Here is a 70,734-nt window from a genome sequence, read left to right as displayed (position 1 = left end):
ACATGAGACGTTTCCATCAACCTGCATTTGAGGCTGCCCTCTACTTGTCGGAGAAAGAGACACATCATGTGAGCACGAATTTACGTTGAGTCCCAAATTACTTTAGTCCCAGCGACAACGTCTGGGGTGAGTAAACCCGTCCTCCACCTTGTTGGAGGCCTGGAAGCAGCAGTGCTCAGAACAGGTTCAAAGCCACAGAAGATGCCCATCAACAGAGGCACTGCTCCACCAGCTTAGAGCTCTCGGTGGGCCGTCCAGGGATGGAGCTTAACATGATAAAGTCAAGATGGTCATTCGGCTGTACCTTTAGTTCCTATAAAAGAGACCTGTCCAGACCCATTCAGACTTCAAGGTGAGCAAGGGTTGTCTTGAAAGTGTTTTCTTTCCTCTAATATTAGAAAATAAGATAGCCTGGGATAATATGAAATTACGGTTCTTTAAAAATAAGAACCTTTTAAATCCATATTTATTTATATCTGGTTTTTAGGGAGCTTGTGCTGGACGCTGGGAAGGGAGAGGGACCTGTCAAATATCGCCTGCTTCCAGGGCACTTCTTAGACTCTGAGGGAGGAAGGATTGTTTTAAACAATAGTGGCAACGGTGGAATGTGGGACGTGCACTTGTGACACTGGGCCGTGTTGTCCTGAGCGCTGGGGGGAGGTGTCGGTGACGGGGGCGCGGGGCCCGGCGGTCCAGCCGAAACTGGGGAGGCGCGTGGGGACAGCACGCAGCACGGAGGGCATGGGTATTTCAGGGTGAGGAAGGAGCAAGTGCAGAGGCCCCAAAGCACGGGTGCGTGTGTGTGCGTGTGTGTGCTTGTGTGTGTGCATGCAGGTGTGCATGTGGGTGAGTGTGTATGCATGTGTCTGTGTGGGCTTGTGTACATGTGTGCACTCGTGTGCGTGTGTGTTCATGCGTGTGCACATGCTTGTGCGTGTGCATGCATGTATGCATGTGTCTGTGTGTGCTTGCGTGTGTGCGTGTGTGTGTGTGGTGGGGGGATGGGCCTTTTGGAGCCGTCAGGGCCTGGTTCAAGTCAGATTCCAAGAGACACAGTTGAGACTCCAAAATCTGTACCCCGCCTGGGCAGAGGGAGCGAGGGACGAGGGCCGCTGTGTGTCTGGAGCCGGGAGCGTGTGCGTCTGTGCTGTGCACGGAGGGTGGGTGGTGGTCCCGGAGCCGGGTCGCTGAGGGTTAGGTGGCAGGGGCTCCCGTGTTAAACTGCGAGTGTGGGTTTTATTCTGCTGGCTGAGGGGAGCTGCTAGGAGGTTTAGGGCACTGAAGCAAGTAGAATCCACTTACGTTCTGCAGCCTGCCCGCCTCCCGCAGTGATGTTCGCGGGGTGTCTCTCGAGGTCAGAGCCTGCGTCTCCCATCTCTTCTGCGTCCCAGGGTGGAGGCGCTGTGCTCACGGTGGGCTCAGGTGGTGCTGGGTGGTCCCCGGTGTGCGTACAGGGGCCCGGAGGCAGGCTGGAGCCCAGGCTCCTCTCCCAGGCCTGATTCGTGAGAGTGGCTAATGAGAACGCTGTCTTCCCGGAGTTCTGGACGTGGCTGGAAGCCAAGCTCGGAAGACACGGATTCACTGTCAGGCTGACGGGGAGAACCTGGCTGGCCCGGGAGCACGGGGGTCAGGAGGGTACTGCCTGCCGCCAGCCGCCGTTCCGCCCACCAGCCGCCCAGGCCGCCCCGCCCAGGGCCGCCGTCCTCTCTCTGCCAGGCCGCCGGCCGCCCTGCTCTGCTCCCTGCCCCCTCTCCACGGCGGCGAGGGCAAAGGCTTCTCTGCTCACAGACGAGGACATGGGAAGGGGTCCTGCAGGAAGCACGGGCCTGCGGGAGGGACACGGGGGTGGCTGTAGCGGCCCCTGATGGCCCCGGGCCCTGGGCGAGGTCACCTTGGACGGTGCTTCTCCACCTTGGCTGCTGGTCAGAACCATCCGAGAGCTCCCAGTTCCCCGCTGTCCAGGCTGCGCCCAGACCAGGTGAGCCGGGATCTCTGGTGGGAGCCCAGCTCCAGGCATGGTGATGACAATGCACTCGAAGCCCAGAACCGCTGCCCGAGTCGGGTGGGTCCGGATTGTTCCCTGGACACGTGGATGGGAAAGAGCCCCAGGGACCACCGGCATCGGCGGGGCCTGCCTGCTCGCTGAGATTTTAAGGGGCTCAGAATGTCACCCCATCACCCTTCCTGGAGACTGGACATTTCCACCAGGACAATAATTGTATCCATTCATTCACTCGTTCCCTCATCCCACAAACACCCCTTTAACTCAGACCACCTGTCACGTGCCGTGAGGAGACAAAGCAACCAAAGTGGACAAGACACGTCTCCTCAGATGGGGCGCAGACTTAGGGGCGTGTAAGCTCAGCGCACAGGTGACCTGTGGAAAAGGAGCCGGGAGGGGTGGGTGTGCGGCGAGGGAGCGCGCTGCCAGGGAGGCGGAGGGAAGACAAGGCCTCCGGGGTGGGGAGAGTGTCTGCGCCCGCCTGGGCCGCTCCGGGCGCCAGACCTCCAGCCCCTCCCGAGGCGAGCCCGGCCTGCGGCTGGACGTGCGGGGAGGCCAGCAGGGAACTGCCGGGCGGGCTGGCGGGGTGGGCACGGTGGGGTGGGCACGGCAGGGCCCGGAGGCGGGCCGGAGCCAGTGAGCCGCTGCGCTGCGCCAGGCCGGCGGAGCGCAGGCGAGTGTCACGTGCCCGCCGCACGGCCGCGCCCCCCAGGCCCGGGGCCCGTGCTGGCGTGGGCGCCTGGATGCCCGCAGCGCCTCCGGGAGGACAGCCGGCGGGTGGCAGGGAAACCGGTGCTCCCGCGGGCCAGGAGCGGTGTGGAGCGCTTCGCCGACTCCCTGAGGCCTCGGGCAGCCCCTGCTGTAGCAGCGTCTTGCCAGGTGGGGAAACTGAGGCTCCGAAGAGGTAATGATGCGTCTCAGACGAGAGGTGCGGCCAAGCCGTGTATCGGGAATCAGCCGTCCGCCTGAGGGTCCGAGAACTCACACCCCAGACCCCCGGCCGAGGGAAACTCGCCGTCCAGAGAGAGCTTTGACCCAGACCATCTCTCGGGGGAGCAGGGCCTGGCCGTGGGCCAGGTCAGGAGCAGGAGAAAGGGTGCAGAAGGAAGGGGAGAGCCCTGGGCCGGGTGAAGGGGACAGGCAGGGTGTTCCCAGCATGGCTGTGGAGAGCCGGAGACGGCGGGGTGGGTCAGGGCCCTGGGTGGGAAGCTCAGGGATCCCGGCAGGATCTGGGGGTCCCCCGAGAGCTTGGGGAGCCCCTCAGGGAACTGCCGGGACCACTGGTCCACAGCAGGGAGGCCATGTGATATGTGCTAATTCAGCGCTCCCTCACCCGCCCGCATGGCTCCAGCCTTCTCCACAGACAGCCCGTTCCCTGCAGGCCCGCAAGGCGTTTGTCTGAAGCATCACGGTGACCCTGGGGTTTGCGTGTGCTGGGTGGGAGACGACAGCGCCCCTCGGCAGCAGAGACGGCTCAGATGCAACAAAAACTGGCAGGTTAAGAAGAAGAGATCGTTCTCCTCGTTTTCTTTTCCCTCTCGAAGAGCTTGGATTTGGTGAAGCCCCCTCCTTGGAGGTCCCGGGTGAGCTGAGAAGCACCTGTCCCTTTGGGGTGGGGCATGGGGACTCTGAAGGGACTCAGTGGTGGCCTTTCCAGGAAGGCTGATAAACAGGAGCTCAAGCCACTTTCAGACCTTAAAATGGCTATGGTTACTTCCCATCAGCACTGCGTGGGACACTTCGGCCAGGGCTGGAGTTTAATCAAGGGTGCCCCGGAGGCCGCTGAGCCATACGATAGCACTTCTGGCGGCAGCAGGCCGGACCCGGGCGATAAAGCCCGGGAGCCTGTGGGCCGTGAAGTGTCGGTGCTCCGTCGGGGTGGGGGGGCTGGAGAAGGGCTTGGAGGCCTCCAGCTGGGCTGGAGGCTCGCTCAGCTGACAGTGACGGTGGGCCAGTGGTGCCCGCCCCGCCTGTCTCCACGGCATGTGCCCTGCTGGAAGTGTGTCTGCTGGGAAAGACCAGGGCTCTCCCCGGAGGAAGCACAGACCCGCCTCCCCCAACAGTGTGTCCTGCCTTCTGGCGAGTCTCCGTTTTCCCAGCACCTGTTTGGGGTGCTGAATCGTCCCCCTCTGATGCAGGGTTCCCACTCGGGGCATTGCAGAGTCCCTGGCACTGACCAAGTGCCTGGGGCCTGGGACCCCGTGGCCCCGGGTTCCAGATGAACCTGCCTGGGTACCTGGGTGCCTGCCCTGGCATTGGAGCTCTCCCAGGCAGGATGCAGATGGGCAGAATCCTCCTCCCCCACGACCTTTACTGTGTGTGCGGGCAGAACCCCAACCAAACAGAGAGGCCATTTTCGCTGCTTGCAAAATCCGTGGGCTGGACGCTGGGAGCCCTGCCCCGTACGGCTGAGCACGGGGACGCTGGAGGAATCCACTGTCTGAAGCCTCAGTTTCCTTATCTGTAAAACGGGAAGATGAAAATAAACAAACAAGTGCAGCTTTTTGCGGTTGCGCTAGGATTTCGTGAAAAGGGCTACCCCCTGAGGCTGGCATGCCCCAGGCGCTCGATAAGTGCGGATTCGTGCCACGGATGTGTTCAGCGCAGACCACAGGTGCTGGCGAGGAGAAGCTTCTTGACCTGCTTCTGTGCCCAGATGCTCCTAAGAGCCATTCTAGAGCTTTCTCAGGAACTCGAGCCGTAGTGGGAGGCCATTCCTGGTGGGGCGTGTGGAGAGGGCAGGAGGGGTACCCACAGAGGACCCGGGGCCTGGGCCCTGAGGACAGTGATCTCTGCCCCGTCAGGGACGCCTCCACAGGGACGCACCTGCCCTTTCTCCCTGAGATCTTGTCCATCTGTGCTTTCCCCTCCGACCGCCAGCGTCGTGCTCCCCCTCTGGGCCCTGCCATCCCGGGACCTCAGCGAGTCGCAGGCACTCAGCGGTCCGGAGGGGGGCCTGCGTCGCCGCTTGTCGATGGAGCCTCTTTGCTGCGCCCGAGACTGCGGTGACGCAGACCTGCAGCCGCCACGCTCATCTCCTTTGGGGTTTCACCGTCCCCTGCTTTTACGCTCTCAGAGAGCCCGATGGAAAGGCTGTCACCTCCCCTCTGCCTGCGCAGGTGACACAAGCCACGGCTAATCTGACTTTCTCAAGATTGACGATGCTGATTTGAGGGAAAGGATTGGCAGAGCGGCAGGCCAGACGTCTCAGTGCAGCCCCAGGGCGTGGCCGGCACCCTCCTCTCTGGGATTCATTTTACATAAAACCAAAACCTCCACCTGGGATTTGTCTCAGGACAGAAAATGCAAGTGAATCCTTTCCCGAAACTGAAGCCTTCATAGGAGGCAGAGGGCTTGGAGCTCTTGGGATCCACCCCCCCTTTATAAATTATGGGCCTGGGGCCCAGGGGGGGACGGGACTTGCCCACAATCACAGGCGACGGCCCCCTCGGTGGAGCAGCCTGCACCTGGCACCCGGCTCGCCCTGCCAGGAGGAAAGTGGGTCTGATGGATGACCCTCGCCTCAGTGAGAAATAGGTTAATGCATCATCTTGCCCGGGCTACTGGCATCCTCGTAGCAGAGGGGAAGGTGAACGAGTCTCCCACAGGGCCTTCTGGCTTCCTTATCAGAGGACCTGCCCGCGTCCTGTGAGGGGGCCGCCCTCCACCTTCCTGGAAGCTGCTCTCAGGCATGGGACGGAGACAGGCGGCCTGTGAACCTTCCAGGAGGGATGCGGCCTGTGAGCCCTCCAGGAAGGTCTTAGGTGGGGCATGTAAGAGGCCCACGGTGTCCAGGTGTCGCTCTGACTCACTGGGTTAATGAGGCTGTGCCTGAGGTCCCCAGCTGGGGGAGGCAGGCTGAGGCCCCAGGGGCAGGGGTCCTGGGGGGGGGGGTGACCAGTGTCCCAGAGCAAGGCCCAGGCAGGGAGCACTCAGGGGGCCAGGTCCCCGGCCTCCAGGCTGCAGGGCTCAGCGCAAACCAGACCTGCTTACACCGCCAGGCATGTGCAGCCCATGGGGGCTGAGTGTGGCCAGGGGACACCCGTCCCAGCTCTCGCCCCAGCATGGACACTCCGCCCCCAGACTCCAGGTGTGGACAGAGCCCCGTCGGGCCCATTCTGTCCTGCCCTGCCTGCAGCTCAACTTCTCTTCACCAAACTCCCCTGGCCTCTTCAGGTTCCTAACTGGCCTTCCAGGTGGAAACTGAAGTCCAGTTTTTGAGGCTTGCTGCCTCCAGTTGGGAACTGGAGGCCCTAAACGCAGCTCTCCAGTCAGCTGGGTTAGTCATTCAGGGGTGACATGAACCTTTCCTCTGTGGCGCTCTGTTATTGTGTTTAATGTGTGTCTGCTTTGTGTCAGGCACCCCCTGAAGGCTGGAACGAGGGGAGGTGATGCCCCCAGAGCCTGGAGAGGGACAGGCACATGATGAGTGGGTGGAGCAGGGGCTGCTACTTCTGCCCAAAGAGGCCGAGGGAACCCCAGAGAAGGGAAGGTTTGTTCCTGGGGAAGAGCGTCCCCTGCAGCGACAACGGCCTTTCACAGGCCTGGAGGGGACAGGGTGTAAGGAGAGAGGAGGTGAAGGCTGTTTTCAATGAGAAGGCTTGAGAGCGGGACCAGTGAGATGCCCGTGTTGACTGGACCAGGCACTGCCGGCTCGGGCACTGTCGGCCGTGGTCGGGACACGGGTATGGTGCTGAAGGAGGGTGCAGGCTGAAGCCCCAGAATTGTTGTAGGGTCTTGACTGCTGCAGAAACCACTTCTAATTCATCCAGAAATCCTGCGGGCGCCATCTTTGAAATCAGGCCATCGTGCAAGTCTCTCCCCGCCCGAGTCAGCACCGCGGTCAGCTTCTCCAACAGCGCCAGGACAGCCTGCAGTGGGGTCCTGGCTGGTCAACTCTGCCCACCTCGTGAGTCTCTGCCAGCAGCGCTCAGAGGGACCCTGTAAAAAACCAAGCAGTCCTGTCACTGCACCGTGGGGCACCTCCCAGGGGCTCCTGTCTCACGCACGATAAACACAAAGCAAACCCCGAGGCCCGCCAGCCCTCCCAGTCTGGCCTCTCTGCTCTCGACCTCATCCACGCCTCTACCTCCGGCCGCGCTCTGCAGCAAGGGTGGGCACCTGCTGTCCTGGACATACAGTGCAGCTTCTCCCATTGAGGGGGAGGGCTTTGCATTTTCTCCTCCGTCTGGAGCAGCCACAGTTGTGATATCCTTCTTGCCTCCTCGCGATAGGTGCGTTCCCTGTTCACACGCAGCCCTCCCGTGGGTTCTCCCACCTTCCCCGGCCTTCCTTCCTCCATGGGACCCGGGTCCTCTGTGGCAGACAGGCCTGAGCAGGCCCACCTCCTGGTGTTCTCATCCTGGGGTGAGCCCCTCCCCAGGTGTGGGCAGGACCCGTGACCACCTCTGCCTACAGAAGGTGCCCCAGGTGCTGGGGCCTCGCTTGCGGCTACTTTACAGACATGAGACTGCCGGGTGGCAAACTCAGCCTGGAGTCTTGCTCTTGTTTGCTTTGGATAACTAAGTTGTCTGCAAATGCAAGTAAGTTCTGCCAAAGCCTGAGTGAGTGAAGATGGGGATGAGAACGCAGCCTGGCCCACATCTGGATTGCTGCCTGAGCGGAAAGCCCAGCTCGGCAGTGCCAGGGCTCCTGGCCACAGACGTCAAGAGATGGTCAGCTTGTGTGTCTGCAGCTGCTGAGCATGTGGCAGTTGTCAGGCAGTGATAAAGAGCCATTACACCTTCTCACCTCTGTGTGTTTCCCTTGTTTATTTCTCCTGCCTGTCCCCCCAGCACAGGGGAGGCCTGAGAGTGTGAAGACCTTTGTCCCTTGGCTCTGCTGCATCTCCAGGGCCTGAGCACACATAGAACTGTAGGCGCTCCGTAAATGTTTGTTGAATGAGGTGACATTTCATTGCTTTTATGCAGATAAGAAATAGATAAGGGGAGAAATATTATGGGCCACAAAATGCAGAATGTTTCTGTTCTGCAGACACAGCAGTGACTTCCCATATAGTTATTTATTTATTTTTCTGTAACCTCATTTTAAGGGCATTTCCTTGTCTTAAATAGAAACACAGGATGGAATTGTTGGAAGGGGACTTGGTGACTGCAAGCTGAGCCCTCATTTTATAGATGAGGGAAAAGACTTGCTTAGGGTCACACAGCGAGCGAGGGAGGGAGTGAATATTGTGCACAGAAAAGGAGACAGAACGGAAACTGAGCCAGCTCACATCCCGTCGCCAATACAGACCCACACAGACCCCTGCACTATCCCACCCTCTCTAGCTGAGCACGCAGGGGAAGGAGGCTAAGAGGCTGTTACTGAAAACCTCTTATGTGCAGGTGCTGTGTCTGGGGGAACCCTTTGGTGGATTCAGGCCGTCAGGGAGAGGATGGGCACCAAGAGACACCAGGACCCCTCCCCTCACCTGATCACCTGGCCACCTGCCTCTCACCTGGCCACCTGCCCTTCAACTGGCCACCTCCCTGCACCTGGCCATCTGCTCCTCACCTGGTCACCTGCCCCTCACCTGGCCACCTGCCCTCACCTGGTCACCTGCCTCTCACCTGGTCACATCCCCTTACCTGGCCATCTGCCCCTCACCTGGTCACCTGCCTCTCACCTGGTCACCTGCCTCTCACCTGGTCACATCCCCTCACCTGGTCACCTGCCCCTCACCTGGCCACCTGCCCTCACCTGGTCACCTGCCTCTCACCTGGTCACATCCCCTCACCTGGCCACCTGCCCCTCACCTGGCCACCTGCCCTCACCTGGTCACCTGCCTCTCACCTGGTCACATCCCCTTACCTGGCCATCTGCCCCTCATCTGGCCACCTGCCCTCAGATGCTGCCTGGCCTGTGGCCTCTGCTCCTCACTCCCCGTGCCTTCTGATCTCGTTGCAGCCCTGGGTTTCACGGGGCTCACCCTGATAGCAAGTCACCATCTGGGGCTGGATGGTCTCCGTATGCCTCCTGCCACGTGTTCTCTGTCCACGTGTTTCCCCTCCATTCAGCCTGGCTCCTGCTCCAGGCTGGTGTCCGGTGCCCTGGCTCCCGACCTGGGCACCATCCTGGTCTAACCCGGCATCTCGATCCTACACGCGTCCTCACCATGAGCCCAGCCCACCAGCCTCTTCCGCGTGCCCACGTCATTCAGTCTGAAGTCACTGAGGACAGTGGGTATGGTTTTGGGTTTGGGGGTTTATTCAACAAATCTCACGCCCCTTTCTCCTTAGGTCACAGGCTCCAGCTGCTGCCGGCAGTGGTAGGTTAGTCTGCACCTGCCAGTCACGGGGCCCCATCTCCTCTGTGACAAAGGCAGTGCCAGTGGAGGCATGACAGGAACAGGCTAGTTAGAAGCCTTCCGTGGGGTCCAGCAGTGGAGACCCGGAGGGGGAAGAGTTCCGTTTTCCGCCAGAGTCTCTCAGTGTGGAGAAGTTCCTCAGGGGTGCCCGTGGGAGCCTGGCTGTGAGAAGCAGAGTGGGTGGCGTTGAGAGGAAGGCAGCCTGCCAGCCCCCGGGCACTGAGTCCCCCCGAGGCTTCATCCTGGCTCATGTCCCCCTGCCTGCCCGCCTCCTGGCCTTTCCTTTCCTTGGTGGGGGAGGTCCGGGCTCTTCCCGTGCACTCACGCCCACCCTCAGCCTGCTTCCCGGGAGCCCAGCCTGCGGCACTCACGTGGTCAGACGTGGTCCAGAGAGCATGGGTGGAGGTGGCTTCGTGGGGCTGGAGCCCCTGGCCCTGCGGGAGGAGGGAAGCCCATCGCTGGAGGCAGGACAGGCCCCAGAGTCCCCAGCGCCAAGTGCACTGGGCAGCTAACTTCCCAGCAGGTGGGGGGGAAGGTGCGGCCGGCGGGATGCGGGGCTGGTGGAGAGAAGTGAGGGCAGATGAAGGCCATGGGGTCGGGGGTCTTACCGAGTTGTCGCTCTCTGAAAAGGTACAAATGCCAAGGGTGGGAGGGACAGGCCTCCTCGGCGGCAGGTGAGGACAGCGGAGGCCGAGGGCTCAGGCCCCCGACTCCATCACGGCAGCAGCTGAGTCCTGGGCAGGGCCTGCTTGGGGCAGAGCAGGCCCCTGGCATGGGAGGGTTGATGCTTCTGGAACCTTGAGCCTCCAGATTCTCCTGGACCCTCCGTCCTGGTGAGGGTGGAGCTTCTGCCCGGCTTGGAGTGACCAGAGGCCTCTTCCCATGGATGCCTCGTGCCCCAGGGTCTACCCCAGGTCACCTCCCGGACGCCTGACTAGGACGAGGGTTAAGTGATGACATATTACGCTGGGGACATGCTGGCCCCAGGAGGGAGGACAGGGCTTCTACCCCAGGGGCAGCAGGACTCTGCCAGGAACACGTGCAGGGCTGGGACGAGCCCGGGGGCTGGGCCATGATGGCATTGGGTCCAGGAGGTCGGGTGGAGGAGAGTGTACTGACCTGACCTGCTTTACCCCCTTGTTGGGGTCCTGGCAGGTGGTATGGAATCTACCCGGATGGCCCCAGAGGCAAGAAAGACGATGGTCCTCACTGCAGTGAGATGCAGGCGCACCTGGAGGGGGTGGGGGCCGGGTAACAGCCCCAGGAGGTGGGGCTGCTGGGCCGGGTGTCCCGTGCGAGGCTGGGACCCACGAGGCCCGGGAGGCGCGCCAGCCACTGAAGCATCCACGACCTTGCAGAGACTTCCATGTGAGCTTCCTCAGGGTCAGGGCTGAGGTGGGAGGTGCGTGACAGATGGGGACCCCTGAGAACCCACAGCCACAGCGGCCCACGTCGGAAGCTGAGGACACCGCGATCGTAAGGAGGGCATGGAGGATGGGGCCCCTGGGAGCCTCATGCCCTAGGGATTTGTGGAGGTGGTGCTCCTGGGGCAAAAGCGGCAGGTAGCCAGCAGGGCCCTGACCACTGATGTGCAGGTGCACCTGGTAAGGGGCGGTGTCCCCCAGGACGGGGGGGCCCATGGGGTCCTGGAGGACCTGCTCCCACCAGGAATGTCAGCCAGAGGTGTAGCCCCTGGGGGCTCTGCCATGCGGGCCCCGGGATGGATGGCCAGAGGCCCCGCAGAGAAGGGCTCCCTCCTCCTTCCAAACGCTGGGAGCGGAGAGCCCTCGGCACCCTGGGGCCCCCGGCTGAGCATGGCCACCACCCCAAGCACACACTCGTCCTTAGGGTGGCCCACCTCCTGGGACTGAGGCGCTGGGATACACCGGCCCAGCCCTCTGGCCCCATCTGGGGGACCTCTGGAGGGCCGGCGCAGCCTGGAGGGCCCCCTGGAGCCGTGACCCGTGCGCCCAGCTGCACCACTGCTCGCTCCCCCTCACCCCCTCCGGCTTCCCTCCTCCCTCCCCCTCTGCCCGCCCCCTGCCCCCCACAGGGATCTGCCGGAGAGCTCTGGGCAGTGAGCCGCTGTGTACTCGCCTCCACCTTGGAGTCCGGTCAGCCTCGGATGGGGGGTGCGCAGGTGGGGTGGTCTCTGATGGGCACAGGGGGCCTGGAGGACTTCAGTGGTTATCCATAGGGATGAGCGGGGCTCCGGGGCCCGGGAGGTGAGGGGCTGCAGTTCCTGAACCTGCTGTGCTGATGGTCCTGGGAAGCTTCGTACCTGGAGAAAGTGTGTGGTTTCTACTAGATGCTTTATTGCTAATCTCATTACATAGCTCCAGTTTTTCCTTTCAAATGCTGAATTTTTTAAAGACCTAAAAGGCTTGGAAAGCAGATTGTCCCTCGGCTCTGAGGAGACCCTCAGGGCGGATCCACCGGTTCCCTGGCCTCCCCTCCGGGTTCTCAGAAGCTGTGAGCGCTGGGCCCTCAGCTCTGCCTGCCGGGGCCTCGTTGGGAAAGAGGATCTGCAGGGCGCTGTGTCCACAGCCCTGCTGTTTGGGACGCACTCCAGCCCCCGCAGGAGGGGGCTTTGGAGCGGCCTTGCTATGCAGCCCTGTGTGGGCTGTTCTAGCCCCGTTCTCCCAGCCGGGGCGGGGGGCGGGCCCTGAAGGAGGACCGGGTGCTGGGCGCTCCCTGGGGCCACTGTCTCTCCTCTTGCGGATTCTGTGGCTCTGCAGGCGTTTGCCAGTTCTGGTTGTGTTCGACTCTTGCGATCGGCCCTCCACGGCAGCACCCACCTACCTCTGCGCCCCCGGCCCTCTGCGGCTCCCTCCAGCCTGGAGTCTCTTTCTCCCCTTCTTGACTCCAGACGGGCCTTTGCAATTTGTTTCATCCAGTGGATGCGGAAGGAGGGACGTTCCAGAGCTTCTGAGGCCAGTTCAGAAAAACCTGAAGCTCCTGCCTGGGCCTCTTGGAAGCTTGCCTCTGACGGCCTTGGGACACTAAGTAAGAATTCCTACTACCCACTGGGAGTCACCTGGAGAGGGCTGGGCCTCCCGGGAAGGAGAGGGGCCCACAGGGGACCAGCCCTGCTCTGTGCCCGCCAAGGTCCAGGCCTGTGGATGGAGCAGCTGAATTCATAGGCTGAGCCCGGCTGGTGCCATGTAGGGCAGAGAAGTAGTCCTTCTTGAATTCCTGACCTTCTAAGTCATGAGACATAATAAAATAATATTTTTAAGTCAAAAATGAATGACATCTTAAAATTTGGGGGAATTTGCTCTGCAGCCACGGACAACCGGCACCACGATTTAGCACCGCCCGCGTGGGGTGGCCAAGGCCTGGACGCGGGCCCCGCTGCCTCTGGCACATTTCCCACCTCATCCTGGGTTGGGGTCTTGGCAAGCTCGGCAGTGGACGGCCGCGGGGAGCTGCCAGGGCCCAGGACCGCCGGCCGCCTTCGTGGCCTCTGCTGGCTGGGCCTCGGGTCTGCCAGGGCCTCTACGGCAGGGGGCAGCGGAATCGCATTCCTCTCCAGCGCTCTTGGCACCTGGCTTGGCGTCCCTCTCTGCAGGAACTGCAGGAACTCAAGGACTGTGGCCGGACGAAAAGATGAGAATGGTGAACCCACGTCTGCTTGCCTAGAAGGGGCGGCTTCCCGCTGCCCTGCAGGAGAAGTTAGCACTGACGTCGTAGTGTTGGAACCAGAGAGTTCTGTGGAAAGAGGGTAGCAAGGCAGGAGCGAGCCAGGTGGACGGGTGGCACCGCCGTCCAGGGCGGCTGAGTGAGGGGCAGGGAGGGTCACGGGGACATGGCGAACAGCAGTAGGGTGGGGAGTGGGCAGTGTTTTGAGGAGAATAATTCCAAGAGAAGCAGGATGCCCAGAAGGCAGAAACACTGCAGGCCTGCCAGCCAGAGCCAAGCCTGCCCCGGGGACCCTGAACTTGGAAGTGGGCGGTGTGGGCGGCTTGTGGGAGGGAATCCACTGAGCAGACCTGGACTCTGAGTGGTGGAGACCTGGGGTTAGAGCCTCACCTTTGCCGCGTTCTCTGAACCAGCTTCCTCCAGGGTAACAGGAAAATGAGGGAAGTTAACAAAAGATGTTGTAGTAGTGCAGGCACAAGGTTGACACACCTACGCCTGAGGAAAAGTATTTCATAGTTCAGGTGCTGGTGGAAAACCAGGAGGAGATGGTTGGCTGATGGTCATCGTGGTTTAGCCAAGTGGAGAGACAAGAACCCCCAGAACGCCCCGAACCCCGAATCGCTGCTTTCTTCACACATCGTGGGCGGTGGTCAGAGTGACGGAAGGAAAAGGCTGCATTTTCCCAAAGAACCACTTCAATTGTCAGCAAAATTAACTTCTGCTCTATGTAATTTTTTAATTAATAGACTTCATTTTTGGAGCAGTTTCAAGTGTACAGAGAAATTGAGTCTAAAGGACAGAGGATTCCCACGTTATCCCCACCCCAGTTCCTCCTAGTATTCACATCCTGCATTAGCATCTAGGTTTGTTACACTCAGTGAGCAGTTATTGATACATTATTATTAACTAAGTTCATGGTTTATATGTTTACATTAGGGTTTACTCTTGTTGCGCATTCTGTGGGTTTTGACAAATGCGTGGTGCCATGTAACAGCGTTACAGTATCGTATAGAATAGTTTCCTCTCCGCTCGGGCTCCGACTATTCATCCTCCCCCTCCCCCTGGCAAGCGCTGATCTTTTACTGTCTCCACAGTTTGCCTTTTCTAGAACATCATATGGTGGGAATCCTACAGTTTGCAGCCTTTGCAGCCTGGCGTCTCCGGCTTGACGATGCGCATGTAGGTTCCCCTGTGTCTTTCCCTGCTCTCTGTGGTCTTATTAGTAAATACCTTGTTACGTCCTTGTTTTCCAGCTGCTGACAACCCACGTCACTGTGTTCAGGCAGCAGTGGCAGCCTCTACCCCCCGGAACTAGTAGGAATGGGGTTCCACCCTCGTCCCCACCCCTCCACCCTCACTCGTGGTCTCCCATCCCAGACAGCTCCACTTGCACATCCGATACCCACGTCCCAGCTGTTTTTGACCTGCTGGCTCTCAGCATCCGGATGTGTCCTGTCAGTGGCCCTGTGCGGCCCCTCCGAGGGCACCTTCCTCCGGGCAGACCTGTGCTCCTGGTCTGCAGCCTCAGGCACTCAGGGCAGACAGCTCCCTCGAAAGGGCCCCGCTGGCCGCTCCCTGTAGCCCTGACCCTGTGATATGGAGTTCCTGCTACCATTCAGTTCTGTGCATTGTATGTTAGAAAAATCCAGAAGCTGGTCCTGTTTCTATGGTGACGTTGTCTAGGTGAGCAGGAGGGTGCTTGTCCTCGGTACACCTGGCTTCTCTCCTCCATCTCTGGTCTGCCCTCCCTTTCCCGCTCTTCCCCTCACACTTGCCTTCTTTGACCGTGTCACCGAATTAATCTGCTGCATCCTGGAGACCTGAGCCCCTGACGCCACCCTCGCAAGCGCGCGGGGACCTGCCAGCGTGTTAGTCTGGCTCTCTGAGCCTGCTTCCTTGGGAGGAATATTAAACAGGTCACATGGTATGTGTCTTCCAGGTTTGTCTGATGGTTACATGAGATTTTGTCTGTGAAGAGTTGGGTGTGGAATGCTCCATAAACGTTCTGTTTTTCTCTCTTTCCTCATTGAGTGAGGTGAGCTTCCAGCTGAGCACAGTAACATCTAAGTTTAGTTTGGGCAATTCAGTTCACCTAATAAAGCCTGACTGACTGTTCGGTGTCTGCCCTGGACACCCTGCTGACCACACCACACTCACAAACACACATATGCACACACTCTCACTAGTAAAGAGCCATGGAGCCCCAAGCCTACTGTGGTTCCAGCAGGCAGAGTCCTCACGCCGTGCAGGGCTTCAGGGCAGGGAATGGAGAGGCTCAGGGATTTCAGGGAGGAAAGGACTCTGCACGTGAGTCTGGGCTGATTCCCCGAGAGCCCGGCCACTTCCCCGCCCCGAGTGGCCCGGGGTGGCCTGGCCTGGTACAGGCCTCGTGGGAGCCCAGGTCAGAAGCTCCCTGCCACCGCCCTGAGCTGGTGACGTGGAGGCCTCACGTGGCTGGACCCGCTCCTGAGGTCTCGGGGCCTGTGACCGCCCCACCTGGCCACAGGCTGCGAGGAGGGTGGAGCATGTGTGGGGGGGGAGGGCTGGGCAGGAACCCCCATCGCCTCTCATCACTGCCCTCAGAGCCCCCGGGTCTCACGCACGTGAGCCCTGACAGTGTGACGGCGATTGCACAGCAGGCTCTGGGGCCTGGGCCCTCACTGCGGAGCCTGAGGACTGAGCTGAGGGTCTGAGGCCACGGCCGGGCCCTCAGCCCCCCTCACCCAACAGGGCATCCCCCCAGTTCTCAGAGCAGGCTCTGGGCCCCACTTGAGTGCCCACATGGGGCCTCCCGTCTTGCTGATGCTCCTGGCAGCCGCTGGGCCATCCTGCCCGCCCGGCCCTCCCCCGGGCTCCGGCCCCAGCATCTCCCCCACCACCCACCCCGCTGCTCCCGACCCCCAGCAGCTCGCCGGGGAGGCTGGGCTTCAGCTGGTTTTGAGGACCCCGGCTGTCCTTGCACGAGTCTCCTGAAGGAGAAACCTGCAGCCTGGTCCTGCCTGCGGCAAAGTGGACCTGCATTCACGGACCTCGGCCGACGGGGCTGTGCTGGTTCTGCGCTGTCATCCAGTGGCAGAGGTGGCACAGGCCGCTGAGCCGCGGGGGAACGGAGGACACTGGGGACTGGTGTCCCAGGCGTGGGCGGCACAGGGGGAGGGGCGCCAGCCCCGCTGTTGCCAGGGTCTCCTCTCTGCCAGGCACTCCACACGTGCCGATCCAGTTTTCACAGAAAGCCCATCAATTGCTCCGTCTTACAAAAGGGGGAACGGAGTCTCAGAGAGACCGAGGGAGCTGACCTGCCCCTTGGCTGGGTCGGGCAAAGCCAGGGCTGCAAGCTGTGGCTCCTCCCTGGCAAGCATGGCCCAGCCCCAGGGGACAGAGGTGCTCGTACCCCAGGAGAATTTGGGGGACTTGTTTCCTCCTCCCGAGATGAAGTACATCTGCCCAGGACCCCCTGGTAAACCCCGAGTCCCCGGTGGAAGGCCAGGGACCCCATGGAAAGCCAGGGTTCTCTTCCACAGACACCCCGGCCTCCTCTGAGTTTAGTTCCTGCAGATGGTGTTGAATAAAGACTCCTTTAAAGTGTGAGACAGAGGAAAACAACTGGGCATCTATTCCGTGTCCTCGACGTGTGAAGTCCTCGCTGGGTGCGTGGGCCGCAGTTTCGAGCTCGTTCCTCATCACACCTTTGATAACAGGCCCACCTGTCCCTGTTTCATGATGAGGGGATCATAGTTTTGAGAAGCCTGGTGATTTGCCAGATCTCAAAATTAGTGATCGGCAGAGTCATAATTTAAAACAAGATCTGTTTTACTGAAAAATTGTGTGCAATTCCTGGTCAGCCTTGTTATTCATTGATTCTTCTAAGAAATCGGTGTTACGTCCTGGAGTCACCAATATGCAGACTGTGTGCACTTTAGCTAACTGGTGACAGTTCCGACACCTGTTTCCCGCTGCAGACTCGCTGACTGTACCTTGGACGCACAGCCATAGAGCCCTGCAGGGAGCGGGGCCGGAACTGGAGAGGACTGCGTTTGCAGGTTTCCCAGGCAGAGCTGCCCTGCTAATGAAGCCAGGAAGTCATCGCCTTGATTACAGTGATATCATCCATTGTCACAGTTTATCCCCGCCCAGAGAATCTCAAGGAAATGTGTCGTTTAGAAGGGCATTAAGCTCCTTGGAGAAATGGCTTATTCCAGGACTGAGGCAGGAAATATACAAGATGAGCCCGAAAGCTAGGAAGCTCAAAAGCAAAAATAAAAACAGACTCTGACAGTGATTTGGGTGTGACGAAGGAGCACAGGAGCCCGCTGAAGCAACTCCCCAGGGGCCAAGGCTGGCGCAGTTGGAGCAACAGAATAAAGTAGTGTTGGATTATAACCCAAGGTGTGAAATATATACCCGACGAGCTCATGTGGATATGAATAAATTATTCAATAGATATGTAAATGGAGGAGAACAGACACATCTCTCGTGCAGAGGAATTCCAATTCATGTAGATATTCTGCCCCAAAGCACGTGGAACGTAATTCCGACTCCTTAACTGTGAGCTGTGTGCACTGACTTCTTCCAAAGAGGACAGGGTAGAAAGGAAGAAATGTGATAACCTCACTGCCAGGAAACCCGGCAAGCACACCTGAGCCAGGTCAGCGTCACAGCGATGAGTCAGGTTGACAGCTGTACCCTGGACACGATGCGATAGAAACACCCCTTCACCTCAGTGGCCTTTGTTCCAAAACACATCACCCCAGTCTAATCGTGAGGAAAACACCAGACAAGTCCCAGCCGAGGGAACTTCTACAAAATACCTGACCAGTTCTCTTCAAAACCATGAAGATCAACGAAAACAAGGAAATTCGGAGAAACTGCCACCGTCCAGAGGAGCCTAAGGACAGATGACAAGTAAATGTAATGTGGGATCCTGGATGGGACCTCAGACCAGAAAAGGACACTGGGTAAGAACTAAGGAGTAAAGTATGGACTGCAGTTAACAGTAATGCGTCGTCATTGGTTCATTCATCGTCATTGGTGGCAGATGTCTTACACTAACGTCAGATGTGAGGAACAGGGCAAAACTGCAGAGAGGGGAGTGTGGGTATGGGAGCTCTGTGCCCTCTTCACGACTCTTCTGGAAGTCTAAAACTTTTTAAAAATGGAAACAAAAGTAAACGAGTAAACCTAAAAATGGGAATTTAAAAAAGAACCCTGGCTTTCGCATAGTATCTTGATGTCTTATATCTTTATTAAAAAAATGAACCCATCATAGCGTAGATATTGGCATGTTATGGACCTCCATGACCCGGGGTCCTCAGCCTTTTTCTTAATAGAGTCTATTTTTTACTTTTCTTGAAGTCTTAAGATTGGGGGCTGTAGGAGGAACAGGACCTACGCTATGTTCAAATAAGAAGATGTGAATAAGAGATACATGCAGCGCAGATGAGGGCTGTGGACACGGCTGACGGTGCTGGTTAGCAAGAGGTCACATGCGGAAGAGTTGCTGCCCCCTCTGAAAATCCCCAAGTGCTCCAGGCAGCTGTGGATGGAGGAGAGGGGATCGTGTGGTCCAGTGAGAGCAGCTGGGGTCGGCGGGGGAGCTGCCAGGCACAGGCTTACTCTGCGGGTTCAGGTCTCACGGGAGGCCACCAAGACAGTGACCCGTTGAGAACTTCCACGGAGGCATCAGTGGATCAGCCATAAATAACACAGTTCCGCGGCCCCCATGTTCTCATTGATGGCCTCCTCTGTGCCCTGAGCAGCCCTGGGCTTGGGGAACGCAAAGAGGAGAGGAGAGGAAAACAATAGAAAGATGAGACCTGGGGTCCCACCGAACTTTTCAGAACAGGCCCAGGAAGGAGGGTGTGTTTTTGTTCTCTGACTGGTCCAGCTCTTAGCACTGGGCATCCGGCGGCTTGACCTTCCTAGACATCAGGCCACGTTGCGACGACCGGAGGCCTGTGGTGGCCCCATCTGTGCCCCTGCTGTCTTCCACTCCACGCTGATGACGTGCTCCCCTCTGCATCCGGAGCTGTGAGCGCCGAGGAAGTTCCCTGCAGCCCCAAGTCTGTAAACCCAGGATTCCTTCACCACCTGAAGGTCGTGAGCCCATCGTGGGGACAACAGAGTCAGCCCCTGACTCACTGGGATTTCTCTGGAGACACTGGCCCCAGAGGAGGGCAGAGACATTCCACCTACGTGAGCATCCCAGACCTGGTTTTCTTTGCCAAGAAAAGCAAGACGAGAAAATCCTCTGTTGGTTGTCCCTCTGGTATCAGTCGAGACCCGATTGCCATCCCCAGGTAGGTCCCTCCAAGTCTGTCCGCGTGGTCCTGACCTGCTCCTGGAGTCACAGCCCCGTGTCCCCAGTGTTCGTGCCCACTTCCCCTCATCTTGTTTGCCTCCAAAGCTGAGCTGACCTTCGTTCTTTCTAAACGGGTGCCCTTGGCACTGCCATTTCGATTCACAGCAGAGAGCCATCAGTTTAATTCTCCAGCCATAAATTGAGCATTTCCTGTGTGCTGGGTTTTTTTTTTTTTTTTTTTTCCCCCAGATCGTCAAGAAAATAAAGATGAGCAGGAGAGAAGGGAACTCGCACTGGTTGATTACCTGCCGTGGGGTGGGTTTGTTGACACATTGAAGAGTTAACCGTCATTAAACCCTGAGAGACACCATTTTTATTCCCTTTGGAGGAGAAACTGAGGCTCAGTTGGCAAGGTCAGTCCCCTCCCGTATTCACAGTTAGGAACTGGCCTGACCTGAATCGAAGCCCAGGGATGCAGATTCCAAGGCATAATTCCACCAGCATCTACACTCATCTACACCTAAGGGTTTTTAGTGCAGTGCGGGGTATAAGATCAGGAACGACTCAGTATAGTTGATTTGGATAAAATCCTTTAAAAAAGGGCTCATGCTGAAATGTTTCACTTTCTCCAATGAGACTGATTTAGGAGAGCAAAGACAAAAATAGTGGGCAAGCCACCGCCTGAAATAGGAACAGAGTTTATTACCTATTGTGATAATAAGAAGTGTCTTTCCTTTATTAAATCATGCAATTGCAGTAAAAATATTTATTGAGCTCTTATACACCAGGCATTGTCTGAAGAGCTGGGGCCAGAACCCACAGGGACACTCCCCTCACTGAGCTTGCATTCTAGTGGACTGACATGAAACACACCATTCTTCGAGTAAGTAGGTGAGCAGAATTCTGCAAAGTTCTGGAAAGGAAATGTATATCTTGCTCTCTGTGGGAAAATAGCAGGGGCTCACCCAGACCGAGGGCAGCCGTGGGAGCTTCCCTGAGGAAGTGATGGTCCAAACACGGCCTGCAGGTTGAATGAGAGTTAGTCCTGTGAGGAGGGATGGGGGCTCGGAGGATGTAAAAGAGGTGTTCCACGTGCGCACAGCAATGTGCACCAAGGTTCTGAGGTGGCGGGAGAGACAGACGGAGAGAAGGCAGCGGGGCAGGGCTGCTGGCGCAGGTGCCGAGCGTGGCCTGCGGGGCTGATTGTGGACACGACGCCGGCTCCACCCTTCCCTGCAGGGACAGTCTTCTCACTCTGAGAGTGCAGCTTCTCCCTCTAGGGCTGGGGTCTGCTTCCCTTCCCCCCGACCCCTGCATCTGGGCCAGCCTTGCTTGACCATGAGAATATGGTGAAAGTGACCACAACTCAAGAGGCCACTGTGCTTCCTCCTCTCCCTCCCTCCCTCCCTCCCTCCCTCCCTCTCTCTCTCTCTCTCTCTCTCTCTAATTCCACCACGGTCCTGTGAACAAGCCCAGGCGGAGGTCCAGTTACACAAGCCAAAGCCATCCTCGACCAGCCAGCCCCCAGCTGACACACCAACCAGCACAGATTCATGTGTGAACCCAGCTGAGAGCAGCCCAGCCTGGCTCTCATTAGAAGAACTGCCCAGCCGACTCACAGAGGCAGTAAGAAATAAGAGATTGTTGTTATTTTGATCTACTGAATGTTGGAGTGGATTTTTAGGCTGCAGCAGCTATTCCATCCACATGGAAAAGAAATAGGGATACAGTAGTGAGAATTGTAGGTCACAGTAAGAGTTTTATATTTTATCTTAAGGGCAAAGGGAAGCCAGCGAAGGAGTGCATGCAGGGAAGTGATATGATTAAATTGGTGTTCTAAAAAGATGATTTCTGAGCACTCAGAAAACAGCAGCTGTGCAGGAGGGTCTCATTCTTGAACTCATGCGTGACGTCACCAGTGTACCCGAGGAGGCAACCCCTGACCCCTTGTCTCTTCAGCTGCCTGGGTGTCCATTAGCTACATTTTATCAGTCTCTCTAGGTTTTAGGTCCTTGAGCCCTCAGTGTGCTCTGGGTGAGAGGCAACAGCTAAGGTCCTAGAACCCACCAAGATGAATTAATAATTAATTAAGTGAGTATTAATGAATTAATAATTAACCAATCACCCATCCAACCATCCATTCATTTACCCTTCCATCCATCCATCCATCCCCATAGCCCCTCACTCACCTATCCATCTACCCGCTCATCCATGCAACTGAGGATGGTCTCTTTATGTGTTTAGCCAAGTACACCCCCTCCATCACTCTTCAGACCCCGCATCTGTCACCTCCTCAGAGATGTTATTTTCCAGACACCCTCCACTCTAACTCCTATATTGTCAGTTTCCCCCTCTCTACTGTCTTATTTCCAATAGAAGTAATGAAATAGAAATGTGGTTTGTTTCTTTATCCTCTGAAGAACCTCCCCTGACTTTTCTTTGTCCTCCAGCTAACACCCCGCTTATCTAGTTCCCTGGAAAGAGGAGTCTACATCCATTACCTCCCTTTTCTCCCCTCCAGTGTATCGCGAGGAAAATGCTTTTGGTCTCTTCTGAATTCTAGATCAGTACATCTACGTATTTAAGTATTCAGTAAATATTTATTGAATGAATAAATAACTGAATGACTACACATACATTTGCTGAGCACTTACTGTGTGGGAAAATCAAATTTGTCAGATTCTCCTTGCCTGGGAATCCCTTCACCAAAACTTGAAGCGGGAGAAGTCCGAATGGCCATGTGCAGGATGGAGAACCTCCAACGCCACTGATGCCAAAGGGGCTGGCTGGCTGTCCCTGCAGGAGGTGAGCTCAGGGCTCTTCCATCCTTCTGTCCTCCTGCAGAGGGACTGAGAGGTTCAAGTCTCGATCTCAAATCACTTCGGTAAAGAAGTGACTTCATCTTTACTTAGCATCCACTTTGTGCCAGGGACTATTTTAGGCGTTTGTAAAGATCTGGGCTTGTTGTTAAGAAGTGTGGGCACCGCTCCTCATCAGAGCATGAGGAAATGGGCGACTCCTCCAACGAGGGCTTGGAATAGCCTCCAGCTCCATTGGGTCCTCATCCAGCTTTGGGGCCAGGACGACATCGGTCACCTGCTGGCCTCTTGGCTCCCTGCTCTCTTCCAAGGCCCCTCCACGTTCCTCATTCCAGCCTTTCAGCCTCTGTGCAGATCAACTTTGAAATGCGAGATGTCCAGAGCTCCCAAGCCCCAAATAGGGCTAGAGGGAGACCCACACTGAATATTTAATTGCTTCTCTCTTGGCTCCTGCTGAGCCTGCCCAGGTCAAGGTCAGCTCTGAGACTGGCTGAGTTCTTTAAAAATCACTACCTTTACCGTCTTCTCCAAGGGTTCAAAAGGAGGCTCAATTTTCGTCCCATTAATATTAATTCCTTTGCTATGGGGGCTTGTACTGATGACATATTTTCTTGTTAAATATTCATTGCTGGAGCTAGCGGTGCACTGCAGAGTAATTATTACTGGGAAAATTGGAGCAAATCACCATTAGCTGCTATTGACAATTGTCCCTGATTTGTCTCCCTGCCCTCTGAGAGACAGCCTCCTTGTCAGGAAAGGTCTGGCCGGGTGTTCCTCGGTGTCCCTGGCTTTCCCTTGGCTGTGCCAGAGGCCACGGGACCACAGGACCCCGGGACCACAGGACCACGGGACCACGGGACCGCGGCACTGCTCGGAACTGAGTGCAGGCTTCCTAAATCCCCACAATCCAGGCTCTGCCACATCTGACTGCCCACATTTTTTGTTAGCTTTGCAAATAATGGGCTGTTCAGGTGGGAGGGATGAGAAATGAGATTGAGAGACGTGAAGGGAATGGTGTGAAGGGGTCAGAGTCACACATTAGCTGGAGCGGGGCTGGGAGAAGCACCCGTGACATGGCTACCTGTGCGTAAGAATCGAAACAAGGAATCGATGTCCTAGAGATAGTCGGTTCTATGATGTAGCAGTTAGATCCCTGCAAAGACCTTTGAGGTCAACCTGCTCGTCCCCCAGCTGTCAGTCAACAGGACTTGACTGAGAGCCCTCAGGATTTCCAGGCCTGGCTGAAGAGCCCCTGATGTCTGCGTCTGCAGAGCTGCCGAGTGAGAACCAGGCACAGGTGTCAACACAAGTGCAACACTGTTCACCAACCTGCAGACCCTCCAAAATGCTTTCAGTCAATTCTCTGTCTTAAATGAGGCAGAAGCAGACTCTACGGCCTGCCTCCAAAGACCCGGGCTAATACCAAGGCTTAGCAGGAACGAATTCCTTCTGGCACAGACTCCTGCTTGGGGATAAATTGAGGGTTTTGGTGCTAAGAGTCTCTCGGGCTGGAGACCCTGGCCCACTGCCATCCCTGGTGCTGGTCTAGATCTTCCTTTGTTGGTCATTCTCATTTCAGTCCAGCCGTGGGCCTGCAGCCACCTGAGCTGCACGGAGGGAAGTCAGGCCCAGGTGCCCAGGCTGAGCACGCCTGTCCTCTGTCGTCTGTATCTCTCCCATTATTGCTGCACAAATGCGAGGCCAGAGCAGTGAGACTTTGCTCTGTGACAACCAGTGAGTTCCCTTGAAATATGTCCTGCTGCCGCCACTGTTGATGCCACAGCACGGGGGTAATGACCCCCATGGCCGAAAGCAAGACCAGGTGTGATGTCTGATCTGGTTCTTGACTTCCTGACCTTTTCTCATGGCTCAAAGTCTGTTTTCTCCAGGATTATTAGCGACTCCCCTGGACATTTTTCTCATAAAGCCTCTGGTGTTAATTATTGTCCACTGTGGCAAAATTCTGTCTTGGTCTGATGTCTGTTAACTGGGGATCTGCTGTTTTTCTGTTTTATTTCTAAAAATGAGCTATATATATGAGGGATGAATGGTTCTCTACGTTTTTAGGGCCCTGGGACTTCAAACGCCTTTGCAGTGTAGACCCCATCTGTCTTGGCTTCTGCTGTAAGCTTCTCCCTGTCACCACCCTGCAGGTCCTACTCTTCCCCGTGTACTTATAGGGCAGATGTCTCTGTACACACACTCTGCTCTCCTCAATTGTTGGCCCAGAATTTTTTTAAAAAGCCCAGGGATGAGATATGTCCAGGTTACCCGAATTTCGGCAGTGACTTTATCTCTCCAGCCAGTAATTTCTGTGGAACGTGCCTCCCAAATCAGACCAGGCTACCTCCTGGCAGCTCCTCCTGGGCAGGTATTAGCACTCCATCTACACGTGTTCCCTTTAACCCAGTGGACTTGCTCTTTGATTATTGTAAATTACAATGGCAACCATTTCTTCAGCACCTATTATGTTCTAAACAATTTCCAAAACGATAGCATAGCAGGGAATTATTTTCCCAACCTTACACATGAAGGTCTCTTTTTCTTAAAATGTAGTAAAATACACAAACATACAGTTTACCATCTTAAGCATGTCTAAGTGTACATCTCAGTAGTGGTAAGTACACTGACATTGTTGTGTAACTGATCTCCAGAACTTTTTCATCTTGCAAAACTGAAACCCTGTCCCCATTAAGCAGCATCTCCCCATTCTCCCTCCCCCGGCCCTGGGCAACCACCATTCTACTTTCAGTTTTTAAGAATTTGATTTTTCTCAGTGCCTTCATATGATGGAATAACACAGTTTGTGACTGTTTGTGACTGACTCATTCCACTTAGCATAATGTCCCAAATCAGACCAGGCTACCTCCTGGCAGCTCCTCCTGGGCAGGTATTAGCACTCCATCTACACGTGTCCTCAAGGTTTATTCACATTGTAGCATGTGTTAGAATACTATTTCTTTTTACGGCTGAATAATATTCCATTGTATGGATGGCCCACACTTACCCATTCATCTGTCCATGGACACTTGGGTTGCTTCCACACCCTGGCTGCTGTGAATAATGCTTCTACAAATATAGGTGTGCAAATATCTATTTAAAATCTTATTTTCAGTTCTTTTGGATGTATACCCAGAGGTGGAATTGCTGGATCACAGTAATTCTATTTTCAAGTTCTTCATGAACATCTATACTGTTTTCCACAGTGACTGCTCTATTTTATATTTCCACCAACAGTGCAGTCTGAGAACGCATGACCCACTCCGCCCACCAGTGGGCTGACACTAGTCCTGGGAACCAACCTCACACACCAGTCGGTGGACATCGGCCCCGAAACCTGATGGGTCATGGCCCCATCCACCAGCAGAGGGATATCAGCCCTGGACCACTGAGACCCTGTAGCCAGCTGTGTCGGGTTCTGGACCCATCCACCAGTGGGCTGACACCAGCACCAGAACCCCAGGGCCCTGCAGTCAGAAACCCAAAGACCTGGCCCCACCCACCAGTGAGCTGGGATTAGCTCAGGGATCACCAGGCCCTGCAGCCAGAGAACCCAGGGCCTGTCTCTGCCCATCAGTGGGCCATCATTAGCCCCAGGACACAGCCTCACTCACCAGTGGGCCGACATCAGCCCCAGGACCACCACGGCCACCAACCAAACGTGTCAAGACCAGGTCCACCCACCAGCAGGCCTGCACCAGCCTGGGTCACCCTGGGCCCTGGCCCTGCCCAACATCAGGTTGACACCAGCTCCAGGACACCTTGGGCCTTTCAGCCAGCTGTCCTGCGATCTGGTCCCACCCATCACAGGGCTGTCATCAGCTATCGGACACCCTGGACCTTGTAGCCAGCTATGCCAGGACCTGGGTCCTGCCCGCCAGTTCATCAATGAATTTGGTAAAGTTGCAGGATATAAAATTAATATACAGAAATCTGTTGCATTTATATACACTAACAATGAACTATCAGAAAGAGAAATTAAGGAAACAATTTCATTTACAATTGTATCAAAAAGAATAAAATACCTAGGAATAAACCTATCTAAGGAGGTAAAATACCTGTACTTGGAAGACTGTGAGACACTGATGAAAGAAATTGAAGACAACACAAACAGATGAAAAATATACCACATTCATGGATTGGAAGAATTAATATTGTTAAAATGACTACACTACCCAAGGCAATTTATAGACTCATTGCAATTCCTATCAAAATATAAATGACATTTTCCACAGAACTAGAACAAATAATCCTAAAATTTGAATGAAAACACAAAAGACCCCAAATAGCCAAAGCAATCTTGAGAAAGAACAAAACTGGTGGTATCACACTCCCAGACTTGAAACTATACTACAAAGCTACAGTCATCAAAACAGTCCTGTACTGACACAAAAACAGACACACAGATCAATGGAATGGAATAGAGAGCCCAGAAATGAACTCACACTTACATGAGCAATAAGTCTATGACAAAGAAGGGAAGAATATACAATGGAAAAAAGACAGCCTCTTCAATAAATGGTGTTGGGAAAACTGGACAGCTACATGTAAAAGAATTAAACTGGACCACTTTCTCATACCAGGAACAAAAATAAATTCAAAATAGATCAAACACTTAAATGTAAGACTTGAAACCATAAAACTTCTAGAATAAAATATAGGCAACACACTCTTTGACATCAGCCTTAGCAATCATTTTTTGGATCTGTCTCCTTCAGGCAAGAGGAACAAAAGCAAAAATAAACAAATGGGACTATATCAAACTAAAAAGCTTCTGTACAGTGAAGGAAACTATCAACAAAATGAAAAGGCAGCCAACCAAATGGGAGAAGATGTTTGTAAACAATCTATCTGATAAGGGGTCAATATCTAAAATATACAAAGAGCTCATACAACTCAACATCAGAACAAACAAACAAACAATCAATGCAATTAAAAAATGGACAGAGGACCTGAATAGACATTTTTCCAAAGAAGACATACAGATGGCCAACAGGCACATGAAAAGATGCTCACTATCACTAATCATCAGGGAAACGCAAATCCAAACCACAATGAGATACCACCTCACGCCTGTCAGAATGGCTATTATGCAAAAGACAAATAACAAGTGTTGGCGAGGATATCAGGTAAAGGGAACCCTCCTGCACTGTTAGTGGGAATGTCAACTGGTGAAGCCACTATGGAAAACAATACGGAGGTTCCTCAAAAAATTAAAAATAGAAATTTTATACAATCCAGCAATTCCACTTCTGGGTATTTATCCAAAGAAAATAAAAACACTAATTAGAAAAGATACATGCACCCCTATGTTCATAGCAGCATTATGTACAATCGTCAAGATATGGAAGCAATCTAAGTGTCCATTAACAGATGAATGGATAAAGAAGTTTTTTATGTATACAATGGAATATTACTTAGCCACAAAAGACTTGAAATCTTGCCATTTGTGACAACATGGCTGGACCTAGAGGGTATTGTGCTTAGTGAAATAAGTCAGAGAAAGACAAATACCATATGATTTCACTTAGATGTGGAATCTAGAAAGGAAAAGAAATACACATAACTAAACAGAAACAAAGGCATAGATACAGGGAACCAACAGGTGGTTGCCATAGTGAAAGAGGTGAGGGAGATTAAGAGGTACAAACTTGCAGTTACAAAATAAAAGTCACAAGTATGAAATGTACAGTGTGGGGAATACAGTCAATAATTGGATAAAGGGGGTAAAAAGGTATGAACTTCCAGTTATAGGATAAGTAGGTACTAGGGCTGTCATGTACACATGATAAATATAATTAACACTGCTGTATGTTATATAGGAAAGTCGTTAAGAGATTAAATCCTGAGTTATCATCACAGGGAAAATATATATTTCTACTTTTTTAACGTTGTGTCTAAGTGAGATGACAAACGCTCACTAGACACTGTGGTCCTCATTTCATGACGTACGTAAGTCTAATCGCTGTGCTGCACACCTTAAACTTCAGCAGTGCTGTAAATCAATTATAGCTCAATAAAAGTGGAAGAAAAAATAATAAAGCTGATGCCTATGATTTCCCATAGTACCACCCTGCCCTTCTGTATGATTTTAAAGTAATTATGATAGTCTTAACTTACTTTAATCTGAGCCTCTGTGAGTGTAGCCTTTCAAAAACAAGGGACTTGCTTCTTCCTTGGGGTGGGGATTACAGACCAGTTGTCACTAACGACATCGCCGTGTATATTTACAAAGCACTGGAAAGGCCATCTGTAGTCACAGCCAAGCCACTGCCCCCGTACATTGTGGAGCCGTTGTGCCCCCGCTGGGCTTGCCCCAGTGACACCAGAGCCCTTGGCGGGGGTAGACTAGGAGGACGGACACACCGAGGCCCAAGCAGACACACGACGGGCCGTCCTGGGCGTGTGTGGCCCAGAGTTGGTCCCGGGGGTCCACGGAAGGGAGTGGGCTTTCCGGGGGTTCACATGGCTCAGAGCTGCTAGGGCTCTGGGAGAATCTGGGAAAGAAACAGACTCTCAGTGAGACCCAGCTCCCTCCCGGGTGCAGTGGGGACAGAGCGGCAGCCAGGGCGGAAGTCGCATCCAGGCTCCTTTAGAGCAGGGATGTGGCGCCCAGGAGCTCGTCCACAAAGTGGAGACAACGTTGCACACACTTGGAGGCATATCCTGAGAACAAGGTGAGCTCGCGAGGAAGCAGCACGTAGCACAGCACCTGGCACGTGCGTCTCCCGTTCACGTGTGGCGGCTTCACTTCTAACCCGGACGTGGACGTGGGACTCAAGCCCTCCGGGTCTCAGTTTCACCTGCACAGAATCTCGGGCCAAGGGGTGGTCTGTAAGGACACTTGGTTTTATTCTATGAAAAATTTATTTGCCAAACCGCCTGCATTAAACGGGCTCTCACGATTCGCTTCTTGCTGTCCCTGTGATGAAGGAACGGGGTCTTTGATTTCCTCCTCTCTGCGGTAGGGCACTGCACGCGGTAATGGATGGAGCCACTTACTCTCAGGTAATGACGCAGAGTGACATGAGCTAATTATGCACTTTGTAACCTCAGAGCGGCAAAGTCTCACAATACATCATGATAATGCCCCTGTATTTCACGGAGGGAACGGCTGCTGAAATACCAGGTTAATTATGCATGCAGTTAATAGGATCATGGTGTGGGGAGGGGGGGGGGGGTCAGGGCAGACACTGTGGAGTCAGCTGCCGCCACCCCAGTGCTGAGGGGACTTAGTTTCATCTACTGCCTGAGTTGCATTTATTTGTACGATTATAAAAAGCCCTTACTGGGCAAAGCAATTTACGCTACACGAACTATATTCCTGGATACTGCCTCATATGATTCACCAAAAAACTCAGGAATTAGTAGACAAAGAAGTACTGCCTGTGTGTTTTACAAATAAGGAAACTGAGGCTTGGAAAGATCAAACCTTGCTGGCAGTTATGAAGCAGAACCAGGGCTCAAACCAAGTCTTTGAACTTGGGTTCCTTCCGGGACCACGTGGCCTGGAGGGGGTTCTTAAGCGCGGGAAGCACAGAAGCCGCACTGCATCTATCCCAGGCCACGTAGGTACCGCCTTCCCCACCGGTGTGGATTTTCCCTCTATAACCCACACTGTGCTGTTTACTGCTTTAACCATTTTAAATGATTTCCAGGTTTGGTTGTCCCTCTCCTGGCGTCTTTTACGGCGTGCATGAGTCATAGCTCACCGTCTTGCTGTCCGAGACCATGGTTGGGAGCCTCAGCTACTGGGTGAATCTGTGATGCTCCCGGGCATTCGCCGTTAGAACTTGTTCCCAAACCACCGGGATCCAGGTTAGGTTCCCCCGCGCCTCCGCCCCACCAATTCCATTCTCGTTTGTCTTCCACTGTCAGTTGATTTTCTTGCTGCTGTCGGTCTGTCGCTCTTGACACCGCTGTGTGTCTCTTCACGGTCTACCTGGGGACCAGGTACGCAGGTGTGTGACAACCGCATGGAAACCGGCGGCAGCGGGGATTCCACGCGGGCCCAGGAGCCTCTCCACGGACGAGCTGCGCAGCTTAGCTGCCTTCCGACGGCTCGGAGTGCCCCTTGTCACATTTTGGGTCCCAGCTGTGTCTTTCACAGACGAGGCCACTGAGTGTGGCCATCGGTGTCGTCGTCACCAGCGTGCCGTGACCTGCGAACAGAAGCAGCCGCTTCGCGGTAACGGGGCCCCGCAGGTGGATGGTTGGTGTGCGGCCTGCGCCACGCGAGCCCTCCTGCATCAGCGCCCGGAGGAGCCGCGTCCGAGGGGTGGGGTCCGAGGCGCTGCCGGCCGGCCGGGACGCCTCCTCTGCGCTGGCCCGTCGTCAGCCGCGCCACGTCCCGCCCTCCCGTAACAGGGACGGTGGCTGGGGGGGCTCCTCAGGGCGACAGTGCGAACCGGGGCCGAAGGCAGGCCCGGGCCGGTGAGTCAGGGAAGCGGCGCCCACCCTCCCCCGCCCGCCTGGGCAGCGCCCACCCAGCTGCCCCTCCCTGCCCGAGGACACCGGCTCGGTCAAGGCTGGAGCCCCAGGGAGACAGGGAAGGACACACCCACCAGCCCCGGAGAGCACTAAGCAGAGACCCGGGCGCGGGACGGGGGCCGGCAGGGAACTTGTCGGACCAGGAGGGACAAGGGAGACAGACGAGGGCCCGGGGGGAGAGGGGGGGCAGGGCCTCCTGGGGTCACGGCCGAGCTCCATGGATCGAGGTCTCCAGGTGGCCTAGATGGGGCGCTCACCGCAGCCCTTCACCCCGGGGACGGGAAACGGAGGGAGGGGGGCGGCCACTCCTTAGGGGACGCGTTCGCCCGCCCAGCGGAGCTCACCGGCTTCTCTCAAAGACCCCTTCCTCTTGCAGGCGACAGAGCAGGGTCTGGGCGCCCGAGATGGCACGGCTGGGTAGGAGGAGGGCGCGGGCCGGGCCCGGGGTGTGTTCTGCCGCATCAGCGCGGGCCTTGCTGAGCCCTCAGAGAGCACGCGACACAGACACACCCCTTCTTGGGCCTCTGACCGCGTCTAAGCGCTGTTCCTAAGAAACGCAGGCGTGAGTTAATTACACCACTCAGCGTTTGCTCTTCCCTTGAAAAGGCTGTTTAATGTCTCTAAGCCCCTCTTTCCTCATCTTGAAAACAAGGCAGTGACGCCCAGTCCCCGAGCTGTTGTGAGCTGTGACATAAACTCCATTTGTCAAGCAGCTGGGGTTGTGCCCATCGGCCACCTCCGGTCGTGGTCCCCTACTTTGTTCCCCCTGGGCTGGGCGGCAGGCTCTCTCTCACCGCGTGTGCTCTCTGGGGAGGGGAAAGAGTCCACAGTGAGGAGTCAAAGGTCTGAGTCCTGGCAAGTCTCTGCCATCGTTGTGCCTGAGAGTCTTTGCGCGGGGCAGCGACACCTGTCGCAGAGGGAGGTGGAAGAGGGGGAGAATGCTGGGGAGTGGCGGGAACCGTCTACAGATGCACCCACTCGTCGCCCCAACATTTCGGTTTCTTGGATGACCTTGGAGTCTGTGCTTTTCACTAATGGCATCTTTGCTCTTTCTTCCAGATCATTAATCAAATGGCAAACCCAGCCTGATGTTCTGTTAACACGTTTGCCTCTGAGCCCCTCTCAGCCCCACGGCGAAAGCATCATTGCTTTGATACTGAGGCCAGTTCACAAGTCATTACATTGCATTTATTTTAGATACAATTATAATCAGCTTCATGGAAACTCTGAAAGGTTATATAATTGACACTTCATTAGAGTCCAAATATGTGATATTTACAGCTATTTATCCCACTGCTTAATGCTGTTTTGGAAATGCCTCATTTGTCCAGCTTCATGGAGTGACAAGATGCTGTAACTAACTGAATTTTGCAGATAACTAAAGTTTACCAATATGAGCAGCAAAACTTAAACACACGCACACACCCCAGTTTGGATTTTAAATTAAAATATTCCTAAAATGGACTCCACACTTTCCTGTACACAGAATATGAGAAACATAATTTAACCTTTCACTGACGATGTCGTGAATATCACTCATTCCATCCTATAAACAGAGGTGCTGTAGTTAGCAACTACGGAACTGTGTTGGCCTAGACATCTTGCGATTTTTGAGTTTTCAATGGGATCGATCTCTCTTCTCTCATGACAAGCTGTAGACAGTATTGGGTGGTAGGTTTATGGGTGATACACTTCCTTTTTAAAAAATAAATAGGGGGCTTCCCTGGTGGCGCAGTGGTTGAGAATCTGCCTGCCAATGCAGGGGACACGGGTTCGAGCCCTTGTCTGGGAGGATCCCACATGCCGCGGAGCAGCTGGGCCCGTGAGCCACAATTACTGAGCCTGTGCGTCTGGAGCCTGTGCTCCACAACAAGAGAGGCCGCGATAATGAGAGGCCCGCGCACCGCGATGAAGAGTGGCCCCCGCTTGCTGCAACTAGAGAAAGCCTTCGCATAGAAACGAAGACCCAACACAGCCAAAAATAAATAAATAAATAAAACCCAAAAGTTAAAAACAAACAAACAAACAAACAAAAATAAGTAGGGTATGCACTTTTCTTTTGTGGGAAATATTTATTTTAAATTAAATAAGTGCTAATGGAAGTACAGGAAACCTCTGGGGAAATAGGGGAAATATTTGGTAGTGGAATAGGGAGACTCTGGAGGGAACCATGAACCAGGAGGGGCTTCAGTAAGGAAGCCCCATCTCAGAGGATGGCAATGATATTCAGAGATGCAAAATCTCGGGGTGAATTCCTTTAAGAGAGAGAAATGTGATTCAGGAACAGGGTCATATTCAGTGTGGGTTTCAGAGCCTTGAAGATGAGTCCCAATCCTGGCTCCCCCCCTTAGTCTTTGACCTTGGATAAGGCCCACCTTCATCATGTGTATGTTGCACCGAGGCTAGCAGGCTCTCCCTAGCCCTTGCGCGACACCCTAGATAGGGGGAGCCTGCATGGTTCAGAGTCCCAGGCATTGAGAGCCACTGCAGATCCCCCAGAACTGTAATTAAGGCAAGCTTAATAGGTGTTATCCACGAGCTCAAATAACTGTGTTAAATCTCAGGAACACTCCAGGCACACGTGGGGCCGAAGATGAGACATCTTTCAGCTCTTCCCCTTGGCCATTAAGACTTCAAAGGCATCATTTTTATATGTTATATCTTTTAGTAAATTCCATACAGTTATCTCGATAATTCAATACTTTATATATATATATATATATTTTAAAGAATTTCACTTTTTAATCTATTTATTTATTTATGGCTGTGTTGGGTCTTCGTTTCTGTGCGAGGGCTTTCTCTAGTTGTGGCGAGTGGGGGCCACTCTTCACTGCGGTGCGCGGGCCTCTCACTATCGCGGCCTCTCTTGTTGCGGAGCACAGGCTCCAGACGCGCAGGATCAGTAGTTGTGGCACACGGGCTTAGTTGCTCCGCGGCATGTGGGATCCTCCCAGACCAGGGCTCGAACCCGTGTCCCCTGCATTGGCAGGTAGATTCTCAACCACTGCGCCACCAAGGAAGCCCAATACTTTATATTTTTAAGTATAGCTTTAGTCCCTTTAAAACAGTTCCCCTGCTCCAAATAGAACTTCATAACCAAATCTATTTCTCCACCCCCTCCTTTCCCATTAGTCCGGGTCTTTCTTCTCGGCCCTGAGCTCCCTCACTGCTTTGGTTACTACATCTTCTGTCACCTGTGATGGACCTTGGGAAGTATGTGATATCTTGTGTGCAGATGTCAGTCTACCTGCTCAGTTAATGTTACCATTCTTGATAGAATACCTCTTGGTCTTTAAAAACCAAATTTTACTGTAGTATTTTTCTGCTGATGTTGCATAGAAACATCTTTCCCAAACTCAGCACAACACTTCAAACAGATCATGTGCCGGGGAAAGTCTCAAGTGACACCCCACACACAACCCATGCGGGGTCAGCTTCGTGCTCAGGTGTCCCTGGGAGACCTGCGTTTCTCAGGAAGTCACTGGTGCTGGCCCTGCTTGCTGATGCCATGGTCACCATTTGTGGACATGGAATTATGCTGTAAGCATTTTGTGTACCAGTATGTTCTTTTGTTACTCACACGTAAAAGATTTTTGTGTTTTAGTTTTGCTTTGGAAAATCAATCAGGAGTTTTGGATCAACAGGTAACATATATTTTTTAAAAAAACTTAAAATAATTGAAAAAAAACTTTTGGTTAGTGTTTTCTCACAAACCTGATGTTCAGAAATCAATCACTAATGCTAAGTGGGAGATGCCCTGCGTGTCACCCAGGAGAAACCGGCTTCTACTGCCGGGCGGCGTCCACACGGCGGGTGGCGTGTTACCCGCTTCATACCCCCTGCAGGTCAGTGGGGGGAGCAGTCTGCCTCGTACAAGCACTCAGGGTCCCCGGCTAAGGAAAGAGCCACCATTCCGTACCTGTACCATCTCTAAGAAGTCCTTGTAATTTATCTTCCCAATGAGGCAGTGATTCGCTTACCTATTGCTGTTCAACAAACTACTCCAAACAGCAATTTAGATTTCGCATGGTTTCTCCTGGGCTGGAATGTGAGTCTGTGTTCATCTCGGGGATGGCGTGCGCTGGGGCAGAAGTCGCGGTGGCCTCACTCCGGCCGTTGTCTGGCTGGTGCTTCTGTGTGTTGACTGGGTGACCCGTTTCTCCTCTGTCTGGTATCTCTTCCTCTGGCTTGGGCTGCTTTGCAGCGTGGTGACCCAGGGCAGCAAGAACAGGAGCAGAAGTCCTGGAATGCAGACCCCACAAGGCGTCACTTCTGCCGTATCCTGTGGGTCAAACCAAGTGACACACCCAGGCCAGATTCAAGGGGTGGGGGACAGACCCACCTGTTGACTAGAAGAGCTTCAGAATCTGTGGTGTGTGCACTTGGTAGTGCTTCAGGCACATTTGGGGGCAATACCTCAGGTGGGGCACAAGTGTGAATGGGGATGCTTCAGGACATTGGGACTTAGGGGCACCCTAAACCTGCGACACAACCTCTGAAGTCATTGCAGCCGTGGACACAGAGGCTTTCGTGCTGATTTTCCTGTGTTTCAGGCCAGAAGTGGTCAGGACAGGACTCATGTCCCCACGGAGCTGCAAAGAGGCTGAGAAATAAGAAAATGTAGATGGAGGTTTGGTGACTAACATCTGTTTCTGTCTCACCCACAGTGAGGTCGCGGGTCCACATGGTTTTGCCCCATTACACTTCCAGTGGGGTTTATGAATTCCTTCAGGTAAAGTCAATCTTATGTATGTGCTCCTCCTGGCCCGTAACCTAAATATGTGTTATTGGGCAAATCACTTACCTCCTCTTAACTTCAATATCCTTTTTTATCTTTTTCTTTGTCTTTTTGTTTTACTTTTTGGCTGCGCTGTGTGGCATGTGGGATCTTAGTTTCCTGACCAGGGATAGAACCCGCATCCCCTGCATTGGAAGTGCAGAGTCTCAACCACTGGACCGCCAGGGAAGTCCCTTAGCTTCAATATCCTTATTTTAAAGATGTAGATAACCATTCCTATTTCCTAAGATTTTTGTTTTTAGTATGAAATGGGGTACATCTCATGAAAACAGTTTGCACACTTTAGAGGCCTTTTCTTTTTGTTATTTTTTCAAGGGAAATCCAATCTCGTACTCCTCAAATGGTCAACTTTGCTGACTGAGGTTACCTTGCACAGACTGTGACCTGGGTGATTAGATGGAGTAAAGTCTCTTAGGAAATGGGGCAGAAACCCACAATGGTGAGAGAGGGGACTGTGCCACTTGAGTCCAGCATCTCGGGGAGCGAAGCCGGGGTGAAGCAGCGCACCCCACAGCCAGGCCGCCGCTCTGGCTCCCAGAGACCCAGCTCCCTCCCATCCCTGCACCAGGTCTGGGGTGTCTGGACTGCATCCCCTGCTCATCCTCCCAGCCATCTGGGAGCTGCCTCTCCCCTGGGGCTTGCTGTGTCAATGTCTCCCCCTCTGCTGACACCCACCCAGGGCACTGCCCCCTCAAGCAGACACCAGTGACCCCAGGATGACCCAGGAGGCCCAGAGTAGAAGCTGCAGGCACCAGAACACTTTTGAGGGTTCCCCCCTCTTTTCTTTCTACTCAGTCCTACTCTCACCCCCCTGGGTTTTAGGTGTGAGTCCCCGGGGCCAGGCGCTAGGACATCTGAGAGAGAGTCCGTGTCCTGAGACCCCGTCTCTGCCCCTGACCCTGTCCACTCTCCACCCTGAGTTTCTTTCCAGGAGGCTCCCCTGTGCCTCGTGCCAAAAGACACCAGGAAGGACGGCCTCTGTGATTCCCAGGACCCCTGCGGACCCACACAGCTCTTAGGCTGAGTGTACCCTGGCCTCCACCGGGAAAGCATGATGTGCCTTCAGTCCCCGAGCGAGCATCTCCTGAGTCTTGCCCGAGCCGGGCAGTTGGGCGAAAATGAATGAGGAGGTCCAGTCTATGCCTTCTAGAAGCTCGTATGCCAGAGCAAGAGACAGACCTGCCATCCCCAGGTGTAAGGACCTGCAGTTGGGTTACAACTGGGGGAACTTTCAAAGGGGCACCTGGAAGAGACGTTTCCAGGTCTCTATCAAGGAGCAGTGAACATTTCAGCGCGAAGCACTGTGAACACTTGGCCACGCGTGGTTATACGTGGTTTGGGTTGCTCACACGGAATGCCTAGTTCTCACCCCAGGTACAACGGATATTTTTAATATTGCTCGTTACTAGTAGCAGAATTAGGTCTTTGGCAACAAAGAGGCTGGATTCTGGCCATGGGCAGTGGTTAGATGAGTTTCGCTGTTTGTTTGGTCCCTAGGTCATATTTGCTATTTAATTAATATGATGTACCACTGAAGACAAAGTAACATCTCTGGACAGTTGGAAACACAATGACACAAAGCTGGTGACGGGGTGTGAAGGCCCCCGTGATGCTCGCTGAAGCCCCTCTCTGGAAGCCAAGCAGGTTTCACACACCCTTGTCTTCAGCTCCCACTGGGGCTGCTGTCCAGGGCGCTGGGGCCGAGGGTGGGCACATGGCCATGGTGTCCATGGCCCAGAGCCGGGCGGAGGGGAGGGGCCGGGCCTGGTGGGGCCCCCGGGCTCAGTCCTCCTCGAAGGATAAAGTGTGAATGGTCTTTGTTCTGTGTGTGGGTCAGGGCAACTGTGCGTTCAGATGGCAGCTCAGCCCCAGAACCTTTTGCAACTACGTTAACTTGCAGAGTCCCTGAGGTTCGTAATAAACACGACAGAGCCGAGGGCCTTGGATTCTCTTCTCGGCTACATGGCTTGGGGTGGCTTTCACTTCAGAGATTTCACTGCAGAGGGAGATGCTGTAGGACCAGAGCAGCTGCTAGGTGGTGACCAGCAGTGTGAGACGTGTCACACTTCTGCCACCAAGATGGTCAAAGCTGCAGGGACGCTTCACGGCAGCTCCATCTCGGTCGGGAAGGAGGCTGGGGTGTGTGGGGCAGGAGGCCTGGCCTTAGATGAGGTCAGGGTGACAGGGCAGAAGGAACTTTCGGGCACCGCTTTCATGGTGAAGCACAGACAAAACGCAACAACAGCAGGCTGGCAGGGTAAGGAAACTGGGGAGAAGGAAAGAGACATGATCGGAGGCCGTGCCGCCTCCACCCTCCCCGCCGGCCTCCCTCACGGCCTCCACCATGCTGCCCCGCGAGGCCCTGCTGCTGCCCTCAAGCCCATTTTCTTGGTTCTCCTTACCACAGAGGTGACAGGGTGACATTTAACAAATCCTTCATAAATTCTACGGGGAAGCGACGTCCGCTCAGACTGTGCCTCTTATCCTGACGGGACCTCCTGCCGACACCGCGTCACCACGCGGATCCCAGATCCTCTTCACCCTCCCCACTCCAGGGCTGGCCTCGCCCCGGCCTCCGGCTCAGGCCCGATTCAACCAGAAGTTGGTGTCTCCCCTCGAGGAGACTCCCCCAGACCTTCCCCTTGGTTCCTGAGAGAAGCACCCAGGCCACGAATGATTCCCACAGGCAACATCACAGTGCCTTCTCTACCTCCCCAATTCCAGGCCGTCTTTGGGGCAATAAGAATGGCCCATCGGGGAACATGGGATCACGAGAGTCTCCCCTGCAAGGCTGTGCTGTGAGATGATTGACACTGGACCCCCAGCCCCAAAGCTGTAGGTGTCGACTACCACCAAGTAGGTGACAACCAAGTAGCAGTGATTCATTCCTTTAACTATTTTATTTTTCTTTTTTGTGTAAGGCAACTTGGTTGAATTCAAGTTCTTAAGATTGCAGGACCTGAGAGATCCAGCTGGTGACCAGACGTGTGGTCCAATGGCAGGTGCGTCAGGCACCGCAGCGTGGCCCAGCCCGTTGACCTCGCGGAGGAGCTGGTGCGTGCGTCCTCAGGCACCTCCTCCAAGGGCCGCCGTCTGAGCTGGGGTCCTCCTTCTCTGGGGCTCAGATGGTCAGGGTGGTGCTGAGCCCACACGTGGACCCTGAGGTGCAGCTGCAAACAGGTCACCCAAAACTCAGCGCCCGGAAACGGCAACTCTCGTCTCATTGTCTCTCCTGTTTCTGGGAGGGGCTGGGCCTAGCCGGTCATCATCTGGCCTCAAACAAGCATCCATGGAGCACTTCATGCAAGGTGCTTGGTGGTTGCAGATCATAAGCTTCAAAAACATAAGGACAAAGTTTCCCACTCTTCAAGCACTTACGGTGCAGTGAGACAATGACCAATAGACACGACACTTAAGTTAGTTCCACGACATTCAAAGTTACACTTCACAGAAATAAGAAGAGAAGGTGGGGCGGGGTTTGGAGGCACGGGGCTCAGCAGGATTCAGTGTCACGTTGGCCAGACGGGGTGAGCCCACTGTGGCGTCCCCACCTGAGCCAGGTGGGATTTGGGAACGAGGGTAGGGCCCCTGGGGAGGAGTCAAGGAGACCTGTGAGCAGGGATGGGGGTGTATGGTCAAAGAGTGACCAGGAGGCTGGAGCAAGCTAGAGGTTGGGGGCCAAAGTCAGAGCAGCGTCCAGGGGAGGTCATGGAGCCCATGTCCATTGCAAAGACTTGGTCTTTGAGTCAGAGGGACGGGGGGCCTCTGGGGGCTTGACCGTGTGGGGAGCCAGCCGTGGAGGCTGGAGGCTGGTGGAGGGACACCAGCCGGGCTCTGGGTGGCCATCCCGTGCGAGGCCAGGAGACTCGGACAAGGAGCAGGCATGGAGGCAGTGAGTAGGGGTAGACACGGGGGGGTTCAGTGGTCCACCCACCGGGATGAGGACGTGGGGCTCCCGGGCTTCCCGAGCAGCAGGATGGAGGCCACGGTGGGGCCGTGGGGAGTCCAGGTGTGGAAACTCTGGGCCTGGCGTATCGGAGGTGCTGTTGGAAGAGATCCCCAGAGCCCGGCCAGGACGAGGGGTGCTGACCCCTGCCTGGCCCTGAGAGGGGCCGTCAGCCCGGGAGGTCCACAGCCCCCTGGGTGAGCCGAGCTGGGCTGGGAGTGGGGGGTGGTCACAGCGCCAGGTCTGTGCCTCCTCACCTGGGGCGGATCATGGACGCGTGGGGGAGACAGGTAAGCACTGCGGTTGCTCACGTAGACGGCTGACGTCTGAGCGGAAGGATGGCGGTGATGCTGGTGATAGTCTCAGGTTTACAGGGGTCAGGCATCGGCTGTTGTTTGTAGGGGCGCGTGCTTTTAGAATGGCTGCCAGCAGCCCATGGAGAGGTTGGTTTGAAGGTACAGGGCTCACTTAGGTTACAAGACCCCTTTTGTCCAAAACACAGTCTTTCTTTGTCCCGGGGAGAGTACAAAGCTCACTAAACTGTGTACACAGCTCAGCCCAGGAGAAGGTCTTGGTGTCCCATGCACGTACCAACCCCCTTACTGACGCCTGTGCCCCGTGTCTGTGGCGGGGGTCCCCTCAGGGAATTCCAATGCACAACCTGGAGGCTCTTTTCAGTCGTTATTAGATACAGACTCTCTTCTTTCCATCTCTGCTCTGGAGGAGCAGGTAGCCATTTGCTGGGAGGGAAACCCCCTTTGCTGGGGCTCCTGTGTATGGAAGAAAGGCCGGGAGGCCTCAGAGAGAACAGGGCGTCCACGCTGGAGTGGGGTCAACCCTGCCCATTTCCTTCCCTGTTGACCCCATCAGCCTCTTTTCATTAACTAAAATCACAGGACAGGAATCATCTTTCAACAACCTCTCTCTTCTTGCTCCCAAATTCTATTTAAACATCTCTAGCAGACTCTGGGGAAACGCACAGCTGCTTCCAGCCAAGAGAGGAAATCCATGGCAAACCCCATTTTCCTCTGCTTCGTGGCTGATTTGAAACACCTGCAAGGCAAGCAGGTCCCCCCCCGGAGCAGAGGGTCAGAGGCCCCCGGACACGTGCAGGCCTCTCTGTGCAGGCTCGGGCACTGCTCCCGCCAGGGATGCCCCTCCCCAAGCAGGCCTGGGGAGCGGGTGCAGCCGTGAGAAGATGCAGAGGCAGAGGAGATGGTAGGTGCGTCTGGGACGGGAAAGGTCAGGTGCTCACGGCTTTGCCCGGGCTGTTCACAGTGTTGAGCCCCGGGCCCTGCTTCTCCTCTGACACGTGGTCGACCCCTTCATTGCCCTCCTGGTGGCGTGGACATCCTTGGAGGGGTGGCACAGTCCCTGAGTGTCCCCTGGCCACCAGAGGCCCAGCCCCTTCCTTGTGTCCCTCGGAGCCGACGGTACACAGACGACACACAGACATTAGGGAACGTTTAACCAAGGGCCATATAGAAGGGTGTTGGGGAATGCAGGCAACAGTGGTTTACCAACCGCAGGGCTGGTCAAGGCACTCGGTTAGCACTGCCGGGCCTGGAGGGACCACGGGAAGGAGCAGGTGTCAGAGCCAAGGGTCTCACAGGGAAGGCCACCTCTGGCCGGGGGACGGTGTCCATGGAGACCTTGCAATGATGCATCCAGGGGACAAAGACCCTCTCCCCACCCCCTCTCTCCCCACGGTCTCCTGCCAGGGCCCCTCACTGGTCAGACCCAAGGAGAAGACGGAGAACAAGGAAGCCCACTGCTGCCACGGTCCGTGTGGTCAGCCTTGTGGGCAGAGAGCGGGCGGGGTGGGGGCGGTGCCATGGGACGAGGGACCCCCAGCTCAGACCTGCCGTCACCGCTTCTCCGTGAGCTACATAAGCTGCACCTGCAGGTGGAGATAAGGTGCTGCTGCTCTGGGCACCCTGAGGGTCACAGGGAGCGGCACAGACAGAGCGCCAGGCACAGCGGTCCCCGAGCTGCACCTTCCCCAAGCTGGACCCAGGCAAAAGGCAACACCGTGAACTTCCCAGGAGTGAAGAAAAGGGGAGGGGAGGCTGCAGCAGCAAATGTCCTGCTCCTGAAATGCATGTCCTCTGCGCAGTCCCCAGAGCACGATGCTATGAGGCTGGGGAGGTAGAGACACTGCCTCAACTGTGCAGATGGAGATACTGAGGCTCAGAGACGCCAAACCATGTGCCTGAGGCCACACAGCTAGTCAGCAGTGGACTCAATCCTTGATCAGATTCTGATTCTGTGAGTGTTTTTCCTCCCTCTGTGCTGATGTTTTCTCCACACGATTAAAAATGGTAAATAAGTTAGACTCTGAAAATACATAGCAAGGGTGAGAAACAGTGCAGCAGGAGGTACCAGCCATGGCAACTCTGTTTCAGGTTCCCCAGGGATAAGGAGGGATGAGAGGCATGCCGGTAGGACATAAGCTCAGCGTTGGCAAGGCCGCGCCCCCCTCATCACCCGCCTTCTTCCCAGAACTGGTGTGACTGTCCTTTGAAAGATGCATCAGATTTCCGCGGATGTTCGCAGCCATCCCTCTCCTGGACGCCTGGTGCAGCTGGCAGGCAGATCAATTGGTCCAGCAGCTCCGCTGCCCAAGACACAGAGCTGAGCTGACATCTTCCAGGGAAGCCCCAGAGCTTCAAGCCTGGGCACCTGGGTCTGTTCAGTACAGAGCAACAGGCAGGCGCTAGGCGTGCTGTCAGCTGAGCGGTGAAAAGGGACAAGCAGCTATGTCAAAAATGACACGCTGGCTTCTGCTGGTCTTGCAAAAGATATCTGCAGTGATGTGACTGCAGCTGACAGCCAGCAACAGAAGCGGCTGGTTTCTGTGCTGGATTGAAATTCATCCAGCTCCCTGCGTTCACAGCGATGACTTCCAATGCTAATTCTCAGCGAACCAGGCATGAAATATATGCACAGGCGCTACTCGGTTAGGGCCCTTTGGAGTTGTTTGAGGTACCTGTGATGGAAACATCTGTGCCACTTGCTTTTGTGCATTTTTGTTCCCTCGGTTTCAATTATGCAGTCAAAGAATATTTGGGCAAGAAGGGGGGAGAGAGAGAAAGAAAGAGAGAGAGAGGGAGAGAGACCGCGTGCTGATGTAGTTCTTTTCCTCCCTGTAAGAGCGGGTGCCTAGGCAGATGTCTGAACTGGGGAGCTGAAGCAGGGAGAGGCAAACTTTCATCTTCTGCGATGACACAGGGATGCACTCTGCGAGATGCAAATGAGGTTGTTCTCAAAGCATCTCCCCACTTCCTGCCAAGCTGCCTGGGGTCGTTTAACCATTCTCCCAGCGTGACAAGTAAAGGGTGAGATTACTGAGAGCACATCTGTGAACATAAGTAATTGATAGGGATGCCCGCAGTGGACGGGGTGGGAGAAGGATGCGGCGAGGAAGACACGCAGCCCGGGGCTGTGTGTGCCAGTGTGTGTGTGCTTGAGTGTGTGTGTGTGTGTGTGTGCATGAGCGTGTGCACATGTGTGCATGTGTGTGTGATTTCCCATTGAATCATTACCTGTGTTTCTAGCTCCTCAGACTTGAGAAGCCCCGTCTCGCCCTTTGTCCTCTCGTGGGGAGGGGGACCGAGCTTGGTGTGCTGAGGGAGGCTTGGAGAAGGGCCAGAGGTCACGCCACCAGCGGAGAAGAGCTTAGGGCGCAGGTCCTCTGGTCTCACAGGAACTGTGGCTGGAAGAGCCCTTCATCCCTCCTGCCCTCGGGGGGCTGCTCTCCTGGTGTTGACGAGTTGGTGGGTCGCACCTCTCTGGGGATCCAGGTGTGGCGGAGGCAGGGTCCCGGGCTCTGCGGTCCTCTCTTTGGGGCTTCAGAGTGTGCCCTTGGCTTTGCCTGTCTGCAGACACGCCCCGTGTCCACCCTCAGCTCTCAAATCTAATAGCTAATGGCTTTGCAAGAAATGCCCATTGATTCCTGGAGCTGCCTTAGAGTCTACTTATTATGGGAAACGCTGAAAGGCCTGTTCCCCGTCTCCCACTCCCTGGCTGAGAAAGGCTGCCAGCTGGACATGGAGAGGCAGAAGCTGTACAGGTGGTGTTCCCGGAATTCCTGGGTCTCCTTGCAGCATCCCCGAGGTGGGGCATTGACTCCCACTCTGGCGAGGATTCACGGCCGTCCCACTGCTGAGAGAGGAAAGGCGAAACGCTCAACCCCACGTTCAAGGGGCAGCACGGTCTGAGCCCAGACAGTCCCCAGGCGGGTGCTGCCCCGGACCACGTGGGCCCCCACTCTGCGCTCTGCACGCTGGTGCCTTTCCTCTGCGCAGCCGGCCAGCTGCATCGGCCCCAGCCCTGCCCCCTCGTCCACCTGCTCTGCTCCTGAGCCTCGGCCCTCCCGGCCTTCGGTTTCTGATCGCACCCACCAGCCGGGAGCTCTGTGAGGGGTCGCTGCCAGGAGCGACGCTGCGGGGCTGGCTCCTTGCTGCGGGGTTTCCACAGTCTGCATGCTTCAGCCTCAGGGCGCAGCCCCCAGCAGCGTGCTCGTGACCCCTCGGTGTTACTTCCCTGCGGCTGCTGCAGCACGCGAACACAAGCTATCTTACAGTCTGGAGGCCGCAGTCCTTACGCAAGGTGTTGGCAGGGCTGTTTTTCTCCTGGAGCCTCAGGGGACAATCCGTTTCCTGCCTTTTCCAGCTTCTGGAGGCGCCTGCCTTCCTTGGCTTGTGGCCTCTTCCTCCATCTTCAAAGCCAGACGTGTCTTCAGATCTCTCTCCCTCCCTCCCTGTGTCTCTCACCGTGGCCTCCATCCTCCCCTCCCCTCCTCCTCCCGCCTCCCCCTCATGAGGGCCCCGTGACGATACCAGATAATCCAGACTCTTCTCCCACCTCAGGATCCTTACTCGCTCCCATCAGCCAAGTCCCCTTGGCCGCAGAAGTGACCATATTCAACGAGTCCTGGGCATCAGGACGCGGACACCGCTGGGGTCCTTTCCCACCTGCCCGCCTCTTCCCTGCGTCTCAGTGGTGGAGCTGCCCCAGCACTAGCCCTGGGGGCTTTGCTCCCCCTGTTTCCCTCTCTCCGCCCAGGCCTTTGGGGTTGACCTTCTCCCTAAGCGCTTCTCAAAAGACCAGTTTCTGCTGGTTTGACGGCTCTTCCTCCTTCCAGCCCGTTAGGAACCCCCATGGCATCTACTTATTGGAGTTCGGGTCTGGACCTCAGAGGCGCCTCTCTCGTCCCTGCTTTCCTGTTCAGAATCCCTCTGCATGGCTCCCCCCAGATGGTGCCCACCCTCTGTCCAAAGCCCACTCTCGAGGAGCTGGGAGAATAGTGCAGACAGACCCGTACGCGGTGCGCTGGACGGGGAAGGGGCTTCGCTCCCCTGACCCCGAGGCCCCGACTGCACTAGTACTCTTGTTGCCCCCCGGCCCCGCCGACGGGATCCCGGCGCCGGTACTCGCATAACTGTCCCCTTAGGGCTCCGGTGCCAGGACCCGGTGTCAGGACACGCGTGTCCTTGGCACCTCGGGCCCACATGGGAGACGAGCCGTCTCTCTCTCTCCTCCTGCTTGGCTCTCCGGGCACTTTGTTCACACTGCGTCCTTAGCCGCTGCCACCTTCTCTGAGTGTCAGGGCACCTGCTGTCTCCCCGAGAGCCAGACCCACGTGCGGGCCAGCTCTGCACCTGCTGAGAAGGATGACAAAGCAGGTTCAGGAGGGCTGGTGGCTTCAACCCGAACGTGGTGAAACCTGCCGGTTTCCGTCAGGTGTTCCTCCTCCTGGGGCAGTCAGCCTCTCGCTTCTCCATCACCAGGGGACACCTGCTGAGGAAGAAGCCGGGAAGGGAGGGTGTCTCATGTTAGAAGAAACAGGGAGGCAAAGGGGAATTTCAGCCCAAGGACGCGGGCTGCGAATGGAGGAAGTTCAGGCCTGAAGAGTGAAATTTGTGAGCTGCGGGGTTGGTCGGTCTTGACGCCCGGCCTCCCCCTCCCAGCCCCCATCCCCGGGTCTCAGTGTGCTCAGGGATCAGGGCCCGGGCCTGTGGGAGGCCGTGGGGACACCTAGGTGGGATCTGTTCCTCCTCGATGGACGTGCGGCCTCGGCAGCCCTTCAGGTTCCTCATCTGTAAAATGGGAGCATTAAATCCCACCACGTCGCTGGTGCTCAGAGCAGTGCCTGACGTGTGGCAATTACTCAAATATGTGCGTTTTACTTGCACCCACACCTAGGCTCATCTTTAGTTCTAGGTAGCGTTACACACACTGAGGGAGGAAGACCCCAGCGGGGAAAGGGGAACGGGGGTAGGAAATACGTGCCCGCGTGTGGTCAAACCAGCCTCTGCTCCTGCTGGCCAGGACCCCAGGCCCTCCTGCCAAGACGCCAGCCGCTGGGGGCAACACAGCTGTTATTAAACGTGTGTGTGAGAGAGAGAGACAGAGGCGGAGAGACCGGAGGCAGGGAGAGAGGAGGGAGAGGAATGGCCGGCGTTTTAGAGAGGACGGGATTGGAGACTCTGCCCCTGACCTCTTCTGCTCAGCTGGCCGCCGCCTTCCTGCAACCTGTCTTAGCTGCCCCGCTCAGAGCGCCTCGGACAGGTCGCGGCTGGTCTGAGAACCCTTGGAAGGAGCCAGTGGGAGCCGAGTTAGCTGCTGGGACGGATAGAGTCTGGCGTGCTGAGCAGAGGCCCAGCCTGGGGTGTCGACAGCCCCGCCGTCCCCGTGGCCCGGCTGGCACCTCTGTCTGCGCTGCCCCCTCTCCGAGCAGGTGCCAGGGCCACCCCGAGCACGTCACGCGCTTGATCTTCAGAGCTGCCCGCCGGGCGGTGTCACTGCCCTCCCCTTCTCCCGAGGGACGTGAGCGCAGGGCCTCTCATCTCAGGGACGGAGCTGGGTTCCCGGCTGCAGGCCGAGAGCCTTTCCCCAGACAGCCTGGATGGGGAGGGTCCCCGCCGCAGGGCCTCCCGGGCACCGAGGGCGGCATCTGGGCGTGAGGTTTAGGTGGGCCCGAGCTCCACTCTCAGAGGGGGCAGGACCTGGAGCAAAAGATCAGGGCTGGGTCACCTGTGCCATGTCACCGGCTGGGACCCTCGCCCGGCTCTTCTGGGCTGAGGTGCAGCCTCAGGGCCGCTGTTCACTCGGCCCCTCCCTGGGGAAAGGGGGACGCCATCTCAGGCAGCTCTTTGCTGTTTCCTCCAGAGCCAGCTCAGCCCCCGGACGCCTGTGGGTGGAGGTGGGGATGGTGCCAGTGAGGGCGGCAGGCAGTGGGCTCAGCGCTGAGAGGAGAGACCACCCGGCAGGGCTGCTGCTGGATCCTGTGGACGAAATGCTGTCCTCGAGTTGCCCCTGTGCCGGGAAGGGCCAGCACAAACGACGCTGACATCAGCCTGGTGGTGGCAGAGGTTAGGGGTGACGTGCAGCAGCATGTCTGGGAGCCTTTGTTTGCCCAGCTGTAGGGCAACGTGTGTTATTGCCGTCCTGGGCCTGTAGAGGGATGGCGGGTTGGGTCAGGGTCAGGGACAAGACCCTGCCAAGGAGCTCACGGCCAGGTGGGACCACCTGCTTCCCCTGTAGGGGCCTAAGAACGTGCCTGAGGCCTCCCGGGAGCAACAGGGAGACTGCGTGGAGGGACCTGCCTTTCCCACCCACCCAGGGGGAGGTGCTCTTGTTCATTCTGGAGCCCAGAAGCTCCCCCCAAGGCACAGAGCCTGTGGTGGAAGGTCAGCTGCAGCCTGACTCTGACAGCCTCAGCTCACAGCCCCCCTCCGGCCCTCTGCCTCTTCAGAGGGACCCTACTGTGTTTTCTCTGAAGGAGGGGGATTCGAGCAGAGGGAGTGAGGGGAACCTCCAGGGTCGACATTTCCTTGCTTCCTTATTTTCCAGTAAGTGCAGCACCGGATTAGGAAGGGGAAAAGGGGGGGCAGTTATGCTCCTAGGGTGGCTTTTGGTTGATGTCATCAATCCTAAGATACATAGTTTACGTTCCTCCAAAAAGACGGCATCAAAAACTAGAGATGCCTTTGATGTTAACCTATGAAAAAGAAAATGTGCACCTTGGACTTGATGCAGTACGCTTTTGGGGCAAACCAGCGCCCTTTTGGGGAGACTCTGCTAGGTCTCCAATTAGTCATCCGTTCAGTGGGAGAGATAACAATATCCCACCCTCTGTGGATCTCACGGGTTGTGAGATGTGGTCTCCCAGGGCATGAAGCCTTTGGGGGTGATTGTCACCCGCCCACCGAGAGCTCTCTGTGCTGGAGGGACCCTGTGGCCACTGTCGGGTGGGCAGACAGCGGGGTCTCCGGGGGGCAGTCACAAGGCCCCCACTGTGCCCTGGCCTGGCAGGCCCTTACTGTCCCCGGGGAGCACTCCCGCGAGACCCCCAGTGCCTGGCGCCTGGGTCCACCGTTGTCTCCAGGGAAGAACGATCAGAGAACTCAAGAAGCCTCTAAGTGCAGCTGCAGGATCGGTGGGTTTCCAGCTACTTTCTGGGCTGGTCTGTCCTAGCGCTGGGGCATTTAATAATGCAGACGAGAGGCTCTTGTCCTGTAATTATTAATCGCCCTTTTTGCATATCTAAGGGCAGCACAGAGATGAGCTCTAAGGCGGAAGAAAACGGGACTGAGAGGGAGCAGTGGAGGAAGTACCTGCCCCCAACCCTCTGAGAGAGACCTCGGGGCTCATCCTTGTTGCATCCTTGGGGGGCGGGCGGCAGCCTTCTCCAGCCTGCAAGCTGTTTGTGCCTCGTGCGTGGAGAGGCCCACATCTCCAAGGGTCCCAGGTTCTCTAGCAGGAAACGTGGGTGGGCTGGTTTCTTGAAAGGACCTCCTTTGTGACTGAGCCCCCCTGCCCGCCCCCCTGCTCACCCGGAGGTGAAGCACAGCCTCACTTGACCCAGGCGTAGCAGTTCGCCTGCCAGCCGTGAGGGGTCCCTCTCCCTGCTCACTGCACTGCAATCAGTGGGTTTCAGCCTGCCCACTGTCCTTTCTGAGCCGCCCTCTCTCCTGCCTGCCATTTCCCGGTCCTGCATCCCCAGCGGGCCGGCGAGGGATGTGCCAGGCCAGCTCTCGGCTGTGGCAGCCCCTGGAGCTCCCTACAGCCGGACGTGCAGAGACAGCTCCGGCTGTTGGGGGTCTCCCTCTCCCTGGCGATCAGCAGCCTTTCCTGCCACCACAGATCCCGCTCTCGTCTCACTAACACAGCCCTCGGCCTCGGGGAGTAGAATTAAAAAATAATAACAAAGGAAAAAAGGAAAAGGAAAGAGAAACATTCCACTTCAGTTGCACATAGTTTTGACTGTGTCCTTTCGGAACCTGTGGTGCAGCGGGTGTGTCATGGAAGGGCTTGCTAGGCTCTTCCCTGGGCGGGCGCCGAGGGCAGGCGGGCCAGCCGGGGACGCGCTCGCCGGACTCTCCCTTTGGACCAGCTCCTGGCCTGGCGAGAAGGGGAAGAGCAGCCAGCACGCTCTGGGGCTTGAGGAGAGAAGCGCTGCCCGGACAGGGCTGCCTCCCCGGGCTCTTCGCAGATGCCGCGCCGGGTGCCAGGACCGAGCGGCAGGAAGGGGCTCGCGGCGGGTCCCCAGGCCCGTTTGTAACAGAGCAGAACACATTCTGCTCTGTTGGGATTTACCTGGCTGCGTCTATTCTCCTTACAAGAGTATAAGCACCTGCTTGTGTGTGTGGTCCCCTTGTGCAAAGAGAGCAGGAGTCGTCTTGTCTGCAGAGGGACCAGCTCCCTTCCCGGGGTGGGGCAGGGGTACAGGCTCCGTTGACCCCTGGGCAGGCGCCCCGGCCAGAAGAGCCAGCCGCGAACCCTGTGTGCTTCCCTGAAGCCAGAGGGCACGGCCTTGCACCTCCTGGTGCCTGGCACACAGTAGGCGTGCAAGAGCTGTTGGAATGAGTGAAGCGTGATGGGCCCCTCGAGGGCGTGGTGGAGACAATTAGAAATCTCTGAGCTGCACTTGGGTTTCTCCCCATCGTGTCCATGAGTGTCTGTCTGCAGCTGTCACCGAGCACTGAGCCAATCTGGGAAATAACATGGGGACAACACAGCCACCAACGCCACCACTTCCAGCTCAAGGTCAGTCAAAGTAGCCGCGGGCACATGTGCACCGGGGAGAGATTAACATGCTGGTATGTGTTGGGCTGTTCCTCCGTTTCCCGTGGGTGTGTGTGTCTACAGCCTGGAGGGCGCTGCAGTCTGGGTCAAGCCCCGACACATCCCCAGGGGCGCGGAGGGTCCGGCCACCGCAGGACAGCCAGTGGCTGCTTCTCCATCGCGGCACCAAGTACTGCCATTTAATTAATCGTTTCCCTCACTGTGGACACTTGTATTGTTTCTATTTTTACTCCGATGAGGAGCAATGTGATAAATGTCCTGGGTTATCTACATTCTCGGTTTAGATTGTATAGTCAGGAAAAGTTGCCAAGAGTGGGCCAAAGGATATGAACGCTGAGTTCCTTGATACCTATTGTTTACCAGAAGTATTGTTGTATTTCAAATTTTCACTTCCACCGGGATGTTCGAGAATGTCTTTATTGCTACACTCTCATTAGTAACAACTGGTATTATTACTTCTTTTTAACTTGACTGGTGAAGAAAGAAGTTCCTCTTTTTAAAGCACACTGCTCTCGTCCCAGAGCGTCCTGGGATGGTTTTGCAGCTCCGCGAGCCTTCCTTTCGTCCCCCTTGGGGTCCTCTGTCCCCCGCAGGCAGGAGGGCATCAGGGACTCAGCCCCACAGCCAGTGGGCGTGGAACTAAGCAGCTGCTCCAGGCCTGACATCCGAGGCGACAAGCTCCCAGCTGCACACGTCTGTCCACCCACCTCGAACGTGTCCTTCAGCCCAAGGTCACGGAACTGAATCTTTGCCCCCACTGCTGACACTGTTTGTTTTGCAATCCCCTGACCCCTCGACTAGTTCTCCTGTGCCCCTCCCCTGAGGACTGGGACCCTCACCAGGGCCGAGACTGGGCTCCTCTCCCAGGGAATGCATCGCTGGATGGTTTCCATAGTGATGGCTCCATCACACCCCTCATGCCCCACCATGCGCTCTTGGACCCTTTGGACTGGAAATCCCTGGTCACGTTGGTTCTTCCAGCCTGACGCGTGCCCGTGGACTCAGTTGCTGATGCCACATCACGCCTGCAGCCTGAGCCGCCCGCCTTCAGGACAAGAGGCCTTAGCCTTGCCAGCCTCATCCAGGCCAGTGGTCACAGGTCCGCTCAACACACAGGCCAGGCCGACCCCAGCGGCTGACATTAGACTGCATCCAAGTCTAATGTTTCCTCCTGGCTGAGGCAGAGCAATGTTGTGAGAATGAAGAAATGAAGCTCTTAAAGGGCATTTGACCACTCGAGAAAAAAGTGGATAGAAAAAAATGCAAAGTTATTTACACAGAACTTCTTACCTGCGCAGATGGGCTTCTATAACCATAGGAGACTTTGGATCTAAGGAAGAAAAATTCTCAATTAATTCTGAGTTGGAAGTGAAGAGAGAGATTTAGAAATCAGAAATCATGTGGTGAAAACTGTCATCTGCATGTCAGTTTAAGAGCTGGTGCTGAAACTGGGCATGGACCCCAGCCCCGGTGATCGCAGCTATGCTGCCCTATCTCTCGGACGTATGGGTGACAGAGACAGGCACAGCCACTGGGTCCAGGGCTGGAGGCACAGGCTGGGGTCAGGGGCTCAGGAGATTGTGGGAGGGGCTCTGGGCAGAGCTGTGCTCTGGGAGTGACAGAGGCAAGTGTGACGGCAGAGTGTTTCAATGGCGCATCAGAAGAATCGCATCAGAGCCATGAGGCAGCAACCCTGTGTGGTGGTCATTCATGGCAGCCACGGCTGGTACCACGCATCACTGGGCTGGAAGATTCACATGTCTCATTCTAAGTTCATCCCACGTGAGAGCGGACATTCCAGGCAGAAAATGTGTCTCCACCTACAGTGCAGATGGTTTGGATGATGGATGGTTCTGAGAACCAATGATTTTGCACAAAGTTTCACAAAAGCTGAAAAATTGGCTGAATCCGTCCAAGAGGACTTTCTGCTGCTGTGGAAACCCCCGGGGGTATTGAGGCAGAACAATGGTGAGGAAGGAAACTGGAATACAGAGGTGTCCCTAGACCTCCCAAGGTGGATGAGGTCAGATTTGCTTTTCACCAAGGGGAGAGAGTAAAGGACAGAGCCATTGTGTCTGCTGGGTTCCAGCTCTGCTCAGCCAGTTGGGATCAGGCCAGGCATCTGTGTCTACGTGGATGTGTGTGCAGGGTGGGACCCGTCACCATTATTGAGGGCATACGGGTGATGAGGGCAGGTACGTGGGGGAAACTGCACCCTGTGTCTTACTTCTGGCAGCCCGCGGCATCCGGCTGCCTGGAAGGTCTGGGAGTTGAGAAGGCATCCGTCCGGGGGAGGAGGAGGGAGGACTCTGGACAGGCCAGGCTGGGCACCTCCCTCTGCGAAGTGTCCCCGTGGCCATGGAATCACCTTCCCTGAGTAGCCCAGACCTCAGCAGGAACTTCCCAGGATGCCTCGCCTAAGTTTCTGGCTCCTATTGGTCTCTTCTGGGTTCTCCTTTCCTCCCTGTTCCTTCCTTGTTTCTGTTACATAATCTCTCCTTCTGGGACAGACGTGTAGGAGGCAAGTGAAGGATTCCTGCTTTAAACCCGGGGAGGCCGGGCTGAAGGAAGTGTCAGGACAGCTGCCTTGGCAGCAACGTCTCCTGAGAGCCCGTATCCTGGCAGAACAGCTGCTCAGTGAATACGTGTTGAATAGACTCGCAGGAGAGTGTGGGCATGAGCGCTCCTTTCCTGTGTGTTCAGCCCACACTGACGGCTTTCTTGGTCTGTTTCCCCAGCAGCGTTCCTGATCCAAGGGATACAGGCAGAGAAACCCAAGCCATCGCTGCGGGCTGTTTCTCCCCATCCCTTCTGTGCCTGGGGTAGGAGGTCGCTGTTTTGGTTAGAAAAGGAAGGCCAGTCTAGCAGATTGACATAACTCCCACTTGGACTGGCCTGAGTCTGGGGAGGAAGGCTAACACCAGAGGGTTCTCATCCCCAGAGCCTGAAAGATCTATCAGCCAGGCTTCAGGTTCTGATCATGTGTTCAGAGTGGGGCTCTGGGCCATGAGGACGGGTCACACATGGGGTCTCTGCAGCTCCTGTTCCCCCAGGAAGGGGGCTGAAGCCAGATTCTATCCGGGAGACGTTTGCTCAGACACACAAGGAAAAGGATTTGGACAGACAGTGTTTCAGGTGGGGCCCTGACAACTGCTCCCATTTCTCCACCCTCTTGTCTGAGGTTGAGACTGAAAAGGACTCAAAAATCACTGAGAACCAACCGGGTCCTTGGCTGTTGTCGTGGCAACTCATCCCTCAAACACGTATTGAGCACCAACTCCTTGACAGGTGCTGAAGCCGATGTGCGCAGGGACACGTGAATGACTGGATGTGACGAGTCGGGGGCCAGGCGGCCCAGAGACCTCAGCGCTGGGGCCCGCCCACCCGTCGGATCGGGGCCCAGGCCGCAGCTCGGCTCCCCAGGCGAGAGCACCGAGGGGCTCCTGCCCTGCCTGCAGGACATTCCCCTCCCCACCCAGTGCCTGTCAAAGGGGCTGGACCCCAGCAAGGACGTGTGGCCTGGTCTGCACCTGAGCACTGGGGGGCCTGAAGCAGCTGTGCGGCCCCATCAGTCATCGGGGACCCTCGGGTCGGGCTGTGCCAGTCTGACTAGGAGACCCCACTGAGGGGAGACCGACGGGGCAGGAGGAAAACCCACTGCACTCTGAGACGTGGGGCCTGAACCCAGAAATAGGAGGCAGGGCCCTGCTCTGAGGCTGCCCCCCTGGGGTGGCCTACGTGGGCCCTCCCCTGGGGTCCCCGGCCAGCCCCCTGCCCCAGAGCCACGCCCTGGGTGACTCTGTCTGGGAAATTCAGACAATGGGAGTTTTGCATCAGGTGGGTTCGGAGGGTAATTCCTTTCTCCAAATACCCGCTCCGAGTCGGGTCACGCGGGTCCTGGCACGACCCTCGCTCTTTGTAGATCGGGGGCTCCGTCCGCGCCGCCGCCCATCTCAGGTCCCATGTTAATGTCTGCATCTGCACGAGGACACATGGGAGGAAACGCCTGTGCTCAGAAGGGACGCTTATCAGCGCTGCTTGAGGGTTAGGAGTATCTGCCCACCCAAACACTGACCCACAGGACCCGGCCTTTAGGAGGAACCATGGGAATAAGCAATAAATACTAACCCATGATTTGGCTGAGAGTGGGACGGGGTCACACAGACTAGCAGGACACGGGAGGGGTGGGGCATCCCTAGGCCTGGGGCAGCGCGGCGCGGCTGGAGTCAAGGGGGGAGCGGAGGAGGAAGGCTGTTAGAATAATCTGCAAGCAGGAGCGGGGCACGGCCGCCCGGCGCTGAGGCCTCGCTGGAGGAGCGTGCGGCTCCCGGGACGGGGCACCAGATGAGGCAGAGACACACGTGCTCCAGGGAACACTCGCCCGGCAAAGAGCCACCGATGATCTAATCCTCCGTGTCTGGGGCCCTCCCTCCCTCCCTCTCTCTCTCTCTCCCTCCTTGTTTTGTTGCTCTGGAGAACCCGGGCTCTCTTGCCGTGTAACGAATCGCCACAAGGTTAGTGGCTTCAAACAATACACGTTTATTGTTCAGTGCCCATCGACCAGGAGTCTGGGCCACAAATCCACCACTCTTAGCTGGGTCTCCTGCTCAGGGTCTTGCAGAGCTGCCACCAAGATGTGCGTGGGCTGCATTCCCACCCGACGCTTGACGGTGGAAGAGTCCACTTCTGAGCTCCCTCGGGGAGTCGGCAGAACTCCTTTCCTCGTGGTGGAAGGACCAATGGCCTGGCCTTGTGCTGGCGGTCAGCTGGAGGCCACCCTCTGCCCCCAGAGGTCATCCACAGCTTCTAGGGGTCACTTGCACCTCCTAGCGGCCATCTGCAGCTCCTCGCCGTGTGACCTTTCCCCACATTCCCTCAAGTCGGCAGGGTCAGCCTCCAGAGGGTCTGCCAGAGAGAAGGAGTCTTACGCAGGTGATGTCCCCCCACCTGCAGCATCTTCCATGGGGCAGAGTGGAGGGTCTCACAGGGCGTGAACCCAGAGGGGCTGGGGCCAAGGGTCCTGCCTTTGAGTCTGTCCACCCATCACACAAATGGCCCAGAATGTACAACTCTGAGGCTCACCTGGGTCATCCAAATCACGTGATTATGTTTTTAGTTGCAATACCATATTTTAAAACTTCTGGTTTCTCTTGACTTTTACTCCTAAAAAAAACAGTTTAAACAAGTTTATCCTTGGTCGTTCTGTTAGTGTTATTTACTAACATTTGTCCCAAAGCTCTTTTTCATTCACTTGGTTAGGAAAGTTTCCATGAGACCCTCCTTTGGGCTTTGCCCTCCACGTGCTCCTGGCTGTCTGTGCAGGGTGGGCTCCACCTGGAAAGCCAGCCTCAGTCTCAGAAGTGGGGGGGCAGGCGGTTCTCGGGGGTGTGTCCAGGGAGGGTCGGACCCGAGGGCTTAGAAACGGTCAGGGCAGTGTGAGACAGATGCGTTTACCTGTGGAATGCAGTTTAGAATCTACGCTAATTCCACCGCCAGGAGTGCAGAGGAGGGCGGGTGGGCGAGCAGTTTCAGAGGGCAGGCATCCCCTCCGTCCTGGGCCAGGCCGCCTTCCTGAGACCAGTCTTCGCTCTCCCCTGCTCTGCCTGCTCCCAGGTTGGAAGCATCCCTGCAGCTCACATCGTGTTTCTCACGGGCCCCCAGCACCTTGAACACTGAGGACTTTTCTGGGTCCCCGGGCCCCCTCCACCTGCAGCCGTCTCTGGTCTTCGCAGCCCTGTTTCCTGCAGGGTCCTTTGCTCTCTCGTCTGTTTCCTCCCATCCAGTCCAGCCACCCCCTTCCTCCTCCTCGCAGCTCCCCTGCTGCATTTTGCTGAGCTCGCCATGTCCTCGACGACGGTAAAGACAGAGGCTGGGACAGCCTCAGTCCTGCCGATCCTTGCACCGCGCCTGACAGCTGACCTTGAAATGCCCTCTTCTCGCGCTGCCTCTCTCCCGCCTCTGGCTGCAGCTGCCTTGTTTTCTTGGTGGCCCCCCACCCCTGGCCGCTGTGCTGTGACATAACCTCTCTCTATGAATCTGTCGTTCTCTTGCTGTAACTTTCCTCGTATGGTCAGACGACTGGCTGTTTGTAGTTTTTGCTAATGTGAAGCAGCGCACGTGACCACGTCTGTGTTTGCACCTCTGATCACTTCCTCCCGAGCCTTCTGCAGGGTCGGAAGTCTCCACACTAGCCTGTCTCAGTTCGTCCTCTCTGTGCTCCCAGCCCCTGTGCCCTGGCAGGTCCCTCTGCGTTTCTGTGACCCTTTGTCAGACTCCTCGAGTCAGGCACCGCCCTGACTTGGGCAGCCGTGGTTTCCAACCTCATAAGCTTCCCAGCGGCTGTCCCAGGCCCATTCTTCCCTGTGTTTCCACGTGACCCAACAGGGCCCTGGCTGAGCTGCACTCCAGCTTTGCTGCAAGCCTGACCCTTGGTTTCCTCATGTAGAAGATGGGAATGTGACCTCACTCCAGGAGCCATGAGCTCAGAGGTCAGAGGTCACCTGCATACAATTGCCAGCACGAGGTCTGGTTATAAGAATTCAACAAACATGGCAATTGCACTGTTACCACCAGCAGTAGTAGGAGAAGTGTTTGATAAATGAATAAATGGAAGGAAGGATGGATGGATAGATGAATGAATGTGTATGAAGGAATTCCTTAAGATAGGAGAAAAACAGACAAAGTAGAGCAAGCAAACAAATAACACCTGAAAGGTAGCTGGCCAGTTCATCAATCACTTTCACTTCCTTTTGCTATGTGACTTAAGCCACATATTAGCAACTCATAAAAATGTCTACGTACTAAAAGTAAAAGTGTCCTATATTAACCCGTTCGGGAGTCTTGCAAAAGCCTTTCTGTAGATTCCCTTCATCTTTTTACTCCCCTAAGGAAGGAGGGGACGTCAAGGCTTTTAGGGGCGATGTTAGAGCTTTCAGAGCATTTAAAAATGAGAAGAATTAGAAATTACCCAAATTTTTAGGTTGAGAATTATGTCTGTCCATTTGGATTGAGATTTGAATCTGGATTTGCAAATTAAAGGCTGTTAGGTGAAAGGATTCACACTTGGCGTTTTTTTGGGACATCCGCCTTATGTGCACTCGGTAACACGGTCAATAGAAAAATCTTCACATGCTGGTTGGTGCTTCTCGTGGGAACTGGGCCATGTGCCCCCTGACATTGTCCTTCACGGTCCGTGCAGACCGCAGGCCACCTCCATCCTTCCCGAGTGTTCGCCTGTGAAAGTCCGGGCCTGGTTCCGTTCCTCGTTCCCCTCCCACTCTCATGGCCCGGGTCTGGGAGAGAGAACAGCGGAGGGGAACCTGCTTCCAGGGATTTGCCCCGGTCGACTGTAAGTGAGGACACTCCTCTCTCGGAGTCTTCCAGGTTGCTGGTGAGGCTGCGAGAAGTTCAAAGGCAGGATCTGCATTTCACGTCCCCAGATTTATTGCAGAGGTAGCAGCATGCTGACGTGCACATCTCCTTGTAGTCCCCAGAAATGAATTTCCTGACATTTCGCTCTTAAACAAAATGTATCTGTGTTGCCTGTCAAAAGCAGGGTTATTTACATGTCCTGAGATTCACGGGTTCCAGCAGCTAATCTTCACGAATATTACTTGATGGGCCATTGTAGACAAGATTTATTTGATGTTTGTCCTTTTTCTAAATCTGCACATTTATTTAAAATAGAGTCCTGGGCTCTCTGCTGAGGAATGGTCTCTAGACCTAGCCGGTGAGCCCCGGGGTTGTCAACAAACATGGATTGTTCAAAAGATGGTCCCGTCCGCAGAAGCCACTTGGGGTGGGGCGGGGAAGAGGAGCTCCTGTGAGTTAAAAATGAATAAGAAGGCTGCTGGCTTTCCGCCGAGGAGAATATGGAGTGAACACAGATAAAGCAGATGGAGAACAGAAGACAGTTCAAAAAATCTCTGCATCTCACAATATGCAAGACATTTCCATGCGTCCTCTCTGTCCATCCTCTCCCGACGCTGGGGAGTAGCCAGGGAGGGTGTTGTCGTCTAAGTGATGAGCAAGGAAGCGGATGACGGGGGAGCCGATTCCGACCGCCCCAGAGTCTGGGGCCAAAGGAACGTCTGAGTCCGAAGTGGTGGCCTGCCCCTCAGGGAACCAGCGCGGTGAGGCTTGCTCCCTCAAGCAGCCGGCGCACTGGGAGTCGGACTTGAACGCCGAGGGTCCGCGCGTTTGAATGTCCGGCTGTGATGCTGGGGTCAGAGCTGCGACGTCGTGGTCAGGGCCTGGGTCTGAGCCGGGCCTATTTTGGCTCAGCCGAGCTGCTTTACCCCTTGCCGACTGTTCTGCTCATTCATCAGATGAAGGGGCTGGGCTGGTTGGTAACTGAGGCCCCACAAGCCGCAAGGCCGTGAGGTTTACTCTTTCAACCCGTTTCCAAACACCTGCTGGGTGCCGACCGGACTCTGGGCTCTAGGAAGAACTCCCCTGGGGCGTCTGCTCCCCCGCCCTGCGGTCGTGACCCGAGGCCTCTTCGGCACACGTCCTTCCCCGGCTCCCAGGACTCCAGACCGTCTCGGCCTTCCTCCTCCTCCTCGCTGCCCTTTCTTGGGCTCCTCACGGGTCCCTCCTGAACTTTAGGACCTTCTGACCTTGTCCTGACCTTGGGCTCAACCTCCGCCCCTCTCGTTGTCTCCCCTGGTTGGAAAGGCGACTCTGACGAGGGTCCGTGAGCCACTCCCTTGGCTCCCACGCGCCCTCACCTCTGCCAAGTGCAGTGTCTCTCAGCATCTCCGCCTGAGTGTCCCGCTCTCTGTGCCCCACGTGGAGCTCCTGCTCTCCCCCGACCCAGCACTTCCTCCAGTCTCCCCACCCCCGCCGACCTCCCAGAAGCCCAGGCCAAAGCCGGGGCGTTGCCTTGACCCTGGTCTGTGTCTCACACCTGGACCCCGATACGCGAGGGGATTCTGCGGGTCCGTCTTCAGGCTGGAACTGATTCCGATCACCCCCCACCTCCTGCCCCGGCCCTGCCTGGGCCCAGGCTCCGACGGTTCATGCCGCGTCCCGGCAGCAGCCTGCCCGCCTCCTGCCTGCCCTGGCCCGTCAACAGTTCTGGTCTCAGCCCAGCAACCGCTCCTTAAAAGGCCAGTGAGACCATTTCTCTCCTCTGCTCAAGGTCTTCCACGGCCTTGATTTCACTCTGAGCAAAAGCCAAAGCCCCGTAATGGCCTCCCAGCCCCTGACATTCACCTTCCCAGCCTCACCTTCCGTGCTCGTCCCTGGCCTCGCCGTGAGGCCATGTGCCCCCCGTGGGGCCTTCCTTGCGGTATCTGTCTGCCTGGCCCCTGTCCCGACATCCCCCAGCTCGCCCCTTGCCCTCCCAGCCTCTGTTCCAGTGTCGCTGTCTCGCTAGGGAAGCTCTGACCACCCTCGTTAACGGGTCCCGTCACCCCACGTCTGCATGCCGGTCCTCGCCTGCTCTGTGTCTCCTTTTCATGGCACACGGTGCCTTCCAACAAACGCTGTAATGTTCACGTCCATCTGGTTTATGGTTCGTCGTCTGCCACCCCCAGTACGTCACCAACTCCATGAGGCAGGACCTTTGTGACGCGCACTGATGCGTCCTGAGCAAGAGGGTGCGCGTGGCTCCAGTGTTGGACAGGGTTAGATCCGGGGTGACGGGAGAGGGAGTGGACACAGGGAAGAGACAGACTTACAGCAGCCTTGCAGGGCATAGAGATGACCTTGAGGCCGATTCTGGACACCTGGGAGCCTGTAAAGATGGTGAGAGGGGGCTTTGGGGGGAGGTTGGCTGGCCGCAGTGGTGAAGGGACGGACGCGGGTGGCAGGCGGGACCCAAGCAAGGGAGGCGCGGTGGTGGGCAGGTGGACGCCTCTCTTCACAGGGCAAGCTATGGTGGCCTTGGTCCCAGGGGCGACAGTGAGGTTGTCCCTGGAATGAGGGCTAGGGGGGCACTAGGTCAGGGCCAAGATGCCCATTTCCATCCAGAAGCCCCTTCCTGCTGGTCTGTCCAGCAGCCCTGGGCTTGTCCACCGTGTTTGCCTCGCGCAAACTGCCTGTTCTCTGTCTGTCTCAGGTTCGGCTTTGGGGTGAGCTCAGAGCCACAGCAGGTGTGACTGAAGGACACGGATGGCGTGTGGAGTCCAAGGTGGGGACGGCAGCCCATGGCCTCGGGGCGGGAACTGGGGATGGAAAGCTGGAGGGCAAGGACCCTGCTTCTGTAAAAGCAAACGCACGGCCCAATGGCAGGTGAGGCGGGGTGTGTGCTGGGGTGTGTGGGTGGGAACATACTGACCAGGCAGGGCAGACCCTGAGGGCTGAGTGGATGTGACTTCAGGTCCTGGGCGTGGAGGCCCCTGGAGACTGAGTCATTGACCAGTTTCCTTCCAGGCTCTTTGGGATTATTGGGCATTGTTTTAGGAAAAGTTTTACACTGTCAGGATGGCCAGAGGGCCACCCTTTAGAACAAATGGAGATTCCTCTGAGCAAATCCCATGGTGGGCTGTGCACTGTGACGTGAGCTGAAGGGTGGCCTTTGTCACTGAAGAACCCTGTTCTTAACAAAACCTTCTGTGGACAATGGTGCAGGTGGCCCCTTGGTGCTTCTCCAGCCTCTTCACTTGTGTGGCTTCTCTCCAGACAACAAGTTTAATCGGGGACAGGCATCGCTCAGACGGGGCTCCAGTGATGTTTTGCAGATGACCTAGAATTCGGGGCACTTGTCAAAATATTCAGAGGCATTGAGAGGGGAGTTAATCAGGACTTCAGTTTTCACTCCTGAGCCGCTGAGCTGCCCTCAGCCTGATCTGTCCTCTCTTCTGGAGGATGGCTTGGGGCCCGTACCCAGCACAGCTTCAGGGACTAAGAAGGTGACTCCAGAGTCTCCCAGATCTTGGTCCTTTAAAGGTTTTGTTTTTTAACTTCCTTGAGATTTCCGGCCTCGCCTGCGGTAGGCTGACTTGGGTAGAGCCAAGCGCTTAATTCACTGGATGTCTAGACTTTTCTTCACGTGACAATGGGCCACCTGGTACCCGGACCACAGCCAGGGCCCAGGGGACAGCTTGGCCAACCAGGCTGGCGGGGCTCAGGGCTGCATAATGGACCAGCATGGTGCAAAGGGGCCAAGTCTGAGACAGGGGTTCTACCCAGTGGGATGCCGCCCGGAGTGGCCAGGTGTGCATCTGAGCTCTCCATAAGGAGAGGGAGTCGTTGTTTATGGCACTTCTCTGGTGCAGCAGGCACGCGGCTTCCTCGCAGTTAATCTCAGCAAGGACTGGACGAGGTGCTTACCTTCACGGCTCACAAGACGGCTGAGACCCGGAGGGGTGAAGCTCTGGCAGCAAGGAGGTTCCAAATGCAATATCTTTTGACCCCAAAGCTGATGCTTCTCACCTTCCAGGGTTATCTTCCCAAACATGGGCCATATAGTTACATAGCCGGGGCTGACGTTGAGCGCCTATGTGGGTCGGGAATTGCACTGGACATCTGTGTCCAGGAAGGACGCTGGCCTGACTGGATGTGGCCCCAGACTGCCCGTGGGGTCCAGAGCCCGCCCTTGCTGAAGGGTGTGGGGACGCGCAGGTGGAGACAGGTTTCCATGCAGTCTTCAGATAAGAAGAAGAAATATCGACCAAGTTCACATTTTTACACTCAGCTTTCCATCAGTTTTCCATCGGCTTCAATGAACAATCCACACTTCACTGAAGTGGGCCAGTCTCAGCTCAAACTCTTAATGGTTATTCCAAAGGCCAGCAATGGTAGAAGCAGCTCAAGTTCAGGAGGGCAGCTGTGGTCCTCGAGGTCAGGCACTGGGCCAGACCCTTGGTGGGGAGCCTGCATCCCTCTCCCAGGAGGAGGGATACCTTTGCAGGATTGTGTATTGTACATTTTCCTTTTGAGATTCAGACCATTCAGGGTGTGCTATAAATACACCCCACATCTGGCTCTGGGGAGAATCTGGCGCTTACATCTTGGAAGATAAGTAATAGAAATCTTCCTGTGGCTTAGCTGTGTCTAAAATATGCCATGAGCTTCTTGCCATTTGAGGATAAATTAATGGAGAAAAGAAGAAGGAAATAAGTGAGATGCAGCAGGTACAATTTAGAGTATGAATAACAGTGGGAGGATGGGCACGTCCAGGTGGCCTGGGGAGAGCCCGTGATGGAGGGAGTTAGACCTTCCCGCCTCCTCAACATCCAACTCAGATTTTAGGAGGGGACCGGCTTGGCCTGCAGGGACGGTGCCCAGGTGGAGGGCAGGCCAGCACCCAGCTGGCCTCGGTTCTGATCCGAGTCACTCTTCCTTGGTTGGTCCACGGAGGGGGCACTTTCTTCTTTTTCCATTGAGAGAAAGTGGAGGTGCTGTGTTTCAGGTGGAGCCGTATTCACCCCCTCCCTCTGTGTGGGCGCAGCCCTAGGGGGATGGGCACGTGGGAGCCCCCAGTCCAAGGGGAGAAAGATGCTGGTGGGGTGCTCCTGACCCGGAAGGTGACTCCCCAGCTCTCTGCACGGGCGTCAGGAGAGAAAGTCCTGGTTGATGGCAACTGGACTGGAAATGGCTTCCTCTCCGAGCAGGGCCTCTGAGACCCTAGGGGACCCGATCTGTGTCCCACTGAATGCAGCTCTTCGTCCCCTCCCCGCCCCCTGAATGGGGTCCCAGAACTTGGGGAGCTGCCTGAAGAGGGAGGGGTTGCCAAGACTGCAGGAAGCACTGTGGAGGGTCTGGGAGCATCTGGACAGCGTCTGGGAAAGAGCTCCCAGGTGTGGCCTCTGCTGGGATGGGTAGGGCTGCCTAGTGGTTGGGGACAGCAGCAGGGGAAGGTGGCCTCTGGAGTTCAAGACCCAGGAGAGAATGGGGGAGGCCTGCTCTGCCTGGGAGAGTCCCTGGGGGCCTCCCGCCTCGTGGGCTCAAGCAGTTGAAGCTGAATCACCAGGTGGGAAAGTGGGTCCCTCCTGAGCTGCTTCCACTCCTGTCACACAAGGGGTGGGTCCCTTGGGCGGGGGGCAGCCTCACTAACAGGGCTGCCCCTGCCCTATAAGGGTGTGACTGCTAAAGACTGGAAGGGTTGCTGCGGCCCCGACGGTGAGTTCCCTGGGGACGGCACGGTCAGGAGAGCCGGCTCTTTTGTGGAGGGTGCAGGTGTGCACTTGGGGGTGGGAGAGGGAGGGAGACAGAGGCCGGACCCAGGTAAACGGGAGCCGTCACCCTCGCCAGGGTACCAAGTGGACGGTGCGTCTGGAGTGGCCTCCTCGTGCTGAAGGAGTCCAGGGTGGCTGCCGCCGGCCCCCCGGGGGGATGGAGAAAGGGCTCCTCCAGACGCGGCCAGGGCAGCATTTAGGCCAGGCCTTGCAGTGAGCTTTCTGGGCGGTGGTTTTACTCTACATCCTGGGTCAGGAGGCTTCAGAGGCAGGAATGTCAGGCCTCAGTGAAGGGTCAGCAAACCTCAGCTGGACCACGAGGAGGCCCTGGCTGTAAGGGCTGCCCGGCAGCTGGAGCCCAGGAGCCTGAAGCTGGGACCAGACACACGTTCCTTCCCTCGCAGTCTGGGAGGCAGACTCAGGCCCCAGTCCAGGCTCTGCCGGGATGAGCCCACCCCGGAGGCCCCGTGGGAGGGACCTTCCTGCATCCCCCCTCTCCAGGGCCTCCTGGCTTGTGGCCACGTCACCCCAGCTCTGCCTCTGTCTTCCCTCTGTGCCTGTTTCCATGTCTTCTCCTCCCATAAGGACGCGCCCCGGGATTTAGGCGCACCCTAAGGCTTATCCCGACTACGTTTGCCAAGACCCCGTTTCCAAGCAGGTTCCCGTCACAGGGTCCGGGGCCCAGGACTTGGTCATACCTTGGGGACACAATTCAACCATGAGCCTGGCCGAGCTCCCGTTGCTGGGGATGATTTGGGGCGGGGCTGGGAGTCTGGGCTGGAAGCGGGGAGGGCGGACTCAGAGCGCATAGACGGACAGCAGCACGAGGGTGATGGGGTCTTGGGCGCTTGCCCGGAGCCGGGCACCCCGCCCGTGCTGCTGTCCTTCCCTGCTCTGTCACCTGCCTCAGCCCGTCACGTGGCCGGAAAAGTCGGGCTGCAGCAGCGACCCCTGGCCCCGTCCCTGCGCTGCCCTGGGAATGGCTCCCCAGTGGCTCACTCCTGGGAATGACTCCCCTAGCCCAGTCCGGCTAGGACTGTTTTCTGTGTTCTTCTAGTGTTTCTTTGCGTCGCCCTGGGCAAGGGGCACAGGCCCGGGCTGGGCCCCTGCGTGGACCCTACGTGCCCAGGAGAGCGTTGCTGGTCACCGCCTCCCGGTCACCAGCCTCGCTGCTTGTTCCAGAGCAGACCTTGGCTGCGGGTGCCCCGATATGGCTGGTTCTGTGTGCGGTACAGACCCCAGTACATTTCTGACTCAAATGGGCAGATCAGCTGCGTTCTTCCCGTTGTATTTTATAGAATCAGTCTCTGTTAGTCTGACCTATTTTATTATTCACCATCTTTGTAGTTTTGGTTCTGCTGTGTTTTTTGGTGCAAGCCCATTTTCTCTTGGATTGTTAAGTCTGTCTATTTTGAAATGACTCTTTAAACTTAAACATGTTAATAGATCACGTTGTCAGTCTTTTTTTTTTTTTTAGAGGAATTCCTTTATTTTTATTTATATATTTTTTATTTTTGGCTGTGTTGGGTCTTCGTTTCTGTGCTAGGGCTTTCTCTAGTTGCGGCAAGCGGGGGCCACTCTTCATCGCGGTGCGCGGGCCTCTCACTATCGTGGCCTCTCTTGTTGCGGAGCACAGGCTCCAGACGCGCAGGCTCAGTAGTTGTGGCTCACGAGCCTAGTTGCTCCGCGGCATGTGGGATCTTCCCAGACCAGGACTCGAACCCGTGTCCCCTGCATTGGCAGGCAGACTCAACCACTGCGCCACCAGGGAAGCCCACGTTGTCAGTCTTAACCCTTATCGTTTCACTCCTCCACAGTGATGTGCAACCACCCCCCCGGGCAGTTGCTACTGTTCTCCCCTTTGTAGAGATTGTAATCCCCCCTCCTCTGAGGCTGCAGTCTGCACGTGCAGACGGAGCTATTGTCACCTTGTGAACAGAGGAGGAACGTGCGTCTGGAAGGGATAAGGCGGCATTTCGACCGTTCGGCTCCAGAGCCGTCGGGCCTTCTCCATGCTCAGTGCCACCAACACCAGGAGTAGGTGGGTGTGACTGGCCCAGGCACAGGCGAGACTGCGAAGGGGGCCTGGGGGGTCACAGACCGCTGGGCACGTTGGTCACCGTGACAATCGCAGAGACTGGAGACATCAGGGGAGGTCCTGCTCTGTGAGCTTCTTCCCTCAAGAGAGTGGGAAGAGCGGGCTCAGAAATCGGGGGTTTCCACCCGGGTCTGAAGCCGGTCTGGGTCCCCAGGTGCTCAGGCCGCGTCCCCTGGTCCGGGTTAGCCTCACTGGGGGAAGTGCAGCCCCCGCTGAGTCCTGGCAGGGCTGGGTGGGAGTGGGCCGGGGGACGGAGGTGGCAGGGATTCGGAGGACGGATGCCACATTGGCCTCTTTGCTCTGCGACGTTGGGCAAACACGCTGGCCTCTGAATCTTCCTCTTGGGTGGGGTGGTTGTGAGGACTGAAAGTGGCTCCTGGGAAGTAGGAGTGGCTCAGGGGATACGCTGAGCTGGAGCTGGACCGTGGGGCACCGCAGGCGGCGCCGGGCTATTAGGAGGGGGCGGCAGGTGTGTGTGTGGGTGACTCCAGCTCCATGTCCTGAGTTTGAGCTGATCCCGGTGGAGGTGGCCCAGGACGCAGAGCTCAGGACCGCCGGGTGGTCCAGTCTGCACTCAGAGCCGTGCACCACCCGTGACTTTCCCTGGCGTCCCAGGCTGGACGGGCTCCTCCAGACGTTAGTACAGAAATAAAAGATTAAAGAGCCAAAGGCGAGTCTGGGAGGCATCCCAGGGGCAGAAGGACAAGGGTGGGGCAGAGGGAAGGAGGGACCAGGTTCCTCACAGGCACTGCTGGCTGCCTCCCTGCAACTCAACTCACTTCTCACACCTGCAGCGGGTCCTGCATGCTTTCCGCACACACACTTCCCTGCAGGCAGCCCCAGGGGCATATTGCATTACCCCTCCTGCCTTTGCAAGCCCATCGACCCTTCTTTTCCTTTGGAGTATCTACAGCCAGTGTTAGGAGTCACCTCCCACCGAGTGCTAAAAGCAGCCGAGGTTGGCGGTCTTCCACGGCCTCTTCCACGGCACTGGGGCCAGCGGGAGTGGGGCGGGCGGCAGGCAGCCCCACCCAGGGAGCTTCTGCAGTCAGGGTCCATGGATACGCAGGGTGAGAGGTGAGCCCTTCTGGAGGCTTCCTCCTGTGCACAAGGCAGGGATACCCCAGCTTCAGATGCATTTTCTCAGGATCTCACACCAAGCCCCGAGAGGCCACAACTGAAGATTTAAAATGCCAAATTCAACCCTACAGGAAACAAAAGCACAAGGTAAACAGCCCTCCGCCTGGCATCTGGGCGGTTCTTGATCTGTTCTCGCTCTTAAACCAGCACCACCAGACAGGTCCTGGCCTCCAGTGTCTGTCACTTTGCCACCGCATAGGTGCAAAGAGTCAGGATCCCTGGGGTAGGTGCCTCCTGCGGAGTCTCTGAACCTGCATTGGTGTTCGTAGATAAGTCCGACTGTGCATGTGCACAGCTAGTGTAAGCTGACGTGGTCAGACAACCGAGGTGTTACGAACGTGGGAGGGCTGGGTGGACAGTCTCTTCACGTGGCTGGGCTGTCACTGCACATTCTTATTTCCTTAAAAGCCAGGCTTGTCTCCATCAACACGTTTTCATAGTTTGATTTTTCTGCAGCCTGTGCAGTGGCGCAGTACGGCCAGCTTTCAGGATGCTCTTGGTGGCCCACGAGTGAAAGCTCTTTGGCTGGGGCTGTTCTGAGCTGAGGTCGAGCCCCAAGGACCCCCTTCCTGGACCCCGAAGTTGCGCGTGATCCTAGCATCTGGGTCCTCTCACTGCCAGCCTGGTCCTCCCAGGCACCCCGCAAAGTCACGGCCTGTCCCCAGGAGGGACCCCCACCGTGCCCTGCTGGGGCCTCCACAGCCGCCTAGAGCTCTGTGTCTCGCCTGCTCCGCCTGACAGACAGGTGAAGACGCAGCTTCTCAAGCTGTCCCCTCACCTCTGGCCTTTCAAGCTGTTCCTTCTGAACCAACTCACACAGCAGTGCACACATAACAGGTTCCTTAGAGAAGTTTATCACAATTTGTGAAGAAACCTGAGGTCTTTTATGGGCTTATTTTCCCCATTTCCACATGAAACTTGAAAATTGCATGTGAAATGTGAAACACGTATATTTCAAAAGAGGCGCCATCAGTGGGAAAGCACACAACCAGTAGAAACCTTGGAAAATAAAAGAAGTAGCTTTGAAAAAAATCACGTGCAATCTCATCACCCAGAGATAACTAAGCATTTCAGTGAATGTGTCTCTTCTCCTGTTTGTAGAGTTAGTTTCTGTGTGTGTTTTAATGCAATCATAATAAATTTTTTTGCTTTACAATATCCTTCTATATCTTAAAATAGCCTGGGTTGCTTTCTGTGTCATTATTAAATATTCTCTATGATATTATTTTTGTGCTGCCTCGTATTTCCGCTCAAGAGCAATCTCGTCTCTCTCCGTCTCTTTTCCTTTTTACATTTTTCTTCATGGTGCTATTTTATGATGTATTTAGTTGTTTCTCACCTGTGTTCTCAGCTGAAAGAGAGGCCCCAGCAGCACAGACCACAGCCAGGCTCTCCACTGCGGTGTCCCCAGAACACAGAAATAGAAACTCAACAAATACTTGTTGGATGAATGCATGGATTTAACCAATCTTCCACTGGCACACGTTTTAAGTGCCATGCACCAAGCCACAGGTATATACATCTTTGGGTGTATTTTTGGTGTTAACTTAGGGTACATTCTTCAATGCAATGTTTCTAGGCAAAAAAGTATGGGTATTTACATGGCTCTTGATAATAATTGCCAAATTATTATTCAGAAATGCTATACTAATTTATAGTCTCACCACAAACATCCAAGAGAATTATATTTATTTTTTCACTTCTTCTGAAATACTCATTTGCATTTATTTTACTCATTTGCATTTATCTCTATCAATTTGGTAGGTACAGGGTACAACTTTTATCTTCATTTGAATTATATTTCTAATGAATCTGAATATTTTCACATATTTATCGCCCATTTATATTTCCAATTACCTGTTTATTTTCCTTGTCAGTCATTTGTTCTTATTTCTTTGTCAGATTTCTTTATATTTTAAGGACATTGATCTGTTGCATGGAGCAAGTATTTTTTTCATTTGCCATTTAATTGTGTTACAGTGTATTTGACGCTCAGTGTTACTGCGTTCGTATACAGTCAGACGAGACTTTTTCTGTGACGTCTGGCGTTTTATGCGCAGGCACTCTGTTCTGATTCCTGAGTACAGCCCAGCTACACCAGCGGGATGCTCTCCAAATGGATTTTCTCCCTGAATTCAGGAGCCTGAACATCCTGCTGAAAAGTGGGGGGGGGGGGGGGAGCCATCCATCTCTCTCGGAAGGGATGAAAGTTCAGCCTGTGGTGCAGACAGGACGCAGCGCACATCTGTAAGGGCGCGTTGGACAGAGGGCTGGGGGATGCACCTTGGGGTCCAGCAGGCAGTGAAATATTACAGAGGGAACGCGTCTCCGACTCAGAAAAGGCCACTCTGTCCTGCACACCTGTCCTCTGAGAATCGATCTTAATCCCACATCCTGATGTTCTGCCATCTGTCGGTGTGCCTCCCTCCCCGGAAATAAGTCAGGGGCTCGGATTCATCTTTTGCTACATTTGTCTCTTCTCCTCATTTATCCCATATGCTCATTACCTCTGACGTGCAGCCTCTCCGCCTTCAGCACGACTCCCTCATTTTTATCCCTTTACCTCGGTCTACAAAATCTGCTTTATTGTCCTTATTAATCCCTCTATTGATATCACCTCAAAGTCTATTATTTTTCAAGAAAGTTAGAGCAATTTTTAAAAGCCTCATTATTTTACACACGTGAAATAAAAAGAGCTGTCTTCCAATGGGCCCTGCCCTCCCCACATTTATACCTTCGCCAAGTCTCACTGTGATGAGATTTGGATGTTTCTGAAAATGTGAACTTGTGATTTCACTCAGTAGTAAACGGAGCTGTTGGAGGGACACAGAAAGGCCACAAAGGCAGCGACTCTGGAGTCGGGAACGGGGACACTGGGACTCCAGTTGCTGGGTCTAACGCACCTGGAAGGAAGTGCACCTGGGTTCGCTTCCTTTCACTTTAATGGGAAATTGTCCGGGACGTCAAGAGGGAGACCCGTAGGCGGGACCCCCTCGCCGAAGGGGGAGAAATGCAGATTCCTGCTCTCGCTGGCATTTGCTCTTCAGCTCGGCCCTTTAAGGTTTCCCCGGAAATGCCTCTGTGTCTTCAAGTCTTTCATTTAAACCTAATGGACCCCAGCGGCCATCAGAAGGTGAGGGCAGCGTGAATAAGGCTCCTTGGAGATGCATTTGTACACCGGCTTCTTGGCGTCAGGGCTGGGCCGACGGCTCCTCTGTTTCAGGAGATGTCGACTGGGGTTTTCTGGTTCTGTATCAAAGGGAGGGAAAGTTGCCAGAACACGAGCTAAGATATAATAATCAGGGAACACACAGCCTAATTTACTGCCTAAAATGTAAGTTTTGAAGAAGTGTCATTGCGTTTTCTTGCTTCTTTTAGTTCCGTCAACTGCTTTTGGAACCATATCCGCTGGTGAGTCACCGCCACTAACGGTGGTTGGCAGAGCTCCTGCTTCACCCGTGTCATTGTCTGTCTGGACTCTGACGCCCGGTGTGGGACCCGGTTGGGGTGACAGTGGTTTGCGGTGGAAGCTCAGGGTCGGAGGGTTGAGAGCGGCGCTGAGCTGCAGCCTGGAGGGTGGATCCCTGGAGACCAGGCGGCTTGGGAAAGAGGCTCGGGCCGCCTGGCCTCATCCTTCCTCCGTGGCACCTGGAGGCCCGGGTGGAGGACGGCGTGTCTGCTGGTCTAGACAGAACTGGCTCCGAGTCGGAGATGCCTCGCAGGCCCCGTCATCCCTGGAGTAGCCTGCGGCTCGGGCCAGATTCGTGAACACAGACCTGCAGGGCTCCTGCTGTGTGCCGGGGTGGGGTGAGGTGCAGGTCTCAGGCCTGGAGCAGGGGCTCAGGGAGCTCCTGGCTGGGTGGCTCGTGAGCTGCTTGTCCCAGGAGCCCGGACTTGGCTCCCGAGCCTGAGCTGTGGCCCAGGCTTCTCGGTCAAGGGCAGGGAGAAGCCTGCCCCCTGAGCCGTCGTGCTCCATTTCCCATTCTGGAAAGGGGCCTCTGTGCGTGAAGTCACTCCTAAGAGTAATAAATGAGCACGGGGCAGTTCCTACCAGACCCCGAGAAAACACACGCCGCAGGGTCGGGACCTGGGAAGGCATCCATGGCTCCTGACAGCTCTTCTGGGGGCTCACCCTGTGCTTACCCAGTGCCCAGCAGTGCGTGGACGTGGAGATGAGCTTCTCATCCCATCCTGTTGAAGGTCAGCGGTGAGTGGGCGGTGAGAGCACGGCACCGGGGGCAGAGGGCGACCTGACGTGGGGGACCCATCCCCAAGATGTCCACATCCTCCTGCCTGGAACCAGAGAACACGTGGCCTTATGTGGCAACGGAGAATTTGAAGTGCGATGAAGTCCAGGATCTTGAGATGAGAGACCAGCCCAGGGTCATCACGGGGTTTGTTTTAGGGAAGCGGGAAGCAGGAGGCCCAGATCAGATGTGAGGACAGAATCAGGGCTGAGAGTCAGAGATCTGAAGATGCTGCTGGTTTTAAAGTTGGAGCAAAGGACCATAAGCCAAGGAATGCAGGTGCCCCTGGAAGCTGGAAGGGGCAGGAAACGGATTCTCTCCTGAGCCCTCAGAAGGGAGGCAGGACCTTGATTCAGCCCAGGGAGACCCAACTTGGACTCCTGACTTGCAGAACCATGAGGTAATAAATGTGTGTTGTTTTAGCCCCCTGAGTTTGTGGCAATTTGCTACAGCAGCAATGGGAGAGCCACGCAGGGCTGTCTGGGGTGGGGAGAACTGGGGGCGGGTGGCAAGGCACAGGCAGTGCCAGGTGTGCCTGGGCAGGTGGAGATGGGCTGGAGGAGAAGACAGGGACAGATCAGGGGGTCTCACTGGGCAGCTACAAGGTGGGTCTTTCTCCTGCGGGGAGTGAGGGGAGCAAAGGATGTCAGGAGAGTGGTCTCTTGCAGGGGCTGACATGCCGTCCAGGTAGATAAGCTCTGAGACAGGGTTGGGAGGGGAGTTAGGGCC

The sequence above is a fragment of the Eschrichtius robustus genome, chromosome 15 (genome assembly GCF_028021215.1).
Source record: "Eschrichtius robustus isolate mEscRob2 chromosome 15, mEscRob2.pri, whole genome shotgun sequence".
Taxonomy (NCBI): Eukaryota; Metazoa; Chordata; class Mammalia; order Artiodactyla; family Eschrichtiidae; genus Eschrichtius; species Eschrichtius robustus.
Note: the sequence above shows the minus strand (reverse complement) of the source record.